We start from the raw sequence: 72089 nt of genomic DNA, 5'->3' as shown, positions 1-72089 counted from the left end.
GATCAGGGGTAATGGCAGCGGTAAGGGCCCAGAGGTTCCATGAGTGGAAATACCAGGAAAACAAACGCCTGAGGTCCCAGCTATTCGACCTCATACACCTCGTGCACCTCATACACCTCTTGCGGAAGTGGTTACAGCCTGAGGTGTGCAGGCCAGAGGAGATTTTGGAGACCCTGGTCATAGACCATTACATGCGGGGACTGCCATCAGATCTCCGCAAATGGATAGGCCAGAACGATCCATCCACGTACGACGAGATGATCATGCTAGTAGAAAGACAGATGACAGCCAGGGAACTGACCCGACTACCCAAGGAAGGCCCCTTTTGAAGCAAGCACCCAACCCCAACCCTGGAAGGTTGGGCAGGCAAACCCCCAGGGAGTCCTAGGTGGAAGGGGTGGGGTGCGAAAACCAGCAGGGACCCCAGAAGGAAAGGGATTGGCCTGAGTGGGGGGAACCCCCCAGGACTAAACCCCCTAACCCCCGGCATAGGGGAGTGATTAAAAGCAATTATAGATGTTATGCATGTGGGGAGTGGGGACACACAGCAGCACAGTGTCCCAGCACCGAGGAGCCTATGCAATGTAACTTGGGGGATTGGGAGGTCCCATGCTCCCTTATCCACCTCACGGGGGTCGCATTAGCCCTGCATAATTACACCAGGCCAATGGGGATAAATGGAGCAGAGACTACAGCGCTTGTGGACTCTGGGAGTGCTATCACCCTCATATCGGGTAAGCTGGTAAAAAGTAGTCAGCTGCTACAAGCCAAACACGAAGCAGTGACATGCGTGCATGAGGCCATGAGCCATTACCCCACCATCCCAGTGGAGATAGAGGTTCAGAGAAACCCCACTGAGGAGACCGTGGGTGTAGTTCCTAAACTCCCATATCCTGTAGTCATCGGGAGGGACTATCCAGGGTTTTTTATAATTTACTTCCCCCGGAGAGGCTGGAGGAAGGTGGGGACCCTGAGGACAGCAACTTGTCACTGGGGGAATGTCAACCCGATGTTCGCTAAGATTTCTCAGGAGCTGTTCTCAGCCCCCCGAAAGACCAAAAAAAAAAAAAAAAAAAAAAAAAAAAAAAAAAAGAGGAAGGCCACGAAGGCCTTGGGAACCCAGATTCTGACCCAGGGCCAGAAGACCTCCCTAGTAAGCAGATGGACGTGAGCAGCCAACAGAGAAACTTCCACCACGGAAGGCGAGCCAGAGGCTGCCCCTAGCCATGACGGCGGCGAGCCATTGGAAGAAGCCGAAGCCGGCCCCTGGGAGCTTGGGCAGGTTAGTCCTGGGAGAGAGACTTTTGGGCGGGACCAGGCGGAGGACCCCACATATGATAATGCCAGGAAAGAGGTGGCAGAGATTGATGGGATACCTGTGGATAGGAAGGCCCGGGGTCCCAGAACTTACGACATAGTGAAGAAAGATCTCCTGTACCACGTGGTGCAAAAGCAGGAGCAAGAGATACAACTTCTGGTGCCACGAAAACATCAAAAAGCCATATTGAGTCTCACCCTCAGTCACCTGTTTGGAGGACAGCTGGGGTAGAGAAAACCCAGGCACGGATCGTGCGGAGGTTCTTTTGGCTAGGAGTACATGAAGATGTCCAGCGATACTGCACCTCTTGTCCGGAGTGTCAGTTACATAGCCCTCGCCCACACTTGCGGGCTCCTTTGATACCTCTTCAAATAATAGAGGTTCCTTTCGAACGGATAGCCATGGATCTGGTAGGACCCCTAGAGAAGACAGCTTGGGGCCACCAAGATGTGCTTGTTGTACTGGACTATGCAACCCGGTACCTGGAAGCTGTTCCCCTACGCAACACAGCTTCCAAGACAATGCCTAAGGAGCTAGTACAGATCTTTGCTCGGGTTGGGCTACCCAAGGAGATATTGACTGATCAAGGGACACCTTTCATGTCCAAGTTGCTGAAAGATCTCTGTTCATTGCTCCATGTACAAGCCCTACGGACCTCTATATACCACCCGCAAACAGCTGGCCTTGTGGAAAGGTTCAATAGGACCCTCAAGGCCATGATCAGGAAAGTGGCGAGCTGGGATGGGAAAGATTGGGATACCCTATTGCCTTACCTCATGTTCACCATCCGGGAGGTTCCACAAGCCTCCACGGGTTTCTCTCCATTCAAACTACTATATGGGCACCACCCTCGGGGCATATTGGATATAGCCAGAGAAGCCTGGGAAGAGGAGCCAAATCCCGGAAGGAACATAGTTGAGCATGTACTGCAGATGAGAGTTCGGATAGCCCGAGTTACGCCCATTGTACGGGAACACTTAGAGAGCACAGGAGACCCAACAAACCCATTATAACCACCAAGTGAAGCTTTGATGGTTCCAACCAGGGGATCGGGTGATGGTACTGGTGCCCACAGCAGAAAGTAAACTGTTGGCCCAGTGGCAGGGACCCTACGAAGTAATCGAAGCCGTGGGAGAGGTGAACTATAAGGTGCGGCAGCCAGGCCCCCGGAAATCGGAGCAAGTTTACCACATCAATCTTCTAAAACCTTGGCACGATCGAGAGGCATGCTTAGTCATGCAGGAGACCCTTCCCCAGGAGGATAACTTACATGAGCAAGTGAGGATATCATCCGACTTGACGCCGATCCAAAAGATTGAGGCAGCTGACATGATTAATCGCAACAGAGATATGTTCTCTGCAAAACCAGGGCGGACGACTGAGACCTATCACCATATCCACATGATCCCCGGAGCCAAGGTAACATTGAGACCCTACCGAATCCCAGCAGCCAAAAGAGAAGAAATCAAGGCCGAAGTAAAGAAAATGTTAGAATTAGGGATTATTGAAGAATCTTACAGTCAGTGGTCCAGTCCCATTGTTCTAGTGCCTAAACCTGACAGTACCATGAGATTCTGTAATGACTTTCGCCAACTGAATGAAATATCCCAGTTTGATACATACCCCATACCACGCATCAACGAACTGGTTGACCGACTGGGTAGTGCCCGATTTTTGACTACACTGGATCTGACAAAAGGGTACTGGCAGATTCCTCTGACCAAATCAGCTAAAGAAAAGACAGCATTCTCCACCCTGGATGGGCTATTCCAGTACACCATCCTCCCTTTTGGGCTACATGGGACCCCAGCCACATTCCAGCGCCTCATGGATAAGCTGATGTGCCCCCATACTAGTTATGCAGCTGCATACCTAGATATCATCCATACGTCAGACTGGGGAACCCACTTGGAGAAAATTGAGGCAGTACTGCGCACCTTAAGGCAGGCTGACCTCACTGCTAATGCCGCTAAATGTGCCATAGGGCTAGCAGAGGCTAGGTAGCTGGGATATATTGTGGGAAGGGGCATAGTGAAGCCCCAAACGAATAAGCTAGAGGCAATTCAAAACTGGACCTGGCCGACCTGAAAGCAGCAGCTCCTAGGCGTGGTAGGCTACTACCGACTGTTTATTCCCCACTTTGCCACTAGGGCAAGTCCCCTGGTGAAGGCCCGAGGTCAAGACATGGTAAAGTGGACCAACACAGCAGAGGGGGCATTTACAGACCTTTGGACGGCCCTCTGTAATGACCCCATACTCAGCCCCGGAATTTAACAGGGAATTTATTTTACAGACAGACACTTCCGAGGTGGGGTTGGGGGCAGTTCTGTCGCAAATGGTGGGAAAAGAGGAACACCCGATCCTCTACCTAAGCAGAAAGGTTCTCCCAAGAGAACAGAAATACGCAGTAGTCGAGAGAGAATGCCTTGCTGTCAAATGGGCTATGGAGACACTGCATTATTACCTCATAGGCTGGCGATTTACTCTTGTGACGGACCACGCACCCCTCCAGTGGATGTAGCGGAATAAGGAAAAAAATGCAAGGGTCACTAGGTGGTTCTTATCCCTCCAACCATTCCAGTTCTGCATATGGCACAGGGCTGGATGCCACCACGGCAATGCTGATGGTCTGTCATGAGCATACTGCCTGGCGTCCCAAGTTGCCCAACTCTATGGTGTTGAGCAGAGGGGGGGATATGTGATGGGGCAAGGCCAGATAGCTATAGAAAAGTAGTGGGAGATAGATATATTAGCTCCAGGCTAAACAAATCCCTGGTACCAGGATAAGTGAAATGGCAGCTGCTCCAGGTCAATTAAGACACCAGGGGCCAATTAAGAACTTTCCAGAAGGCAGGGAGAATGCTAGGTTGATTGGGACACCTGAAGCCAACCAGGGGCTGGCTGAAACTAGTTAAAAGCCTCCCAGTCAGTCAGGTGGGAGTGCATGTCAGGAGCTGTGGGAGGAAGTTGCGCTGTTGGAGAGGCTGAGTAGTACACACCATATCAGGCACAAGGAAGGAGGCCCTGAGGTAAGGGTGAAGTGGAGCTTGAGGAAGTGAGGGCTGCTGTGGGGGAAGTAGCCCAGGGAATTGTACATGTCATGTTTCTAAAAGGTCAGCTACCATAGCTGATACTATTAGGGTCCCTGGGCTGGAGCCTGGCGTAGAGGGTAAGCCCGGGCTCCCCCCCTCGCCCATCTTTCCCCCTGCTTAATCACTGAGTCTGGGAGACAGAGACTGTGCAAGGAAGGATAACTTCTCCTCACCTCCCTTGCTGGCTTATGATGAAAATGGCTCAGTAGACTGTGACCCTTGTCTCTCGAGAGGCAAGGACAGCGCTTTGTCACAACTGCCTCTGGCGGTGGGGGAGGGGGGGGGTCTTGGGGCTTCAGATCCAGGGGGCATGCCTGCTGGGGCTCAGGCCTGAAGCCCCAAATCCCAGCTGGTGCACCTGAACTTTTGAAGATAGTCATATGTGGCTCAGAGGGTCAGTAAGGTTGCCCACCCCTGAGCTGTAGGAAGGAAGGGGTATAAAGCACTCTGCATTAAGAGAGCAATAAGCAAACCAGCAGCCCACTCTGCTCCCATCTCAACTTCAGCAGGCAACACTCATCAGTAGCTTAATCCATGCAGCACTCTCTGCTCAGCCTTTTAAGACACCTGTGCAAGCATGCAACAGCAACACAGCTAAGAAGAAAGAAGCCCTGAAACAGCATCAAGAAACAATTTTCCAGTTCAGCACTATTTCTTCAGCCCCATGGTGTGAGGAAATCTGCCAAGGAATTTGATTTAAATTATTCCTGTAATGATTTTAATGGGATATTGATTTAAGATAGTAATAGCATCTCTTGTTAGACACCACATTAAATTATTCCTGGAAGGAAAACAAACAATCTAACAAAAAAAAGCCCATTAAATTTGAATTTACGATTCTGAATATGCATTAATTCACTTGTCTCAGACAGCTCCTTGAATGCCTTCTTTTAAGTAACTGAACTTATACTCGGTTTCATAAGACTTAGTTAAAATCACCGACTTTTGCCTGTTTATAAACTGTTTAGGTTATCCATGATATATCAAATAGGATTCACCTACCTTTATACAAAATGCCTTGCCCATCTATAAACTGTTTTAGTGGTGATACACTAAAAACGATTCACTACTAGTTTCAGAAATTATGGAATTTGTCTTTAATATACCTAAAAGGAAAAAAAAAATGGTGCCCCCACCAAGATAGATTCACTTTTAAGTAGAATCTCAGTTAAAAGATCTCTACAGTGAGGTATGTCGAAAAAATGCAACAGAAGTAGCTGTCATTTATTGTTTTTGTTTTGAATTGTGTTTAATAATTTTGCTTGTCTTAATTTTGGTGTCTCAAGGGATAAGAAGTGGGCATCCCATCTCTAAATTGGCATTAAGAACATTATTTCTCTAGACTAATTTTATTCCAAACATTACTAAAACTTGTACTTTGCATACTTTGCACCCTTTTCTATCTCCAAAATTCTACAGGGTATTTCCCTAAGAATTTTTCTCTTAGGCTTAAGTATCTTGAGATTTGGACAATGGATTCAAATTTGAGCCAGATTTCTCACTAAAATATGCTCATTTTCTAAATACATACAGTAAAATAAGAAATTGAATATATTTCTGGTAGAGAGTATGAGAGAGACAGACAGTGCTTGGCGGGGGAAGAGGGTCCTTATTTTTCCCCCCTTATATTTTATCTCATCTTAGTTGACATTAGGGGCAATTATACAAGTTGGACAGATTTCTCTACAAATCTATTTTAAAAATAAAGACATTCTAAGGTCTGTTAGTAATCAAAACGTTTACGCAAAAGCCGGGGGAGGGGGGGGGGCGCGGCTTGGAAGTCATTTTGTCTGTTCAATTTTAGTGCCGATATCGTTTGGGTCCCGATCCTACAGTGTGATCCACACAGGCTTGAGAATCTAACTACACATTTGGGACCTCAGAGCAGGTTTTGTTAAAGTGTCTTTCTTTCGGGTCTGGCTATATGTATCTCTGACAGTATTGACTTATGGGTTATGCCTGGCCCAGGAACACCACAGCAATCATCCCACCAGCTGGGGCTGTTTCAGCAGGTAGAGTGAAATCACAAGGCATTCTCTGGGTCCTAATAACTGTTCACTATTATGAATTATCATGATGACTGGGGGGCAGAGGGAAGAGAGGAACTATATCCTGGTGATTAAGATACTGTTCACCAGGGTCTGCAGTAACAGTCAATAACCCAACATCAGTAATCAATGATTTAATGACAGACAAGATGGGGGAGAGAATCTTTTATTGGACCAACTTTTGTTGGTCAAAGAGACAGGCTATTGAGAAGTATCTCACCAAACAGAAGTTGGTCCCCCCCCCCCCCAAAAAGAAAATTTATCTTACCCGCTTTGTCTCTTTAATATCTTGGGACTAAGATGGCTACAACTACACTGCACACAATGGATTTAATGACGGATATTTGTATGTCTGTCTTATCTAATTAGTGATTTTTGATTTGGGGGGAGGGATAGCTCAGTGGTTTGAGCTTTGGCCTGCTAAACTCAGGGTTGTGAGTTCAATCCTTGAGGGGGCCATTTAGGGATATGGGGCAAAAATTGGGGATTGGCCCTGCTTTGAGCAGGGGGTTGGACTAGATGACCGCCTGAGGTCCCTTCCAACCCTGATATTCTATGATTCTATTAAACACAGAGACCTCAGATAAGTCAGCTTGGCTGGATTTATTAAACAATTGTTAACTAATCAGTGCATAACAGAAAGGGACATACCTTACCTTAGTCTGTGAGAATCAATCCTTGCAGCTGGTAGCAGTTGACCTTGGTTCTGCCTGGTTTTACATTTGATTTACAACATGGCAAACTATTATACTCAGGTTGTTTTGTTATTCTTTTCTCCCCATAGCACATTTAATAAGTTTGAGAATGTGATTAAACATCTGTTGCCAACTCATTCTCCTTTACCATTAGCAGGTTATATTTGTATATTTCTGTTAAGTCTGCAGGTAATACAGTGCTTACCAACACATTTGATAATAGATAGAAATTGCTTTGCAAAAAATCTAAGAAACCAAGTCAAAGATCACCATCTTCTTAAACTGGTATTCTCTCTTTTCCTTAGCATGACTGCAGAGGATTATGGGGAATTTGTTCATGAAACCAGTTCAAAAGCCTTATGAAAATATGGGTTATAGGTCACCTCAGATGTGGGAGGTCCAAGTCCATACTCCAATGACTTATTAAAAAAAAAAAAACAGAAAAGCTTCAACAGGAGAGATCCAGATCAGCATAGCCCAGTGTACTCATTTGCAACGTGGGAACCTCAAGTTGAAATCCTTTCTCCACATCAGAAGGAAATGAATCTGGGGCTCCCACATCCCAGTTGAGTGCCCTAGCCATCAGGCCAGAAGCTTTATAAGCATAGCAGCAGCACCGGTTCATTTCCACATTTTTGAAACATTGATTTTTGCAGTTCAGTCAAAGCTATTCAGCAAACTTGACACAAATTAGCGAATATATAGTTTTGGTTGACTTCTCTTCAGCCCATCTGGTCAGATAAAAGCTACAATTTTCTTCTTAGATTTGCACACAGCAGTAAGTTTCAGACTGAAGATAGTCTGAATGCCTTAGCTTCCAAGAAAATGCAAATAGTGACATGTACATAGCTATCAAAATTTCACAAGTTTTTTTGTTTTAAGTACATCTTCTTGGAAATAATTAATTTTTACAGTGTCAGTATTCAACTAAGATCTGACTAGAGCAGTTACACAATTATTCAAAATCTTGAAACTTTCATAACTCCAAATGTAAGAAGTGTGAGGTCAGTTTACTGAAAGACCATTGAAAATTGACTTGTAACAGATGAAGCTGAATAATCAGTCAATCAGGACTGAAACCGGAACCATGCACCTGAAGTATATGTTGAAGTCAGTTCAGAAATAGGTCTCAGTTTGTGCAGCCAAACAAAACATCAGCTGTTTGCCAAAATGGTGAAAGACAGGATTTTGGTAGTACCAGAAACTAATGCTGTAAGTGAGTGCAGTTTAAGTGGTGATCTGCGGACCGCTGCCGGTTCGCGAGCCATCGGCTGCTGGTCTGCGCATACATTGGAAAAAAAAAAAAAGTTGCCGGTCCCCCCAGATCAGATGGTACTAGAACATGGCTTTGATCCACAATGGGATGGTCACAGCTCAGCTGGTGTATGATTTCACATGTACACAAGGACAAAAGTGACGACTTACAGGTGTAGCAGGAGAATTCAGTTAAAAAAAAAACAACCAGGGTGAAGATCATTGTATGGAACTTTTTCAAGATTTGTAAGTCATTCCGTTTATTCAGGTTTAAAAAGTAATGCTCTAATGAGTAGTTCTGTACCATGACTGAATTTTGTACACTTTTAATAAAGTGAGAAACAAGCTTCTGTTCCAAACTCAGTGTTTCCTTTATTAAGGCAACCCTTCATATTTTTGGGGGGAGGCCCTAAAGGCCCCCACAACCTCTCCAATTTTCTAGACCCATGTTTTTTGTGCAGTTGCAACTTCATTTCAACTTCTAGCTCCACTCTTCCTTTCCTCATCTGAGGGGGCATTGAGACACTAACCTTCTGGTCCATCGCGTCTCGAGGGGTTCCCTCTGCCTTCCACCACAGCAGCACTGTCCTGCAAGCAGCTTTTCAGGAGCCTCAAAGGCAAGCTATAACATGCTGCCATAAGCCACTAACCCTTGCTGTGCCGGGGTGTTGGGTTTTGAGTTGGACAGGCACGTAGCGTTACACTCTCCTGCCTCCTTGAAGCTGCAATTCCACTATGGAAAAAAACCAACACTCAATCAAGAGCATGAGAATTCCCAAGGAGATGAGAACCCTTCACAGCCTGCCTGTTCAGGGATAAGACTGGTGAACTCCAGAGGTTCTGGGTCCCAAACAGATAAAAGCAGGCAGCCCCTTCTCAAGGGAGTAATTCATACTATTCAGGAGCAGGTGGTCGTAAACAACAACAAGGTTTTGAGTAGAGGCAGGTGAATTTTTTTGCATAGTTTGTCAAAGAGCAGTTTCAGTTGACTCAGCTATACAAATTGGACACTAGTAGTTTAGGTCGTTTACAAAACAGTGAGCAGGAGCATCACCACCAGTTCCCTCTCTAGCACCACCATCCTGCTGATCACCCTTAGCCCAGTAGTTAGGGCACACACCTCTGCTGCAGGAGACCCAGGTTTGACTCCTGACCCAAAGCAGACTTTCAAGTCATGAAAAATTTCAACCCAAATGTCTTTTTAAAACTGCCACTGAACTGCAAAAATCAGTTATTCTCCCAGCTCTCATTTTGAACCCTTTCTCCTTTGCCTTCCTGCCTTAGCGTATCAGAGGTGTAGCTGTGTTAGTCTGTATCCACAAAAACAACGGGAAGTCCGATGGCACCTTAAAGACTAAGATTTCTCTGGGCATAAGCTTTCATGGGTAAAAGCCACACTTCTTATCCACTTACCCCCCATTTTTTACCCACAAAAGCTTATGCCCAAATAAATCTGTTAGTCTTTAAGGTGCCACCGGACTCCTCGTTGCCTTAGAATGTGTGTTTCCTGGGCCTTTGTTCCTCCCAGATTCTCTCTCTGTGTGCCAGGCTTGCTGCCCTACCCCCATCTTACACAGAAATCCTGTTACTCCTGTGAAGCCCTGCCTCAGACTGCAGGGTAACGGGAATTGTACCCGTCAGGGTCCTGCCCATGGATCCTCCACTCTGCCAGAGAAAGGGGCTTAGTTTGAAATGCAACAAGGAGTGTCTCTCTCCACCCTTCCACCTCTATAGGCTGTATCCCCATTAGGAGCACTTCATGCAGTCTATGCCCAGAACGGAGGCATGTGAGGATGCCATTCCTCATGCAGCTGCACCATTGTGGGATTACAAGCAGGTAAATGAGAAAACCCTCGTGTTCAAAATGACTCCTGTTTTACTGAGTAAAGCCCTGAGTGGTACAAGGTCTCCTAAAGTACTTACATGGGTGTTGGGGGGGTGGGGAGGGGAAGAGCAAGGAGGTGTCCGTTCAGGTTCCCATGGACATTCAACAGGCTATTCCCACCATCAGGGTATTTTGTTCCAGTACACTTCTTGGTTAAGTGGTCCCCAGACCAGGATGAACAGCGTAACCTCCCTCTTGTAAATAGCCAGAGTAAGTACCACATACACACTACTTGGTGGCAAGCCAGTGGTTTGTCATCTCGCACTATGATCCTTGCTTTGAGTGCCACAGCATTCTGGCTAAATCCCTGCAGTGGTATATAAAATATTCATTCTGAGGCAATTTTTTCCTGGGCCTTGATGTGACCTGTGGCAAGAGCCAGGACTCCTAACTCTGGCTACAAAGAAACTGTGTTTACACCTGCCAATCCTCCTAAACAGATTTCCTATACCTCCAAATTTAGATGTGTAAATTAATCTGGGTATTCATTAGAGAAGTTAGTAGCTGAGAATGCAGAGCTGCCTCATCCCTCACTACTATGCTTTTTCTTATCTTTTACTTGAACCATCTTGTAAAGAGGCAGAGAGAGCTGACATCCTCCACTGGCCCAGAAGGCAAATGCTTGAACTTAGATGACCAAGGAACCTCCACTGCAATTGTAGAAGGGACCAGACTTTTTGTAGCAGGGACCCCTTCTTCATTTGATTCTGAACCACCTATAGTTAACAGCCTGGATATCAAAAAAAGGCGTCCTCTGCTAGCCTAACTGAGGCATTTTGGTACCCTGAAGAACTCAGTTAGGAAACTTCAATCTTTGATCCAGTCAAAAGGTTAATTTCTGGTATGAGTGGAACAGCAAGCTCTTCCGAGCAGGCACTGCCTGTATGTTTGTATAAAGCCTAGCACAATGCGGGCTTGGCCTCTAGATGCTACCATAATGCAGAGCTCTGGCAATCTCAGCTATGCTAGAGTTTCTCCTGAACAGTTGTTTGGGGTTCTACAATGAAGCGCCACAGAGGAGAGGGTATCACCCTCACCATCGTTCTCTATGCAGGCACCTTGGTCTCCACGTCCGAGTATTATCAGATGTCAATTCATCAGAATGACCATATTAGACATTCCTAGGGCTGACTTTTCTAACTACCATTATCTCTGAAAGACAGGTTTTGTAATTAGTACCTCTGTGTATATATAAGAACCATGCTGCTCTGCTTGGGAGGAAAAAGTTATCCTTTTAGGTCCAGAAATCCTTAGCAGTCTTTTGTATGGTTGTGGCATAAACAGGGATTCCTAATACTCTAAAGCAGCACACACACACACACACTCTCATTCTATGAGAAATGCCAGAACCTTATGGCTTTAAAGCTGCTGTAGGCAAGATGTTAAAATCCTGTACCAGTTGGTGTTAGTCATTTGGAAAATATTTATGAAGGAGGCAATGCTCCCTCTGCAAGCTCCCTAATGGCATTGTGGGCAAAAGCGTATTAGCCTCAGCTGAGGAAGATTTATAAAATAAACTTAAAAATTCATGCTGGAATAAGAAGCATATTTGAAATATGAAACCTTGGTAAGTTACATTTGGGGACATATGTGGGAGTGTCTAAATGCAGAAGTTATGCCAATTTACAAAAACCCAAACTATTTAAAAGCCACTTTAGGTAAACTAATCCAGCCCCTGTGTAAATACTCTGAGGTTTAAACCCACAAAAGTTTACCTTTAGTTTAACCCATGCAAGAATGTGTGTAGACCAGGCCTATGTCAATGGGATCATGTGAGCCCAAGTTTAGATATTCATCCAACTATGATTAGGGCCAGTGAACTCGTGAAGCACCTTTCTCTGGAAGTAAGTAAACAATTACAACTAGAGCCAAAGCACTGTAGCCAGGCTCTGCTGACCTAAAGAGAACAAGTTAAATGTTCTGGATTAAAAAGAAATGTGGAAACATAAACAAGTCACATATTCCTGGATTAAGAGGCATGTCACTAAATAACGGTTCATTAAAATTAATGGGATATGTATAATTTAACTTTAATGAGGCCAGAATGGAGGGAATAGCACTACACAGTTTGGGTGTGGGAGGGGTAGAACATGTCAGGCTGACGGACCCATGTGTGTTTTCTGGCCTTTGTTTCAGTATCTGGCTGCATAACCCAAGTTGACAAAAAAATTTAATGACAAAGGAACCCTGCTCATCCAAATGTTACTCCAAGGGTGAAATTCAACCCATGCACCAGGTCTAGGCATCATTTAAGCCTTATTTTGAGTGGTGCATAGATCTCATGCTCTTCCTCTGCATTGGAGTGAATTGTCGATACATTGGGCTGGCTGAAAATGAAAAATAGCCAAGGAAAGTTCACATTTGAATAGGAGAGGTTAGGTCTTACTTAAAATTCATTACCTAAATATTTTGCTATGGAGATCAAACAGATGCTGTAGTCAGAAGCAAGTGGACTGGCAGCGATCATGGCTTGTCTATACTGTCCGCCGTTTGGACTATGGAGGCATGAGTAGTAGTGCACACCAGAGTGCTGCGCTGGAACTCCCCCATGCGGACACTGCGGGCCCGAACTAAATGGTTCCTCGTTCATGTTAACTTAGTCCTGTTCAAACTGCAGGGCAATGCAGACATAGCCTTAGTTTAATGACCAGAGAACCGGTGCCTGACATTTAGGAAACATTTTCCTTCAGCCTGATGACTTATGATTATTTCCCTTGTCACACATCCCTTCTCTGTCCCCTGTTGATTCTTTTCCTGCTGCCACTTTGATAGCCTTAAAGGGTGCTACACTTAATAAACCAGAGGAGAGCCTCATATCAAGAAATGAACCAAAACTGGACTTCAATACTGGCACTGGTTGCCTGTTTTCGGGATTGAATTTAAGGTGTTAATGTTGGCCTATCAATCCCTCAATGGCTTGAGACCTTCCTATTTGGAAGACAGCCTCTCATTATGCCACACGGTCACAGTTGTGCACAGAGGACACACTTCAGCTGTATCCCAAGCACTTTAAAGGAGAGGCGGCTGGTGATAGAACAATCTCCTTTCAGAGCCCCCTACTCTGAAACAAGCTTCACCACTTAGCCTCAAATAGCCCTGAGCTGTTGGCCTTCAGGGCTTGCTGCAAGGTTAGGTGTATCTGTTTAAGTGAGTTGCCACATTCGGTGGGGTTCAATCTGTATGGGGAAGGGGAGTATCTTGGTTTGGGTTTTGAAGGAGAGTCAGTTCTGTTGGGGTAAGATGCTGTTTAATTTTTGTTTTTATAATTTGTCAGAGTGCAGAGAGCTATCTCCCTTCAGAATCTTTTCTCTTATATTTTGCTTTGTTTGTGTTTCAAGTCACTAGAAACTTAGAGGTAGTCAAAATTAGTTTATAAATCTACAATCCAAAGTTTGAGAGACAGAGGGAACATCACAGACTTACAGGATAAATTCTCCCTATGCAAGTTGCATTGATTTTAGAATGTGATCCTTTATCTCCTGTACAGGGGGCCAATATAAGGTCTACTATCTAAGCCCTTTAAATAGGGCTACATTCATATAAGAGTCCAAGATGAAAGATGTAAAGCTACATGAAGTGTGCTTGAACAAGGTAGTTGAATGAAGTGTCATCCAGACTAGAACAAACTGTTTAGACTCCTAAAGCACACTGAGCACTTGGATAGAGCTGTTTTTTCAGAATGAATATAAACATGGCACCGTTTGCCCTATTTAGGACAACAAAGCCTCAAACCTCACTTTTCAACAGGTTTTGCCTGTTCTTTACAGTTTATCCTTCCCAGGGCAAATTATGCTCTTGGTTAAACCATTATAATTCCACTATTGGAAGTGGGATCAGTGTTTTCCCCAGGAATAGAAATGGGGGGGGGGGAGGGGGAAGGTGTTGGAATATTCAGGGGCGGGTGAGGGCTGACGAGGATTAAGACAGTGAGGGCAAAAGCTGGGCTGTATGGCACCATAGTAAAAACTGAAAAAAATGTTTCATGACCATTTTATTAGATTTAACTCATGTTTTATAATCACAAAAATTATAAGTTGGCTACTCAAGCCTACTATGAAGCACTACATCTACATCCTTCTTGGTTTCTTGTAATTTTACTCGTTCGTGTTTTCTTTTGTGTCCGTTACTTCCAGTCCTTCATGATATGCTCCTGATCAGGCAGAAGGGGGACTTTTCAGCTCACAAAATTCTATTCAATGAGGAAAAAACGCTCAACTGTAGCTGTTGTGACTGGGAGTAGCAAGAGATGAATTCCTACTTCTTTCATCCCAGGAAACATAGCACGAAGATTGGGTTGAACCACCTGTGATGATTAAGAAGTTGAAGTTAAATCTTCATTCGGTCATCATCTGATATTCCACTCTGTGTTCAAAATTTTTTATTCTATCCTGATCACATAGCAGCCCATTGCAGGTAGTGCCTCACTCCACTCAACTATAGGTGTTTTATAAGAAAGGCATCTGTGAAAACGACATGGAAGTTGAGCAGAATCCAGAAATCACTATTGTATATTTGTAAGAATCAAGTCTTTATTTTTTTTAGCTGGCTTAACACACACTTCTTGTCCTCTTCACTTAAGGAATCGATAGAAGTACCTTCATTAGTCAACTTCTGGACTGAAATCTTTGCTTCTTCCAGTACATTTTCAATGGATCTCTCCGATTGTTCAGCAATAGAAGCTAACCTTGGATCAAAGATCTGCTGGTGTAGCAGATGCCTGGATGACATTGTTTAATGACCCAAGTGGCTTCAACAGTAGACTTACAAGAGAGAATGGCGATAGTCTTCTCTGAACTTAGTAACAAAAGTAGTCCACCAGCCTCACTACTTAGATCTGTCTTATCTTGGTGGATATTTTCCAAAGCCAGTAATAACAGTTGCAGTAATTTTGAAACAGCCATGAATCTCTCCTGAGAAAGCCAGCAGGTTTTCCCAGGTTGGACTAATTTGAACTTCAATCCAGTGTATCTATTTGTTTCCAAGACATTCAGTTCTTTTGGACCCTTGCTGAAAAAAAAAGTATTTTAAAAGCCATTAAATGTATAGCTTTTTAATGTCTTTTGAAGATTCTGCAGCTTGTACTGGAGTAAATAGCTACAGTAAATGGCCTCTGCAGTGTGTATAGGAGAGATTAGCGTTACACTTTTCTCTGAGCAAAGCTTGTACTCTACTATGTCTTCCAGAGAAGTTTGTAGCTCCATCAAATGCACAAGCAGCCACCTGTTTGGTGTTCAATTTACAAACATTTAATTCTAAGAGGTCACAGATGCAGTTGATGTGTCTTCTATAATCTGAAGATCTAGAATGATTCTACTGGCCTACCACAGACATCAATATAACATACGCAAGGACTTAATACTTGATGCCAAGCTCCTCCACTTTTACTATATAAATCCATGGTATGCCCACATCTTGAATACTGTGTGCATTTCTGGTCACCCCATCTCAAAAAAAAAAATATCTTGAAATTGGAAAAGGTACAGAGAAGGGCAACAAAAATGATTAGGGATATGCAACAGATTCCATAGGAGGAGAGATTAAAAAGACTGGGACTTTTCAGCTTTGAAAAGAGTTGACTAAGGGTATGCCTACACTACAAAATTAGGTCGAATTTATAGAAGTCGGTTTTTTAGAAATCGGTTTTATATATTCGAGTGTGTGTGTCCCCACAGAAAATGCTCTAAGTGCATTAACTCGGCGGAGTGCTTCCACAGTACCGAGGCTAGAGTCGACTTCCGGAGCGTTGCACTGTGGGTGGCTATCCCACAGTTCCCGCAGTCTCCGCTGCCCATTGGAATTCTGGGTTGAGATCCCAATGCCTGATGGGGCTAAAACATTGTTGCGGGTGGTTCTGGGTACATATCGTCAGGCCCCCGTTCCCTCCCTCCCTCCGTGAAAGCAAGGGCAGACAATCGTTTCGCGCCTTTTTTCCTGAGTTACCTGTGCAGACGCCATACCACGGCAAGCATGGAGCCCGCTCAGCTCACTGTCACCGTATGTCTCCTGGGTGCTGGCAGACGCGGTACTGCATTGCTACACAGCAGCAGCAACCCATTGCCTTGTGGCAGCAGATGGTGCAATAGGACTGGTAGCCGTCATTGTCATGTCCGAGGTGCTCCTGGTCTCCTGAGTGAAGTCAATCAGGAGCGCCTGGGCAGACGTGGGCGCAGGGACTAAATTTGGAGTGACTTGATCAGGTCATTCTCTTTAGTCCTGCAGTCAGTCCTATTGAACCATCTTATGGTGAGCAGGCAGGTGATACGGATTGCTAGCAGTCCTATTGCATCATCTTCTGCCGGGCAGGCAAGAGATGAGGATGGCTAGCAGCCCTATTGTACCATCTTCTGCCGAGCAGCCATGAGATGTGGATGGCATGCAGTCTTTCTGCACTGTCTGCTGCCAGCCAAAGATGTAAAAGATAGATGGAGTGTATCAAAACAAGAAATAGACCAGATTTGTTTTGTACTCATTTGCAACCCCCCCCCCCCCGTCTAGGGGACTCATTCCTCTAGGTCACACTGCAGTCACTCACAGAGAAGGTACAGTGAGGTAAATCTAGCCATGTATCAATCAGAGGCCAGACTAACCTCCTTGTTCCAATAAGAACAATAACTTAGGTGCACCATTTCTTATTGGAACCCGCCGTGAAGTCCTGCCTGAAATGTAAAGCCTTGATGTAAAGCCACCCCCTTTGTTGATTTTAGCTCCCTGTAAGCCATGTCGTCAGTCACCCCTCCCTGTGTCAGAGCAACGGCAAACAATCATGCATCTGAGTTGAGAGTGCTGTCCAGAGCAGTCACAATGGAGCACTCTGGGATAGCTCCCGGAGGCCAATACCGTCGAATTGTGTCCACAGTACCCCAAATTCGACCCGGCAAGGCCGATTTAAGCGATAATCCACTTGTTGGGGTGGAGTAAGGAAATTGATTTTAAGAGCCCTTTAAGTCGAAATAAAGGGCTTCATCGTGTGGACAGGTGCAGGTTTACATCGATTTAACGCTGCTAAATTCAACCTAAAGTCCTAGTGTAGACCAGGGCTAAGAAGGGATATGATAGAGGCTTATAAAAATCTTGATTGGGGTGGAGAAAAAATGAACAAAGTGTTATTTACCTCTTCACATAATACAAGAACCAGGGGTCACCCAATGAAATTAATAGGCAGCAATATACTGTATATGCTTTTAAAGTGTGTACAGTATTAATGCTTCAATTTCAATTCAAATTTCCAACCAATGACTAAATTGGCAACACTGCATGTAACTGTGGGGGTGAGGGGTGTTGGGGAAATTCAGGGAGGGGTCTAGGGAAACCCCTGAGTGGGATTCCCTCATGCAATCCTTCTGTGGAGTAGAAGAATCTACAGTCTGATCACTGTTCAGAAATGCTGCAAAGGCTTCCTGTTAAAGCTTTCCCTCTGAAAACAGAATGTCACTCACAACATTAACTGCACCCATCCCTTCTCCCCAAGCCTCCCAGCCCCCTAAAAACCAGCCAGCTCCAAGCAGTGATTTCTGTAACCCAGAAAGGGTAGAGAGCTGTGGACTCCATGAAGACCACTGAGGACTTTAACTAGATCTGAAATAGCAATGTGGAAGTTGCTCTGATACTCTAATGATGGAAACAGAGGCGTGTACTAAACTGAGAGAAGACAGTCTAATAGTGGGCACAACTATCCCAATAGTGAGAACACCCACAATCATATGGAATGAAACACTGTTCTCTATCTAAAGCAGGAAAGTGGTTTCATACACAATAATTCAAAATTTTGTGATTTTGGAGTAAAATATGCTACACGAAGTCTATTTGGCAAGGTCTGCCTCATTCTGCGTTGTTTCACTGGAAAGAATAATGTAAGTGAAAAATGTCAAGGATAAGCCAAATTGGGTATCTAAACAGATTACGGTGATTGTATTTACAAAAGCTAAGCAATTTCACCTGCACAGTGAATGCTAATCAATTTGTTTCTAGCATCTCAAACACCTTTAATCTATGCATTTGTTTATAAAACTGTAAAACATGCACAAGCTAGATGCACAAGTACATTCTGGGATAAATATGAATCACATTGAGCTGCAACAGCAGAGCTTATTGCTGTTCAAGAAGGAGGATGTAAGAGTCTCACCCTTCGCGTTATGCAGTGCTTGAAGCAGGGCCAGCTCCAGGCACCAGCGAACCAAGCAGGTGCCTGGGGCGGCAAGTGTAAAGGGGCGGCAGGACGTTGGGCTCTGGGGCAGCAATCTGCCCTCAGTGGGAATTCAGCAGCTGCTCCGTCACAGCATGTTTCGCGCTCAGCGGCGATTCAGCAGGGGGGACGCGACTCTTCTTCGGTCGCCGGGGGCAATTCGGCAGCCACACCATCACTCCGCCTCCGTGTTCGGCAGCGAGGTTTTTTGTTTGGGGCAGCAAAAACGCTGGAGCTGGCCCTGGCTTGAAGGAGGAAGTTAATGCTATTGCTGATATGGAACTCCACTACCTAGGTAGTGCTGCTTTGTTTTAGTCCCAGAGCTGCCAAGTTAAAGACATAAGTGGGATGGACTTCTTGCACGTTTTAAAAAAAAAAAACACAAAAAACTAGTGAAAAAAGTGAGTCGGCTTTGCAACTTTTATAATCCCATCCCAATCTGCCAGAGGTGAGGGAATTGGGTAGTGTGTTGCCTAATCCTCCAATCTGACCAGCAGTGGGTGATATTGAGCAGACATGCATGAATTTACATATCATCATAGAATATCAGGGTTGGAAGAGACCTCAGGAGGTCACCTAGTCCAATCCCCTGCTCAAAGCAGGGCCAACACCAACTAAATCATCCCAGCCAAGGCTTTGTCAAGCCGGGGCTTAAAAGTCTAAGGATGGAGATTCCACCACCTCCCTAGGTAACCCATTCCAGTGCTTCACCATCCTTGTAGTGAAATAGGGTTTCCTAATATCCAACCTAGACCTCCCGCACTGCAACTTGAGACCATTGCTTCTTGTTCTGTCATCTGCCACCACTGAGAACAGTCTAGCTCCATCCTTTTTGGGACCCCCCACCCCTTCAGGTAGTTGAAGGCTGCTATCAAATCCCCCCTCACTTTTCTCTTCTGCAGACTAAATAACCCCAGTTCCCTCAGCCTCTTCTCATAAGTCATGTGCCTCAGCCCCCTAATCATTTTCGTTGCCCTCCACTGGACTCTCTCCAATTTGTCCACATCCCTTCTGTATTGGGGGGGGGGGGAGGAGGAGACGAAAATTGGACACAATACTCCAGGTGTGGCCTCACCAGTGTTGAGGGAAGTGATTATTCCCCTCTATTCAATCTGCTGGCAATGCTCCTACTAATACAGCCCAATATACCATTGGCCGTCTTGGCAACGAGGGCACACTGCTGACTTATATCTAGCTTCTCGTCCACTGTAAACCCCAGGTCCTTTTCTGCAGAACTGCTGCTTAGCCAGTCAGTCCCCAGCCTGTAGCGGTGCATGGGATTCTTCCTTCCTCTCCCCACAGCTTAGTGTCATCTGAACTTGCTTAGGGTGCAATTAATCCCATCATCCAGATAATTAATAAAGATGTTGAACAAAGCCAGCCCCAGGACCAACTCCTGGGGCACTCCGTTTGATACTGGCTGCCAACTAGACATCGAGCCATTGATCACTACCCGCTGAGTCTGACAGTCTTGCCAGCTTTCTATCCACCTTATAGTCCATTCATCCAATCCATACTTTTTTACCTTACTGGCAAGAATACTGTGGGAGACCGTATCAAAAGCTTTGCTAAAGTCAAGATATATCACATCCACCACTTCCCCCATATCCACAGAGCCAGTTATATCATAGAAGGCATTCAGGTTGGTCAGTCATGACTTGCCCTTGGTGAATCCATGTTGACTGTTCCTGATCACCTTCCTCTCCTCCAAGTGCTTCAAAATGGATTCCTTGAGGACCTGCTCCATGATTTTGCTGGGGACTGAAGTGAGGCCGACTGGTCTGTAGTTTCCCGGGTTCTCTTTCTTCTCTTTTTAAAATATGGGCACTATATTTGCCTCTTTCCAATTGTCTGGGACCTCCCCTGATCGCCATAATTTTCAAAGATAATGGCCAATGGCTCTGCAATCACATCAGCCAACTCCCTTGGATGCTTTAGATCTGGACCCAGGGACTTGTGCATGTCCAGCTTTTCTAAATAGTCCTTAATGTTTTCTTTCACCACTGAGGGCTGCTCACTTCCTCCCCATATTGTGTTGCCCAGTGCAGCAGTCTGGGAGCTGACCATGTCTGTGAAGACTGAGACAAAAAAAGTATGGAGTACTTCAACTTTTTCCACATCCTCTGTCACTATGTTGCCTCCCCCATTCAGTAAGGGTCCCACACTTTCCCTGACCACCTTCTTGTTGCTAACATACCTGTAGAAACCCTTCTTGTTACCCTGCACATCCCTTGCTAGCTGCAACTCCAATTGTGCTTTGGCCTTCCTGATTATACCCCTGCATGTGTGAGCAATATTTTTGTACTCCTCGCTAGTCATCTATCCAGATTTCCACTTCTTGCAAGCTTCCTTTTTGAATTTAAGCTCACTGAAGATTTCAATGTTAAGCCAAGCTGGTCACCTGCCATATTTGCTATTCTTTCTGCACTTCGGGATGGTTTGTTCCTGTGCCTTCAGTAAGGCTTCTTTAAAAATACAGCCAGCTCTCCTGGACTCCTGGCCCCCTCATATTAGCTTCCTAGAGAACCGATGGGCAGGATCCCCTAACAGAGTCAAAGTCTGCTTTTCTGAAGTCCAGCATCCGTATTTTGCTATTTTCCTTTCTTCCTTTTGTCAGGATCCTGAACTCAACCATTTCATGGTCACTTCTGCCCAGATTGCCACCCACTTCTACTTCCCGTACCAATTCTTCCTGGTTTGTGAGCAGCAGGTCAAGAGGAGCACAGCCCCTAGTTGGTTCCTCCAGCACTTGCACCAGGAAGTTTTTGGAGAGTGTTGGGGACAACTTCCTGGATTGTCTGTGCATTGCTGTATTGCTCCCCCAGCAGATGTCAGGGTGACTGAAGTCCCCCATTAGAATCAGGGCCTGTGATCTGGAAACTTGAGATAGTTGTCCAAAGAAAGCCTCATCTACCTCATTCTTCTGCTCTGGTAGTCTGTAGTAGATGCCCACGACATCACCCTTGTTACTCTCACTTCTAAAAACATAAACTAAAGACTCAACAGGCTTTTCTCCGGTGTCAAACTGGAGCTCTGAGCAATCATACCGCTCTCTTACATACAATGCAACTCCTCCACCTTCCCTCCCATACCTGTCCTTCCTGAACAGTTTATACCCATCCATGACAGTGCTCCAGTCATGTGAACTGCCCCACTAATTTTCTGTTATTCCAATCACATCATAGTTCCTTGATTGTGCCAGGACTTCCAGTTCTTCCTGTTTGTTTCCCAGGCTTCTTGAGTTTGTGTACATGCACCTAAGATAACTAGCCGATTGCCCTACTTTCTCAGTAGGGATCAGGAGGCTTCCTGTCTTGTACCCTCCTCCTTGTGTTTCCTCCTGGTATTCCACTCCCGCACTTACATCTGGGCTTAGGTCACCATCCCCCAGCAAACCTAGTTTAAAGCCCTCCTCACTAAGTTAGCAAGCCTGCCTGCGAAGATGCTCTTCCCTTTCTTTGTTAGGTGGATCCCATCTCCTCCTAGAACAGCATCCTATGGTCGAAGAATCCAGAGCCCTCTCTCTGACACCACCTGTGGAACCATGCGTTCACGTCCACAATTCAACGGTCCCTACCTGGGCCTTTTCCTTCAACAGGGAAGATGGATGAGAACACAACTTGCACTTCAAACTCCTTTAGCCTGCTTCCCAGAGCCACGTAGTCTGCAGTGATCAGCACAAGGTCATTCTTGGCAGTATCACTGGTGCCCACATGGAGAAGGGGTAGTGGTCTGAGGGCTTGATCAGCCTTGGCAAACACTCCATCACATCCTGAATTCTAGCTCCAGGCAAGCAGCACGCTTCTCTAGTCATCTGGTCTGGTCGGCAGATGGATGGCTCCATCCCCCTTAGGGGACACAAGCACAGCACAACAAGCAGTCACTTGTGTAATAAGCTTCTACTTGAAGGCTAACTGCACCAAGGCCCAAGGTTCTTCTGGTAAATTGTCCTATTAAGTGATGTTGCACCCTACAGGGAGTTAATTGATTGCTGCCGAGTCTCTGTAGAAGCTGCAATTTTTTAAATCCACCCACGCTATATACACAGTTTGGCTTGAGTCTGTTTTCTTTCAAGAACCATGGCCTTGTTTCTAATCATCTGGAGAAATGCTATTTTCAGACTCAGTGCAAAAATATTACCAGAAATCTTGGATTCACTGACTTACAGAAACATCCTACTTATATTTGTCCTTTCCACAAAAAGTAATGTAGCTTTGTTCATACGCTTGCTTGAAAGACAAAAATTGTGTGTGAAAGATAGCCAGAAATCAAACATGAATATCAGTTACTAAAGAATGAGAGAAGAGAAATAAATTAGTCGGGGATCGGTCCTGCTTTGAGCAGGGGGTTGGACTAGATGACCTCCTGAGGTCCCTTCCAACCCTGATATTCTATACCCATCTCACATATATGGTGATGATACACATATGATAAATTGCAATTAACATGCACATTTGACTTCCTCACTGCTCATGAATCCAGGACTGCTTATAACAACATTTCAGACAAGTTACCAATTTTCAAACAACAAATAATCTTTCTTCTCTCCCTACAAATGTGGAATTTCCTATCACAATTACACTAATCCAAAGGGCTGATCATGCAATATTCAGTCCTTTATCACAGACAAGTTTAAAGTCAAATATTTCACAACTCATCATGACTGGAAATGAGGACATTATACTGTTACAATGCCAGAGATCCTCCACTAAGCAGGGGTGCTGTTACAGATTACAATGGAAGTGGGGGGCAACTTTCAGTGAGAATCCAGCTTTTGTATTTTTTTGAAGAATAAAATCAGTTTATGTGGGGAGCATTTGTGGTAATTATTTCCTAGCCTCTCTCATATAGGTTCACTACAACAAAATTACCAACCCATGACAAACAGGCAACTTTTAAAACTAAACAATCTGCATCTGTGCAGACACAGTACCAAATAAAACATAATTTTCAAACTTGTAAAACAACAAAGTTCAGACCACACAGGAAACAGAATAAAATATTACTGATCCCACATGTCCTGCGGTGTTCAACTCACAGCTGGGCTGGCACCTCTTCCTGATTGCTTGCTCTCTCTGGTCTGCAACTCCTCTTGCTCCAGGACCTGCAGCATCCTCTTCATAACTTAGCACGCTGGCTAAATCACTCACTGTTCCCCCTTCCAGGGTTCAGTCCATCATCAGCCCTAGACAGTTTTCCCATTGCTACCCCAGTGCCCAGCAGGAGAACCCAGGCCTGCCCGCTACTCCAGGTTCCAGTCCAGGTAGGGTGACCAGATGTCCCAATTTTATAGGGACAGTCCCAATTTTGGGGTCTTTTTCTTATATAGGCTCCTATTACCCCCCATCCCCTGTCCCAATTTTTCACACTTGCTGTCTGGCCATCCTAAGTCCAGGGACCCTGATCTCAGCAGTTCTAGGTTTCCTCTCTCTGCCTTCATTGCTCCTTCCCTGGTTCCCCTTCTCTCTCTGGTTATACCAACTCCTTCCTCCTAAGGAGTAGCTATCTCCCTGCAGCCCCTAAACACTCCTCCCTCTTTCTAGAGAATGACTACTACTGCTGCTGCCTGCCTTCCTGCAGCCTTTCCTAGTAGCCCCAGTCTGTAGCCAACTTGCCCCACCTGTTCCTGCACAGGTGAGCCTCTCTGTAGGTAACTGCCTCCATCCAAAAGCTCCTCTGTTTGCAGCCTAATTAGCTGAGTGGGCCCACCTGGCCCAATTCTCCTCTTGCAAGGCTAGTCCTGTTGGGATCTTACCTCATCACACCACAGTTTTGATGTATCAGTGTTTTAGCCTTTCCATAGGTAGCAGTGCAGTCTTACAGGAAGACACATCGCTACTATTTTTCGTAGAGAAAAATCAAATAATTTACCCCCATATCTGTAATTCCCATTTATCAGGCCTGAAGGACATTCACTGCAGTCTGTGGTGTGGTCCCCAAAAATAATTCCAGGTGATTTCATGGCTTTCCTCATTCCAATTTAAAACATTAATTATGCACAGCATAGTATCAACCTACAGTATCTTCTGATGTGGTCCCATTACATTGTTTATAAATGAAAGTTTTAGTAGCTAGTTAATCATGTTGCAAATTGTTGAAAGGAGAATGAAACAACTCATTTATCTCTGGCATAAGATTAAGGTGGAAATGCTGGGAAGCAGAGGTATATTTTTACCTGTGGGAGCTGGAGCATTTTTCTATAGGAGACAAGTAAGTTGCAATACTGGAGTTACGTAGGGATAAATCAGGCCCAACATTTAGAAAGCATTCCAGGACAGAGGTGGTACTGTAATGTATACCCCACCGTAGAACTTCTTTCAAATGGCCATTTCCTGAGTGCTTTTGTAGGAAACTCGTTTCTTTTCTCTGACTAGTGGTAGCATACGCAGTAAGTTTGGCCATTGGTTTCCAAGAAATTAGATTTGCATAAGGAAAAAGAATGAAAGAGCAAGAAAGTCCAAGAATGATGGGCACCAGGGCTAGAAAAAAAATCACTTTGTTAATAATGCAATCTGAGCCCCTGCATCTCTGCACCATCAAACAAGCAGCCTATTTACTTCCCCAAATCAGCTTCAAAGTCTTTGCCATGGGACCACCTAATCGATCTGATACTCAGAACAGCACTGAAAAAACTGATGATTAGAAGCAAGTGAAGGAATTAATACAGACAAGAGAGAAAAACATCAGCACCTTTCCTAAAAGCCATTGAGAGCAAAACCTTGCCAGGGATTGCTACCCAGCTATAAGCTGCAGAGTTTGTGCGATATTAATTTTTCTCTGAAGTCTATTGGACTGGTTTGGTTTTTATCTTTCTCTCTGTGTATTATGCATACATGTACACAAGTGTAACTGAGAACAACCACACACAAATATATGTATACACAGACATATATACTACCCGTTCAAAATATCAAAAGGTGATGGTTTGCAAAGGAAGGTGTTATGTCCTTTGTGCTATAATATATAGACACATATACAAAGACTTGATCTGCCTGATATTTCACAACCTCCAGCATTTAGAATTTATTTTTTTTAACAAATTGACTTAACATAGGAGATGAAAAATATCCATTAAGACTGTTTTATTTTTTATATTCTGTGCTTTTTAATATTTATGCTTACTACTTGAGACCTGGTGGTAATGAAAACTTAGGCAACTATTTCACTAAAATATAGAAATATGTGAAACAAATGTAATGGAAGGTTATTTCAACCTCTTACGATATGTTTTAGCTTTGTGACTGTGAAAAACAGGGATTACTTGGCTTCTTAACTGCAGTAGGACCTGATAGGCAGTGACAAGTGCTTCAGTTTTCAGGATGCTTGGAGTAGCCCTAAGTAAATACATATTGTGAGCCTAAATATAAAAAAATGTGGCATGAAAGCAATTAATTTAGATCAACCACATGCAGTGGAATATATTTACTGTAATATGCAGGCAAAAGAATGTGCTTACTGTGGCAAGTTGGGTGAGATATCTTTTACTGGACCAACTTCTGTTGGTGAGAGAGACAAGCTTTTGAGCTACACAGAGCTCTTCTTCAGGTCTGGGAAAGGTACTAAGAGTGTTACAGTGTATAAGAATAGATTGTTTAGCATATATTTCAAGGGACCAGTCAAGCTGAAGTGGCCTGTTAACACCCCCTCCAGTCATAGGGAGGAAAGGATAGCTGGGGGTGGGTAGTTAGTGGGATATAGATTGTTGTAATAAGCCATAAATCTAGTGTCTCTAGTCAGTCCATAGAATACAATCCACAAAAGCCAGCATGCTAGGAGACTCCCTGCATAAAGTAGTCAATAGAAGATGCTGATAAAAGGGCTGTGTCATAAGTCCTGCTCCCTTCTGCAGAGCTAGGCACCTATCTGTGCTTGTGATCCATGAACCAAGTGAAGATAGATGTTCGCTTGCCTGTAGGGCCCGATTCAGTAGATGTGCACAGAGCTGGACACAGTATTCTAGTAGCAATCTTACCAAAGATAAGATCATTTCCTTACATTTGCTTGATATTCCCCTTTTGTATATCCAAGGAGCGCATTAGCCCTTCTTGCCACTGCATTGCACTGAGAGTTCTTGTTGAGGCGGTTCTCCATGATGACTCCTAAGTTCTTTCCTGAGTTATTGTTTTCCAAGACAGAGGCTCCCATCCTGTAGAGTCTAGCCTGCATTGTTCCCCCATGTACTACCTTGCATGTGGCTGTATTAAATTGTATTTTATTGCATTGTGACCATTTAAACAGGTGATTCAGATAATTCTATAATAGTAACCTGTCCTCCTTTTTACTTACTGCCCCACTAATCTTTGTGTCATCTGCAAATTGTGCCAGCAAAGAATGTATATTATCATCTAGATCACTGATAAAAATATTAAATAACATTGGCTCATAGCTGTGACTAGCGTAATGCTGTATTGCATCTATTTATTCTTCCTGGTCTTCTTATAGGCATGGTGCCTGGCCAATTGCTCCCTGACTCCTGCCTGTGTGGGAAGCAGAGAAACAGTATGGCAGGATTAGCATTTGTAAGATGATGGGTTCCCCTTTCCATGTGAGTCACCAGAATCTGTAAATTGGTAGGTTGCACCCCTGCCTCCACCAGAGCCTTTCTAATCCCCGCAGGAGGAAGTAGTAGGGGACAATTTGAACATAAATCCCAGAGGAGAAGTGTGTAAAGTTTACTGGTCCTCTATCCTTTTTGTGAGAATTCAAGAGTAGCTGTGGCTCACAGACTCATAAGTCCAGTGAAGAAAAGAGCAGAAAGTAAGAATTCCATTAATATATAGAAAAACGTTAAGGTCCCATAGGAAGCATGTTAGTTTAAACTGCAGAATTCCAGTAAGCTTTATTTCCCTTACAAGTCCCCTCATTAAGGGCAGGAAGGCTTCTGACTGCTATGCTGATTATTTACCCACTCTCAAGACTGGAGTAAGGGCTTTACCTAGAGCAAAGCTTCCAGGCTGGAGTGGGCATCTGAACTACACTGTGCCCCCGGGTTTCCAATATAGGCCCCCTGAGCTATATTAAACTCCTGACTTGGAATAAGTTCATCAAGGCTGAAGCAAGCCTGAGCTCCCAGAATGGATGAAACCCCCCTAAGCTGAGCCAGACCTCTACCACTGAGTCAGGTGTGAAGCCCTCACTCCACAAATCAGCAGAAGTGAAGGCTGGCCCTGCGCCCAGAGCCCTGATTGGCTGGGGATGGGCAGGCAGGAGAGGCAGGTCTCTCCCTCCTCCCCTGAGACTTGGTTGGCCAGAGGAGGAAAACCTGATCCTGCTGCCTACTCTCCTTCCATTTGAGAAGGGACTGCATGGGATGCAAGAGCACAGCCAGCCCAAATGGGTCTCTGGGTTAGGCCCAGGGAGTAGCCGGAGCATGCAACTCCTATGAGCCTGCAACACATGTAAGAACCAGCCACTGTCCAAAACATTGTTTGTGACCAATGGGGGTAGAGTTTCTTTTAGGCATCTGGAATTTATCAAACTCCCATTGACTATACTTTGCCATGATGCTGGCATTCTGCACATGGCACTGAAGGTGCTGTGAGAGATCTGTGTTGGAGTGATTCCTCACTGAAGCCTCCCCCAGCAAAACAACAGGGTGCCCCTACCCACAGGCTTTATAGTTCCTTATCCCCACCCCTTAATAGTTACTGGCCAATCAGCCCCCTCCAGTGACTCAAAATGGAGTTTTGTAGCTAACAGCCTGTCCCAGCTCTAAGAATGCTCCACCAACATATTTCTTCAAGGTAAAAATATTTAAATATTTGTGGTTTCAGAAGAAAGATAGTTGGGAAGAAGAAACCTTTCTTGCAAGTTCACGCCCTGCTGTTGATTTCTACTTTTCCACTTCTTTAGACTTAGCAGAGAATGTTCAAGCAAATAACTAGCTACCCATTTAAGTTTTTCATAAACCAGCCCCCTTAGATTCCATGTTGTCTGTGATGGACTGCTCTATTGCAGTTTCACAGGGGTACTTTGGGGGAAGGGTACAGCTTGACCTTCTGAATGTGGATATTCTGATATTACATGTACAAGTAAAGTACTGTTCTTGTGGCAAAATCATGGGGTCTCTATTTTGCCAGTGGATCTCATTTCATACCCCCATTCACTGTGGAGTCCCCAGCACCTAGCTGAGTTATGCTGTGGAGAGGATTTGCCCCAGTGAGCAGAGTTTGGTGGTCTGTCTATAAGGTTACTGTTGTACCTCAGTTACTCGCCTGAAGGGGTAGAATATCCCTTCAACTTGGCCTTAATTTCCTGACATTTCACATTTCTTTTGAACTGTAAGTGGGGATGCAAGGAATTAAAAATGTTCCTTTGATAGTTCTGTTGGGCATAGAATATCTGCAGAAGCCCACATTTCACATCTGATGGGAAGACTTCAGCCTTGTTAAATTATTGACAGTGGAGAAGGATGTACACTAGTATACTGTGCATTTACAGGAACAGACAGCATGAATCTTAGGGTTTTGGGGGGTGACATTTAAAAGAAAAGTTACTCAAAGTTTGTTTTCTGGAAATTGGCTTTAGTAATTTACTTTCTTTTCAAATAAATCTGCTGCTTGGCAAGCGAACTTGAATTCAATCATTCTGTACATCTGTCACTGTTATACTGTTTCTAATACGGTGACATCTGGAATTAAGAGCAGCTCTATAAGAAATCAAGATGTAACATACAAAAACTGGGTCTGAATGTGATCCAGCTGTTACTTCATGATTTCTAAAACAAGAAAATGATAAGCTATGAAGCGAACGCTGAGCAACAGATTCAGGAAAATAGAATTTAGTTCAGTGAAAACCATTCTGAAATTAAAAAACAGTTCACAAATAATAAGACTGAAAAAAACCCTTCTGTGGCTTGCTTTGTCTCCTTTCTCTTCTTTTAAGCCCAATGGGGAAGTATTTGCATATGCTGTTGATAAAACCTCTGTGGTCCAAATCCTACTCTTGAAGCTAGCGGTGTGAATGAATTTACCCCAGTGAAACACAGCAGCATTTGATCCGTTATAAGGGAGAAGGAGAATGCTAAAGCACTACAGATGACAAGAAAAATGAAAAGTGGATTTTTCATTTAAAAAATAGTTACCACACAGTAATGTATGAGATACCAAACTTATTTCCTGTTCCTACTCTCACAGATACCACTGTGGGAGAACTGTCGATTTTTAAACAAAAATGTGAGGGCAATCACTTATCCTCTCAGATGAGATACAATTTGAAATTTTCTTCAGGCTATTACATTTGCAATACGTTATCAAACTTCCAAGTGTTTTGTGAAACCTTGAAAACACTCTGTGAGGGTGGAATGCATATTTCAATCTGGTTCTGATTTTCCCAGGGCATTTGCTGTAAACTAATTAGCAGCATTCTACAGAAAGCTGGAACCCTGGTACTGAATCCTTCAGTCCTGTACCCCAAAGAATCTAAATAAATCCAGTTTCTTTAATCTGTACCTTTCTATGGTCCAGGCCATGCGGTGAGTTCTAGTTTTTCAGCCTCTGTGGAGGATAGCCCCTGGGTGAGCCAGTTTGGCATGAGTATTGATCAATCAGGTAGAATTAGCTAACTCTAAATGAGAGAAGAACATCAGAAGAACATATAGTAGACAATGTGTGGGCTCGGTGTAGCGAAAGAAATTAAACAGGGACAAGAGGAACAGATATTGAAAATCTCAAAGTCTAGAAAGCAATATGAAAGGCCGTACTTCCAGAGAGAGTTATCTGAATACTGAATTCAGATTTGTGCTGTTTAAGAGTATGCGGCATCCCAGCTGAGAGTGAAGGCATCAACCCCACTGAATTTATGAAGAAGGTGATTCTGAAACCGATCTGTCTAAAGCAGGAGATGATCTCTTGTACAAGAGTATTATTAGCATCATCACTGTTCAGGGTTAAAATACTTTAAAAAGGTGGGGGGAAAGGGGGAGGGAAAGAACAAGGGCTCCAAAACAAAAATATTTTTCTTACTGGATTTCAGCCCCACCAAAAAGGGTTCAAAAGAGAGCTGCTCGCAGTAAAACTGTTATCCAGTGTGCTATGTTTTATCCTGTAAATATGACCAGCAAACCAGCACTGTTTGTTTTAGGATTAAGAATCAGTTGAAGAACATTGACAGGAAATACAGGAGAACAGCGAAAATAATGTAGAGGAAAAAGATTCACACTACCAGTTCTATTCAGACTTTCTCGTCAGCACTTGTTAAAAATAATAGCCTTTTTCTTTCCAGTTCATTGGTGTTGATTGCACCTTGCTTAGTTTATTTGATCATGTAAATATTACCCTCAAAGTGGAATGTATACTTGGGACAGCTGGGGCTTACAAATCTACAGGGCATCCAGTCAAACGTGCTGTGTAAGAAGCTGCCCTCACAGCAAAATCTTTGAGCCAGATTCTCCTCTCATCCAAGTGTAAATGAGAAATAGCTCCACTGAAGCCAGTGTTGTTTCACTAGCAGGAAAGCAGTGTTAGCAACATCAGAATAGAGCCTCTGAGCCAAGCTCTTTCTGTCACATATGACCTGCATCCATTCAGTGAATTTGTAACAGGGCAAATTTTTATGAAGGGTTTTTTTGGTTTAAGAGCTGTTTGTCAGGAAAAGGCCATAAATATACCTAATGCCCTGTCATGGGCATGAGATGTAGTATGTCACATAGAAAATGAGAGGGTTATACCTACATCAACAGAACAATAATTGTGCCTCAGTGCTGTATCCAGTGGCACCCATTTAGATTTTTTGGGGGTGGACTAACTTTTCCAATTGGAATTAAAGTATACAACAAAAAACAATTTAGCCAGGCTCTGCTCCTCCTCCCACTCCCCAGCCACAGCATACCTCTGCCATCCCCTGAGGGGACACTAGAAGATCTCCCAGAGGAGGCAGTGACTGATAGAGATGTCCTTGCTGACAATGTCTCGGGGAGAGCAGGTGTAAACCTCAGGGAAGGAAAGGCACTTCATGCACCCACCAAGCTCAGGTGGGGACAGAACATTTTGAGGTCCCTCTCCCCCTGCCCTCCAATGTCACTGCCTGGGCCTGTTGGCAGAACACATTGGGAGGGGGACAGGGCTCCCTGTAGTATTACCTGCCTAGGTGGGAGGCATTGCTGCTGTCAGGGATGGGACTACAGTGCTCCCACCTGCCGCGCACTTGCTGTCTGTGTGGACCCTGTTGCTAAGTGCTAAAAGTCCCTGAGTGCACTTTGACGTACTGCTGTTTGAAACACGGAAGTGTTTCAGGCCCCCTCTGTGAGGACATTGGCTATTGGTGTGTGTCACTAGTCTAGGGGGGACGCTGCACTTGCAAGAGGGACCAGTTTCATACAGACAATGGGCCTAAGTGGGATTTTAGTGATGCATAGACCTTTCCCCAAGCCTCTGCGCTGGGGTGTGAATGTCACTGTTATATGACATCTCTTACATGTGCCTTTGTGTCACTTGGGCCTTGTCCTCACGAGGAGAAAGGATGTGTTCTTATTATGTGTTAGCTAAGACATGGTAACTAACAGGAGGTGAAATCTTAGTGAAGCTGAGACAGTTCCTACCTTTCACCTAAGTTAGCAGGTTGAGGTGAAGTCTATGGGAGAACCTAGCGTTTACCTTGATTTAACTCATTTCAAACTATAAACTGCTTTGTTTTCACTGAGATTTCAGTGGCAGTTAGGAGATTAAATAGGATTTGGATATTGCAAACCAAAGGGGGTAGGGAAAGCCAAAGTCAAAGGGCCATCGTGCAGAACACCCTAAGGCAGCCCCCTACACTTTCTACTGAAAGGACTCCAGCCTGAGCACCTCTGCTGACTGCAGTTGTGGCAATATTGCACTAGAAGCGAGGCTATGAGACAGCTTGATTTAAGTGAGCGTGTTGGGTGTGGGAGAGGGAGCACCTTTCCCGCAACAGTGTATTCTCAGAGAAGATGGCCATAAAGCTGCTGCAGTGTCCTTCCTTCCTGAGCCCCAGCCCCAGGCAGGGCTGTGGGGATTGCACCATATACCTTGTATGCAAGTGCGTAAGTGTATAAAACTCTTGCTGCTGTGCATGCTTCTCCCAGATCCCATGAGACACTATGCCTTGAGCAGGTACAATGCTTTTCTCCACACTACACAGGCACTGAAGGAGTTTCCTCCCTTGCATTCCACTTGCTCTCAGAGCCATAATCTGGGACTTGGTGCCTGTATGTATTCCTGAGTAGATATTTAGCTATTTAACCACCTTGCTCCTCTGCTTAACACAACAGGGGTGGCTTACAGAAAAGTTGGTTTCAGTGGTGCCTGTTGGAGCCAGAAGGAAAGCACAGCTGCATAATAACAGTGGGAGACAGCACCTCAACTGCTGAAAAAATGGTAGATGTAATGATTGCGTTTTGGATCACTTGGTCATTTGGGTTTGGGAATTTAAAATTACTTTTGAGGGGTAGCTACATTTAGCTACTAAAAACTTGCTCTTTGTCTCTGTGTGCAGTGAATTGTACTTTTCCCACTGTATATCACAGCTACATTCATAGAACAAAGGGGAAGTTGATAGTGAAATACATGCACCTAGCAGAACCCACTCAGCAAGCCAAGGAAAAGTCACGTAAAAGCTTGTGAGCAATGGACTTGGCCTGCCTTCCAAAAGCTTCATAATCATTTCACATAATATTTTTTCTACAGCCGACCATAGTTTACAAGTTTTTGATAGTGTCTAATAGGGCTACATTTATTTTCAAATGGTGATTACTTAAAGAAAAAAAAACATAATCAGAAAACAAAGGCAAGCTTTTAAAATACACTGCATAGTGTCTTTTGATTGACTTGAATAAAAATAGTCTTTTGCTCAGTTTTCTAAGCTTTCACTATTTTTATACTCTGTTGTTATGGGATTTCTTTAGTGATATCCAAGCACTTTTGAAAGACAGAGAATCCTTATGAAAAAGAAAAACAAACAAACTTGTACACCTTTTTAGAGAGCAGAGTGTGTCTGGCCTTGAATTATTTGTCTCCTATGCCTCATGTCTTCCACAATGAAAATCCCTGATCAGGTGGAATAAACAAACCTTCCAACTAAGGAAGGATGAACTGTACTCCCTCCAGAGCCACTGATGCTGTCTCAGGAAGTCTCTCAAGAATAAAGAAAGATGTTCCCCGCTCTGGCGGCTGAGCATGACACAAAATGTTGTGTTTTCAAAGCTCCAGGGCTTATTAGAGCAATATGAATATTGATAAACTTTTTAAAATGTAGATTCTGAATGGTGGTTTAGTAATTTGTCTGATCATTCAACTGGCTGCTTGACTTGTTTTAGTAGAGTTATCCTGGTGTTTAACAAACTGATGGATCTTTCTGATTTTCTTAGCTGTTGGCAAGGAGAAAAATAGCAGAGATGGGAAAACAAAGCCAATAAAACAAATCTCATGAATGCCAATTACTCCGTGAACAATCTCTGTTTCAGCTCACTTTCCATCAACTGCTGAGGTAGCAGTCAATGCAAATTCAAGGCAAAGAGGTAGAGAGGGTTATGAGAGTAAATGGACTATATTGATACAGTAGCATTGTTTTTAATAATTTATGTAAAAGTGGAGAACTGAACATATCAGATGATACATGATGATGCTATGAACACACCTCATTCTGACGGGCATCTTATCCGTATCATCACAACATCTAAATAATTATGTGGCCAAAAGGACAGGTTGAGACCAACACGTTTTGTTTTCTTTGTGAACTGCTTCAAATTTGACTTTGCTTCTTCAGCGATGAGTGGGTGGTATGTTTAGTCACTATGTAATAATTTGACATCTCAGTAACTTCCAGTAAATTTTATCCTAGGTAGTCATTGGGGGAAGAGAAAACTAATCTCTCTCTGTTAGAAATAGTATAAAGTATAATTTGCCTATGTAATGATCACATCCATTGCTCAAAACCTTGTTAATTATATTCCTGCTGTAAATAATAGTCAGTGAACAGATGGTGAAAGTGGATCATGACTGTATGATTGAACTTTCTTCAAAGACTTTTGTATAAACGCTGTAAATGATTGAAAAGCTATGAAATTTTGCACATGAAGACATATGTTTGCAATTACCCTGGTGAACATTTACATAATCACAATGTTTTCTTTTTTCTGAAAGGATGATCTATGTATTGTAAAGTTCTTCCTTTCCTTTGACAGTTAAATTATTTGATTAAGGATAAAAGGAGTACTTGTGGCACCTTAGAGACTAACAAATTTATTTGAGCATAAGCTTTCGTGAGCTACAGCTCACTTCTTCGGATGCATTCAGTGGAAAATACAGTGGGGAGATTTATGTACATAGAGAACATGAAGCAATGGGTGTTATCATACACACTGTAACCAGAGTGATCACTTAAGGTGAGCTATTACCAGCAGGAGAGCGGGGTGGGGGGTGGGGAAACCTTTTGTAGTGATAATCAAGGAGGGCCATTTCCAGCGGTTGACAAGAACCTCTGAGGAACGGTGGGGGGTGGGGGTGGGGATAAACATGGGGAAATAGTTCTACTTTGTGTAATGACCCATCCACTCCCAGTCTCTATTCAATAATTATTCAATATCAAAATATTCAAGCCTAAGTTAATTGTATCCAGTTTGCAAATTAATTCCAATTCAGCAGTCTCTCGTTGGAGTCTGTTTTTGAAGTTTTTTTGTTGTACTATTGCCACTTTTAGGTCTGTAATCAAGTGACCAGAGAGATTGAAGTGTTCTCCAACTGGTTTTTGAATGTTATAATTCTTGACGTCTGATTTGTGTCCGTTTATTCTTTTACGTAGAGACTGTCCAGTTTGACCAATGTACATGGCAGAGGGGCATTGCTGGCACATGATGGCATATATCACATTGGTAGATGTGCAGGTGAACGAGCCTCTGATAGTGTGGCTGATGTGATTAGGCCCTATGATGGTGTCCCCTGAATAGATATGTGGACACAGTTGGCAACGGGCTTTGTTGCAAGGATAGGTTTCTGGGTTAGTGGTTCTGTTGTGTGGCGTGTGGTTGCTGGTGAGTATTTGCTTCAGGTTGGGGGGCTCTCTGTAAGCAAGGACTGGCCTCTCTCCCAAGATCCTGAGAGTGATGGGTCATCCTTCAGGATACGTTGTAGATCCTTGATGATGCATTGGAGAGGTTTTAGTTGGGGGCTGAAAGTGATGGCTAGTGGCGTTCTGTTATTTTCTTTGTTGGGCCTGTCCTGTAGTAGATGACTTCTGGGTACTCTTCTGGCTCTGTCAATCTGTTTCTTCACTTCAGCAGCGGGGTATTGTATTTGTAAGAATGCTTGATAGAGATCTTGTAGGTGTTTGTCTTTGTCTGAGGGGTTGGAGCAAATGCTCAAGTTGTATTGTACAGCTTGGCTGTAGACAATGGATCATGTGGTGTGGTCTGGATGAAAGCTGGAGGCATGTAGGTAGGAATAGCGGTCAGTAGGTTTCCGGTATAGGGTGGTGTTTATATGACCATCGCTTATTAGTACTGTAGTGTCCAGGAAGTGGATCTCTTGTGTGGACTGGTCCAGGCTGAGGTTGATGGTGGGATGGAAATTGTTGAAATCATGGTGGAATTCCTCAAGGGCTTCTTTTCCATGGGTCCAGATGATGAAGATGTCGTCAATGTAGCGCAAGTAGAGTAGGGGCGTTAGGGGACGAGAGCTAAGGAAGCGTTGTTCTAAGTCCACCATAAAAATGTTGGCATACTGTGGGGCCATGTGGGTACCCATAGCAGTGCCACTGATTTGAAGGTATACATTGTCCCCAAATGTGAAATAGTTATGGGTGAGGACAAAGTCACAAAGTTCAGCCACCAGGTTTGCCATGACATTATCGGGGATGGTGTTCCTAACGGCTCGTAGTCCATCTTTGTGTGGAATGTTGGTGTAGAGGGCTTCTACATCCATAGTGGCCAGGATGGTGTTTTCAGGAAGATCACTGATGGATTGTAGTTTCCTCAGGAAGTCAGTGGTGTCTCGAAGATAGTTGGGAGTGCTGGTAGCCTAGGGTCTGAGGAGGGAGTCTACATAGCTAGACAATCCTGCTGTCAGGGTGCCAATGCCTGAGATGATGGGGCGTCCAGGATTTCCAGGTTTATGGATCTTGGGTAGCAGATAGAATACCCCAGGTCAGGGTTCCAGGGGTTTGTCTGTGCAGATTTGTTCTTGTGCTTTTTCAGGGAGTTTCTTGAGCAAATGCTGTAGTTTCTTTTGGTAACCCTCAGTGGGATCAGAGGGTAATGCCTTGTAGAAAGTGGTGTTGGAGAGCTGCCTAGCAGCCTCTTGTTCATATTCCGACCTATTCATGATGACGACAATACCTCCTTTGTCAGGCTTTTTGATTATGATGTCAGAGTTGTTTCTGAGGCTGTGGATGGCATTGTGCTCTGCACGGCTGAGGTTATGGGGCAAGTGATGATGCTTTTCCACAATTTCAGCCCGTGCACGTCAGCGGAAACACTCTATGTAGAAGTCCAGTCTGTTGTTTCGACCTTCAGGAGGAGTCCACCCAGAGTCCTTCTTTTTGTAGTCTTGGTAGGAAGCTCTCTGTGGGTTAGTATGTTGTTCAGAGGTGTGTTGGAAATATTCCTTGAGTCGGAGGCGTCGAAAATAGGATTCTAGGTCACCAGAGAACTGTATCATGTTCGTGGGGGTGGAGGGGCAGAAGGAGAGGCCCCGAGATAGGACAGTTTCTTTGGTGGGCTAAGAGTATAGTTGGATAGATTAACAATATTGCTGGGTGGGTTAAGGGAACCACTGTTGTGGCTCCTTGGGGCATGTAGTAGTTTAGATAGTTTAGTGTCCTTTTTCTTTTGTAGAGAAGCAAAGTGTGTGTTGTAAATGGCTTATCTAGTTTTTGTAAAGTCCAGCCACGAGGAAGTTTGTGTGGAAGGTTGTTTTTTTATGAGAGTATCCAGTTTTGAGAGCTCATCCTTAATCTTTCCCTGTTTACTGTAGAGGATGTTGATCAGGTGGTTCCACAGTTTCTTCGAGAGTGTGTGGCACAAGCTGTCAGCATAGTCTGTGTGGTATGTAGATTGTAATGGATTTTTTACCTTCAGTCCTTTTGGTATGATGTCCATCTGTTTGCATTTGGAAAGGAAGATGATGTCTGTCTGTATCTGTATGAGTTTTTTCATGAAGTTGATAGATTTCCACTCCATACGGCTAAATTCAGTGCCTTGCATAATGACAGGTTTCAGAGTAGCAGCCGTGTTAGTCTGTATTCGCAAAAAGAAAAGGAGTACTTGTGGCACTTTAGAGACTAACAAATTTATTTGCTGTCTACATTCTTGGTTTTTACATTTATATTTGTATTGTTTTGACAAGTATTCAAAAGTGCCTCACACAGACAAAGTAATACAGAATAAGACTGTGTGCATCACTTCAATCCAGGTTATTTTATCTGTTTTATAGAGCACGATTATAACTGGGTCTATTACGTGAGCTTTTCAAACATGTTCTCAGTATTTGTTTACTTGCTTAGCATTTGTTTAGGCAATGATACCGTATATTTAATCTGGGTCCCTTTGCTAGCTGCACTCAAATGCCCTGATCCTGCACACACTTCAGTATGCGTGGAGTTTTATTCATGTGAATGAAGTTACACATGTGCTTATGTGTTTGCAGGATCAGAGCCAAAATACCGACCACTTAAATCACAGAGTAGTCTTTGACCTCGAGAGGCCATTGTAACAAAAAGGTCTTGCTTTTCTGTTTTGATTACCTAATTCATCCATTCTTTACATTAACTTTCTCATTGAAGACCTGCTGATGTTATCTGAGTAAAAAAACTATTGTGATAGTCCAATCCTCCTGTGTTACCTGTATTCTATAATTCAGACAGAAACCTGACTTTCACACTGACTAGGAAACAGTGAAATGTGTCTGGCTCTAAAGAGAAAGTAAGTTGATCTCTGACATTGAAGCTTTCTATAAAGTTAGTATTTTAAAAGAAACTAGTCAAGATGATTATTTCAAGTGAAGTGCCACAAAAATCTTTTTTTGGCTCTTTTTTGCACCCTCTCCAATTTTTCAACATGCTTTTTAAAATGTGGACACCAGAACTGTATGCAGTATTTTAGTGTTTGTCTCACCAATGCCATCTACAGAAGTCTTACTCACTACTCTGCTGTTTATACGTTCAAGGATCATATTAGCCCTTTTTGCCACAGCATTACACTGGCCGCTCATGTTCACTTGTTGGTCCACTGTGACCCCTAAATCCTTTTCAGCGTCACTGCTTTCCAGGATACAGTCTGTCCCCCTGCATTCTGTAGGTATGGTCTATATTCTTTATTCCTTGATATGTAACTTTGCATTTGATTGTATAAATACATTTTATTTGACTGGGCCCAGTTTACCAAGTGATCCAGATTGCTCTGTATGACTGCCCTCTCCTCCTCATTATTTACCATCCCACCAATCTTTGTATCACCCACAAATTTTATCAGCTGCAGTGTGCATTTTATCAGATTAGGATCTACACTTTTCCACTTTCTAAGGATCAGTGAATCCAGAGTTTTGGTTTGGACCCATCTGTGGTGATCACATTGCCAGTAATGACGTGCCTAACCTGGAGATATACTGTGGGCAAGAGGCAATGGACTGTCCAATATGTGTGTACAATCTCAAATTGCTGTCTATGCCTCTGTCATCTCTAGTGCTAAGGATCCTTGCTTCCAATAAGTTTGCAGCTGAAAATATTATCAACTAAATACATTTAGCTTTCTGGGATGACACAGTTTAGAATGATCCAAATTTTAAAAAATTACTCTGTTGTAGTGATTGTAAGCATTGTGGAATGGATTTATTGTCTTGGCTATGCAGTTTACATTTAACACTTTGAGTAGGAGAATAACCATTAACAAACAGTGAATGATGAATAACAATTAACAAATAGTAAATTGTCCCTTCAGAATTTTCAGGCAAATAGCTATTTGTGCTTAAATTCAGGAAAATCAAACTCATGATTCACAAACACATTTTCAAAAGTTTAATGAATTTTAGTACAAAAGACTATTAGTCTGAAAATTCATACTGGAAGCATGTACTCATTATTTGCTGCTGGTTAATAATTGTAGGTGGAAACCAAGAAGTGTCGAGTATCCCAACATATAGGACTTTTGGCAGCTACAGAATACCTTTCTGAATAGAACTGGCCTTCCAGATTCAAATTTTTCGGCTGTCTGTGTGAACCTTATCCAACACCTGCTAATGTTAATCAGATCAGTGGATTTATGTACCAATCCATTTTCATTACCTCCTTAAAGGAGAAACACTTCTCCATATAGCAAAAGGGATTATAGTTCTCACGTCTACTTGGGCAATGATATGTGCATTTGTGTTATGCTATTTTAATTTGTTCTATAGATATATACTAGCCATGGCATAAAAACAAAAAAAGACAGACACACACATTCCAGCAGAAGAACCACATATTATAATAGGAAAAACTTCTCTCACATTTTTTAGCATGAATTTAGTGCTTGTACAAGGTTTTCTGAAGATGGAAAACTTCTGTCCATGGAACAGGAAGAGAAAAGATGACTTCCCGCACACTACCTCCCTGAGATACCTCCTTCTTGTTCTGGAAGGCTTGCCTTAAGGGTTGAGAAGGATCATTCAGTCTCCAAGCCCACTTCATGCCTCTCTGATAAAAGTGTTGTCCTGTTAGTGCCATTTGCGCTGGTGATTTTTTGGGAAACTGTGACATACTGGGGCACAGTCCAGACCAGTGGGGGACTGTGTCACCCTGGATCTCTAACCTAGAGTGCCTGTGTCATAAATATAAAGGGAAGGCTAAACACCTTTCTGTATACAGTGCTATAAAATCCCTCCTGGCCAGAGGCAAAACCCTTTCACCTGTAAAGAGTTAAGAATCTACGGTAACCTTGCTGGGACCTGACCCAAAATGACCAAAGAGGGAACGGGAGGGCACAAAGGGTTTGCTCTGTCTGTGTGAGGCTTTTGCCGGGAACAGATCAGGAATGCAACTGATGTAAAGTTAGTAAGTAATCTAGCTAGAAAATGTGTTAGATTTTCTCTTGTTTAATGGCTTGTAAAATAAGCTGTGCTGGAGGGAATGTATATTCCTGTTTTTGAGTCTTTTTGTAACTTAAGGTTTTGCCTAGAGGGATTCTCTGTGTTTTTGAATCTGATTACCCTGTAAGGTATTTACCATCCTGATTTTACAGAGATGATTCTTTTACCTTTTCTTTAATTAAAATTATTCCTTTAAGAACCTGATTGCTTTTTCATTGTTCTTAAGATCCAAGGGTTTGGGTCTGTGCTCACCTGTACCAATTGGTGAGGATATTATTATCAAGTCTTCCCCAGGAAAGGGGGTGTAGGGCTTGGGGGGATATTTTGGGGGAAGACATCTCCAAGTGGGCTCTTTCCCTGTTCTTTGTTTAAAACACTTGGTGGTGGCAGCATACTGTTCAAGGACAAGGAAAAGTTTGTACCTTGGGGAAGTTTTTAACCTAAGCTGGTAAGAATAAGCTTAGGGGGTCTTTCATGCAGGTCCCCACATCTGTATCCTAGTGTTCAAAGTGGGGAAGGAACCTTGACAGCCTGGCAATGCCTTGCTGTTGTAGCCTCCAAATATGGACTGGTCACAACAGCCACCAGCATGCAGGTCACTCCCAGATGTGTTTGTGTAACTGCAGCCTTCCAGTTACGCCCTGTCTCTCACCAGCCTTAGGTATACTACAGGGTGATCCCGACGTACTCCTAGTCCTGGACTTTCCCCCACAAATGTATGTTTTATACGGCCCATCCCTCTCCTGAACAGTCCAAATATATTAAGTTTGTTTTTCCTTTAATGGAATAATATACCAGCTTATTACATTAATTGGAGTTATGCAGCCACTTTAAACACATTGGATTAGATAAAACAATTAACTACAAAGAGAGAGATTAAGTGAGTACAAGTAATGAGGCATAAAAGTCAGAAATGGTTACAAGAACCATAAAGATAAAAGCCTTTCTAGTGCCCAGCAACAAACTATATAAGATTCAAGCAAAAGTTCTCACCACCTGCTTCCAGAAGACAAAGCGTCTATGTGGAAGGAGATTCCCTACTGGGTTTTTTCCACCTGTTTTATCTTCTTTTGTTTTCTCTTCCTGCATGATGAGTCTGTTTCCTGCTTAAATGCAAATTAAAGCGAGCACACATTCCTTTGTTTAGGACAGACCTGTTTGCCCACTTCTCCTTGGGCAGGGCTATAGGGTTTGGAACATGTTGATATCATCATACAGGGGAATCTTATAACTTCACATACCATGTTGCCACACATTTTATCAGGACAATACTGACCAGAAAATAAGTTTTCAAATGATACTTACAAGTCATACCGTGTACGAAGATTATTACGTAGAGCGTAGGGTGTGAAGACTGGCATGGACTCCATCACAGACATTTGTCTAGTAGGAACTGGATTGAGACTGCCAATGTATTTCATATAAGCTACTAAAAAGTCATTATTTGAATGTCACTCATCTTGGCTAGATGAAAAACAGCTCCTTGGAGGTCAAAGGGATCCCCACGCTTTATTACTCCTTTTACCCACCCAGTTCCCCCACCCCTGAAAAAAGAAAACAATTAAAACAAAAAAGCCCATAGTACCAGCTTGACTCATACTTCGCAGATTATGTAAACTGTAAATGTCCTCTACCTGACATAGTAACAGGTCTGCAGGTCTTGGAATTCAATGTAATGTGAATAGAAATATTGTTATTCCCTAGGACTTGTGAATCTTTATCTGGTGCAAAAAAAAAAAAAGCATAGAGTCTTTTGAAAGAGAGCCATCATTAGGGTCTTGGTTGTTATCCCTCCCACTGATCAGATGCTGCTAGCATAATATATCTGAATAATGCACAAATAGAAATGGTTCAAAGATATTTAAACACTCACTATTGGAGAAGGACTTCAAGATTAGAGACATAATACGTTTAAACACAGTGCTGTTTCTGTAGTTGAGGTGTTACCAGAGCCTTGTGGTATGGCTTGTATTGAATTAACAAACTGAGCTTTGGAAGATCACATTAATAGCCATAGCACAGCTGGTAGAATAGGCAGTGGCCCTGATTCAGATGAGTTGCACTCAATGATGCAGGGAAAGGGCAAAAGTAGATAAATGCCACTTTTCATCCCAACCCAATCCTCTGGGCTGCCTGAAGCCAATTTGTTCCCTTGCTAGCAAGGGTAGCCTTGGGGTCTGTTGCACCAATTGAGGACTGTAAGGCTGCAGTAGTGCTCTGGAAACACTACCTCCTCTGATGACATCCCTAGCCTATCCCCTGATGGTTGGCGGGGTGTGGTAAACAGTGGCCAGGAAAGGGGAGCCCAGCCATGTCAGGGGAAATCCACAGCTGCCAGACTAGGTTAGTCTTTACCACTTTATCATCCCTTTCTATCACCAGAGTACCTAAAAGGGATTGTACCAGGGCTGAGGATCTGACTAGTGCCAGACATTACAGTAAGGCTAATTAATCATAACTCAGCAGGAGCACTGAAATGTATTAGTCTGGAAAGAAAGGGCTGTTCCTTCAAGAGAAGATAAAAGGCAAAGGAATTTGATACTGTTCATTATACTGCTGGAGGATCATTACAATGCCCTTTCTCTGAGGGGGTGGATGAAGTTGCCATGATTTTGTACAAGGGGTGTGCTCAACAGCTGGCAGACTTCTTGTAGAGTCAGATATGATCTCTTTTGCTTTTTAAGTATGATTTTCACTTCCCCATTTTACCAACATTCTTGTGCTGTACGGCGGATACAGGCGACAGATGCATTTGATAATGTGGCTAATATTTTTTCCACTTGAATACGTTTGGTCCCTTTGAAGGCCAGTTGGAACCACTAACCTCCCATATTTTAGAAAAGAGGGAGTCAGGATTGGTAACAGACCAATCGTAGTCTATTTAAAATAGGAAAAATTAAACTGATGTGCTTTAGTGGTATCACAGATCCACGGGTCTGGTGCTTTTGGACAGCGCTGGAATAGTCCCCTGGGAGGACACTTTCAGTGTGTCAGCCCCCTTAGGGTCACACTATCTCACTGGGTTAAGCCCTTGGCTTCACTACCTCCTGGGACCAAACTTTGGAGCCTTCAGCATCCCTGCTTCATGCCATGAGTTCCCTTCAGCAAGTCCGCTTGAGTTGGACACCTGAGAGAGACTTACACACCCAAAGGGAGCAATGCATCCCCGACTTCCTGACTCTGGAGTGACTCTCAGCCAGAGTTGTAGAAGCAGGAAGGTTTATTAGATGTCCGGAATACAGCATAGAAAGTCTTTAGTTAACATAGAGAATGGAAAGTTACAGCAAAATCCATCTGGGATTGGTCCCAGACCCTTCTGTAAGCCCAGTCCAGACATGTCTCCTCCCTCCAATAGCCCACAACCCCCACAACTTCACAACCCCCAAGTCCACAACCTTAGTCCTTTGTTCTTGTTCCCAGGAAACCTGGTCACCTAGCCATCCTCCTTAGCCCTTTGTTCTCCAGCTGGTCGCAACTGGCTGGCTTCCTGTAGGGAGTGGACCATCCATGGTTGTTTGTTAGTTGCTAGCTACCAAATGTCTGAGTAATTGGTGTGGCCTTTATCTTCTTGGACGCTCCATAGGCATGGGGCCCCAGGCCCAAGACAGCTAGGCATCAGTCACCCCTGGATCTCTGGGTCTCTGCAAAGAGTAAGCAGTCTCCCCCCCCCCCCACCCCCACCCCACCTACTTAACTATGGACCACATAAGGGAAACGGAGACACACACATTTTTCATCCAAAATATAAAAAATTCCCACTCTGTCACAGGGGACACTCTAATCCCCTCCACTTTTCTATGGAGAAGACACACTCCTTGCTGAGTTGCTTAATCCCTCAATTTCTACTGAGTTGTGCGTGCTCAGCACTCAGCATCTTACAGAGCTGTGTCATGGGCAGGAATGAGAACAGCTGCAACAGCAAGAGAGAGCAGTTGAAGTTGCCTGAAGACACTGGTTTCAATAGGAGAAACGGTAGTCCTAAAAAGATTTGCAGTGGAGGGATACACAGGTTAACAGATAGATAGCTGGCATGACTGACTGACCCAATGTGGTTCACACGGAGGGCTGCTGGCAGCCCCAAAATGAGAGCAAACTGAACCAACTGGGCTTAAAACCCATCCCATTTTACCTCCTAGTGAGCAGAGCAGAGAAGGGGACATGCTGCATTCAATGTCCCACCACTCCCCACCACCTACTTTGTGCACGCACATACAAACTCTACTAGGGTTAAAAATTAAAAATGGTGTATATTTATGTATATAGCTACATCTACTTATGTGAAAATCAGAGGGACAGTGCTCCATTCTCTTTTCCACCCTTTCATGCCATACAGTTGAAACCATCCTATTCACCAAGGGCATTAGCAATGACCTGGAGAACACTAGTTCATTTCCATGAGCCATCACTATTAGAATGTCCTGAAAATGAGGCTGTTTTCCAGACCCTTAAACATTCCCACTTTCCTGCAGGTATAGGACCCAGCATTTCCTCTGGCAGTGATGCTTTCAGTTGCATAGTATATTGTTCAAAAGAGACTTGTTTTCCCTTTTGCCATGAATAGCACATCAAATGGCTGCTTAAATAAACTAAGAGCCCAGACTTATGTCCACTGAAGTGAATGAGACTTTTGCCATTCACAGCAATAACCACTCCCCGCTCCCATTCACATGCATTCCCATGAATTAATTAATTAAAAAAACCTTCCTAGAAGCCAATAAGATTTCATGGTAGCATGTCTGACCTTGCTGATTTCACAGCAGCCTCCATTTATTGAGGTTTAATAACAGTGCAAACGATACCATGATAAATGATTGTCTTAGTAATCACTGGCATTTAAGTAACATTCAGTAACTGCTATTACAATTGTAATATATATAGCTAAATTGAAGTTAACATTAAATAAATAGCGTTTATGCCCTCTGTATATCAATTTACCTGCAAATAGAAGGTGCACTCTCTCCAGCAGACTCAGTCCTGCTTTTAAAGATGATGCAAGTTTACATATCACTCTGATTGGCCATTTGGAGCACATCCTTCCCCCTCTTCTGATGCGGAGGGTTTTGAAGGCAGCAGAACCAGTGTGATTCTAGTGTGTGTGGAGAGGGGACGGAAAATGCAGATACCTCGTACTTGGGGTGTGGACCAACTGCATATCATATAGTGCACACAGAACCTTCCTGCCTCTCAGCATGGAGAGATTTTAGGGGTTGGGAGGGGGAAGAGGAGGGCTGGTCTCAAATGAAGCAGATACACTGGACATCGCATTGACATAGTGGATAAACATGGATGCAGCAGGTGCAGGGGTCAGTGTAGCTTTCGATCTGTGGCTGGAAATGAGTTCCAGTTTGTGCAGTCCAGTCATCCTCGATCTACCCCCACTGGCCTTCCACAGCTATATTCCACATACTAGACTTTGCCCTATGTCCAGGATTTGGGCCTCTGTGCAGACAAGAGTATTTTCATGGAAGAGAAATTAATTGGCACCTATGAATTATACAGAATGAATCACCTAACTGTCCTGGCACCGCAATCCATGCCTGTGAAAGTAATGTTTACATTATGTTTAAACTTCAATAATGTCCTTACAGAATGGACACGCGCGCACACACACACACACAAATGCCCATAGAATAAAATCTTTGAGGAGCCAGCACCTGTGGGCCAGATCCTCAAATGGTATAAATCAGTGTTGTCAGTTTACACCAGATGAGGATTTGACTCCATTCCTCTTATATTAAAGCTGGTATGCAGAGCAATATGCAGTCAGAAGGAATGGTGGAGTATTGAATTGTCTTTGCCCACTGAAGAGAGCTTCATAAGTAATGACACATTAAGTTAGTGTATGAATTCATGGCTGAAGAAGGCAACGTACCCTTATAGATTTCCTGCATTTTTCTAAAGCATGTTCCAATGTCCTTCTTACACTTGATATATGGAATTTTTCCCTCCCCCAGAACTGAAGCTTGGAACTTTGCTGCTGACTTTGTCTGTCATCATTATTAGGATCCACAGTTCGGTGACTCAGAACCCAGGTATTTCTGTATCTTTTTTTATACACTATAATATTATGAAAAGAGATTTGGTTATCACCCATTTTGCCTTTAAAGATTCATCAGAAGCTTGAGAGTCTAGAGTCGGCACTCGTATGCATTCATGCCTCGATGTGCTGTAGGCGGAAGTTGAGTTTGGACTATGGTTATAGACACTAGATACTACAGTAATGGGCTCTATAGCAAACCCTAAGAAGTGAGGCCAAGTTCAGAAGTGGAGATGCAAGTTAGTTGTTGTTAAGGGTGCCATTCCAAACTGGGGTTTAGTGGTGAAAAACGTAACAAAGAAGGGCTCAGCCCTGCAGCCCTTCCCCTCATGTGTAGTCCCAGCGAAGACTCGGGGGGATCTGGAACTCCACTACTTGGCTCACAACCTATTCACATCCACCTAGGCAAGGTGAGTGCAAAAAAGCCACCAAGTCAAAATTAATACAATGCAAAGGGACCCTAAAAAGGGTCACACACATGGGCCCAGGGGAATTCACAGTTATGTATCTATTGTAGAGTTTTATACTGCCACCCATCACCATAGCATCTGAGACCCAGATTTTCAAAGGTGTTTAGGCGTTGCTCTGCTCAGGGTTGGAACACCTAATTGATTTAGGCTCCTAAGTCTCAGTTTCAAAACTGACTTAGGCTCTTAGAAGCCAAAATCCTCAATGACTTGGCCAGATTGAGAAGGGTGAGTGTATGTGTGTAAATGTATATACGCACATCCTCATCCAGATAGCATACATTGATGAATGAGCATACGAGGCTTTGATGACTCTATTTATGTTAAAACCAGGATGGTGTGACCGGACAGAGAGCGCTTCTGCTCTTCAATCCCTGTGTATGTGCGTGCACACAATCCAAGGGGATAATTGACTGGTTTCCAGAATATAAACTGAAATCCCTCAATTATTTTGCCTGTATGTTTTGTCTATACTGCTGGAGATTCTGGTGGAGGTACAGTTGCCACATGCACACCCTGTTTCTTATTGGATGAGCACACTAATTCATAAGCACAATCAATATGGTCATTTATAGTGATTTGTGTAGGTCCGTAGTCTTCCCAGTGCTTTCTGCAGGTTGGTTATTCCATAAGTGCTCTCTCAGGCAACAATTTTGTGCTGGCTCCCGAACCACAACTGAAATCTCCCTGTTATTTCTGTTTGTGGGGATAAAGGGTAATCCTGGGGTGGCTAAATCACAGGGAATTAGGAGATCTGAATTTTATTTCCAGCCCAGTGACATGACAAGGCCCCAGAGGGTTCTAGTGCAAGAATAGGTTAGGGGACCCTTTCCTGATTCTTAAATCCAGTCCCCCCACCCCCCAAACTCCCAGAGGACACTGAAAGCAATCTATTGCCCTAGGCAACACTTCAGTGTGCCAATCCCACACCACTCAAATATGGCCCAGCTGCTCCTCTGTCAGGACTGGTGGATGGCCAGGTCAAATCTGCTGACAAGAAATCTACTTCCTTAGGCATCTGCCTAGCTTCCCTGTAGCTAGAGTGGCCTCAGCCCACCCTCTTGCCAGCTCCCCCACAGCTCCAATCCAGCTCCAGCCTAGTTTCCCTCCAGCTCCCTCACAGCCCTTCTACAGCCCCTCTCATTTGGCCAGTCTCTTTAGCATATCCTATTTTATTTCTAGGGTAAAGTTATTCTATGTTAACGCCTTCTGTGATTGTCCTGTAGCTCAGTGGTTCTCAAACTTTCTTTTTCATGGACCACTTGAAACTTGCTGAGGGTCTCGGCAGACCACTTAATGATCTTTCCAAATGTTGTTTGAACCGTTAGCTAACTATTGTAAAGCGTTTTGGATAAAAGCACTATATAAAAAAAACCCTTAATAATAATTAATGTGTTTTTGTTCTACAAATAAAAGCATACAACTCATATTTTAATATCAGTAGACTTACCTTTCTAATGCAATACCTCTCTCCCCTGCCACAGCAGCCCCCAAGGTGGGGCTGGGAAGGATGGAGGTGTCTCTCCTGCCATGCCAGCCCCCGAGCTGGGGAAAGTCGCCTCTTTCTCAGGCCACCACAGACCTGCACGTCCCAAATTCCTCCCGCCCCCTCATCTCACCCCACTGCCTCCTCCCACCTACCCCCAATTCCCCACAATGCCACCACCTCACCTTACATGTGTGTCTTCTGCAGCGTCCCGGCACCTATCAGTGAAGCCATGCCTGCGCGGTTCCACTAGTTAGGTGGATGGCCCTTCATTCTGTCATGTGCGGCAGCCCAGGAGCACACCTTAGAGGGAACTATCTGTGGACTACCTGAATGGAGCTCACAGACCACTGGTGGTCCATGGACCACAGTTTGAGAACCTCTGCTGTAGCAAACAATGGCTGATTTAATACACACTGAGGGTTAGAGCTATACACAAAGTTCATAAAATCAATCAGAATTCATAAATTGTTGTAGACATGTTTGTCCCAGGATATTTGAGAACAAGGTGGGTGAGGTAGTATCTTTTATTGGACCAACTTCTGTTGATGAAAGAGGCAACTTTTGAGCTCTTCTGTAAGCTCAAAAGCTTGCCTCTTTTACCAACAGAAGTTGGTCCAGTAAAAGATACTACCTCAGTCACCTTGTCTCTAAGTTGTACATAGACAGATTTCCCCAAACAGTCATATCAATCAGTGAGGTTACATGGATGTAAATGGGAATAAATCAGGGCCTCTATTTTGACTCTTCAACAAGACCACGATAGGGGTTCTTACTTATTTTGTTACTCAAAAAAACAAACTTATCTTAAATGTGCATCATTGTAGAACCTTTTTCTGAATTGAAGACTGCAGCTTTACTTCCAGATCCCATTTAAAAAAAATGCTTTCCTAAAAGATGAGAGTGAGACCAGATATCCCTGTGTAGATCTTTAACAACCTCTGACTTTGCCTTCTGTTAGGCTATAGTTTTCAATATTCCATTGACTTCACTGGAGTTGCTCCTGACTTACATTGGTGTACAGATTAGAATTGGGGCCCAATTGTCCCTTCTGAGGAAACAATAAACAACTATTGGCTTCAATGAAAGTCACTCATATTTAGTGGCAGCTAAGGGTCTGGCTTGACACAAGCTGAGGATCTGGCTCATTATATAAAAAAGATTGTTGTATTTATTATCTCTAGATACAGTTATTAGGAAAAGAAATACACTCCAAGAAAACTCTTTCTTTCACACATGCACATAATCCTCCTCCCCAAATATGTATTCATTTCTTAGATCAATTTTTTTCACATTATCTGGCCTGCTGAAATCACCAATGTGGTATCACAAAAAAAAATCTAAATAGAGAGTTTCCACGACCATTATTTTAAGTATATTGTACATATTCTCTGACAGTTTGGTCATGTATTTTAATGTGTATTATTCCGCTTGTCCTTTATAAGTTGCCGACATTTTTTGTTTTTAAAGTAAAAGATGTGTCGCAACTGGCTTTCAATCAATCTGTTCTTAAAACTGAATAGCTAATTCACCATGGATATGGCCAAGGAGAAGACAATTAATATTGCATTCTTCTTCCCTTCATTCCCACTGCAATGTGTGAGGTGATTCAGTTGCTGAAATTGTGTTCATAGGGGATGAGAGTGTTTCAAAAGCAAACTTTGACAACATTTAAACATTCCTGCAAGACACAGTCTCCTCTCTTGCTATGAAGGACTTTGCAAGAACCTTGCATAAGGACTGGCCTGGTGATGTATAGCAGTCAGTCAAAAGAGATATCTTTCCTGAACACAGAAACAAATAAATTGATATTCTGCAGAAAATAGAGAGCCTTTCTCCCAGGGACAGAAAGGCCAACACTGTGCTACCATTAATGCTACAAGGAAAAGAGTCTTCTCTGAAAGCACTGGAAATAGAAAGACCCAAGGTGTAGAACAAATAGCCATTCTGATCACCCACCGGTCCTCTGAAGACAAGCTGCGTGATGTAGCTAGTCTCCTTAGGAGAGCTGGTGTGACTGTTCACTATAAGCATTGAAGGTGCTAATAACAACCAGTTAGCACAGGTAGCATCCTATCCTCAACAATAGTATGTTACTAATCTACAGGCATTTTCCGGCCTGCTAAATCAAACGAAGATTTTTCAAAAGAAACTCTTGAATCAAATACAGACCAAACTCTTTGTCCAGACTGGAAGAAGAGAACTTCCAAAACAGATAAACTTTCCACGGTAACTGCATTTCTATTCTCCTTTAGGGGAAGGGTTTTAATTAGCAGTAGTCTGAATCAGAACTCAGTATCCCAGATCCGGTGAACTTTGAATCCATACTCAGATCCACACTTCACGCTTGGCCCTTTTCTCTACAATGGACATTGGGGAAGTTCAGCTGTGGAGTGGGACCTGGACCCAGACTTTATTCTTCACATATTACCCACTTCATATTATTTAACTGAGATGATGCAAAAATGTATATCCCCATTCTGCACTGGGATCTGTTTGCGCAGGTCCTTTGTGGAGTCTCGCTGACTTCAGTGGGACCCTGTGTGGATGTAAGAGTCCAAGCTAGGAGATACCAATACCGGATCAGTGCCTACATTATTTGATTTAGTTGGCTTAGTAGGTGGTTTTGAGTGTTGCGGTTTTTTACCTTTTCTTTTGTATAATTATTTGTATATCCCCATAAATGGGCAGTGGATACACAGAATCTATCTGGGAGCAGTTCAATTTATTTTTACATTACTGAAACATTTTACAGTGGCAGCTTCCAAAGCCAAATCGTCCATTTACTGGCGCAGGCCCCAATCCTGCAAACAACTATGGACATGCTTAACTTCAAACATGTGGGCAGTCCCACTGACTAAATCTATAATGAAATGGGAATCTGGATCTGAAAACTGGGTGAAACAATACAATAGCAGTTTTGGGATGTGAGAGGAGTTAGGCTTTAAATCTTGTTTCATTTAGAGTGTACACTTTCTTTAAAAACCAACATGAGAGGGAGGTGAGTGGGTCCATTGTTAACTCAATGCTGATGAGTGCCGAAGCATCTCTTTTATTACTGTGGCGGCAGTGGCATTAGATCCTCAATGTGGAGTCTTTTGTTTGCAAGACAGCACTGAAAATCTGAGCCATTGGCCATCATCTAATTGACGAGCATGAAAGATCAGCAGATGGCTTGGGTAAGATGGATGGCATAAGAAGGATTTTTAAAAAATCATGTTTTTTTTTTTTTTTTCTGGCTCAACCCTCATCTTGAGATGTGGAATTTTGAGTGGGAGAATCAAAATTTGTAATTTGTCTCTGTCAAGGTTCCTTCCCCACTCTGAACTCTAGGGTACAGATGTGGGGACCTGCATGAAAACCTCCCAAGCTTATTTTTACTAGCTTAGGTTAAAACTTCCCCAAGGTACAAACTATTTTCCTTTTTTCCCTTGGACTTTATTGCTGCCACCACCAAGCGTCTAACAAATATATAACAGGGAAAGAGCCCACTTGGAAACATCTTTCCCCCCCAAATCCCCACAAACCCTCCACCCCCTTTCCTGGGGAAGACTTGATAAAAATCCTCATCAATTTGCATAGGTGAACACAGACCCAAACCCTTGGATCTTAAGAACAATGAAAAAGCAATCAGGTTCTTAAAAGAAGAATTTTAATAGAAGAAAAAGTAAAAGAATCACCTCTGTAAAATCAGGATAGTAAATACCTTACACGATAAGTAGATTCAAAACACAGAGAATCCCTCTAGGCAAAACCTTAAGTTACAAAAAGACACAAAAACAGGAATATACATTCCATTCAGCACAGCTATTTTATCAGCCATTTAAACAAAGCAGAATCTAACGCATATCTAGCTAGATTACTTACTAAGTTCTAAGACTCCATTCCTGTTCTGTTCCCATCAAAAGCATCACACAGACAGGCAGAGCCTTTGTTTCTCCCCCTCCCCCTCCAGCTTTGAAAGTATCTTGTCTCCTCATTGGTCATTTTGGTCAGGTGCCAGCGAGGTTATCTTAGCTTCTTAACCCTATACAGGTGAAAGGGTTTTTCCTCTGGCCAGGAGGGATTTTAAAGGTGTTTACCCTCCCCTTTATATTTATGACATGCCCCCCAAATCACAGATAGGGTGAAACACAGGCTATGATTTCTTCCTGGAGCTCTAGGAGAAAACAGAGTTAATAAGACACATACACCTCTAAATATACTACCAAGTATATAAAGACAAACAATATTTTCCACATCTCAAGGACAATTTTAACCAGTTGATTCTGGGAAACTTTCACGGGAGAGTGCATCAGCCACTTTGTTAGAAGCTCCTGAGATGTGTTGGATGTCGAAATCAAAATCTTGGAAAGCTAAACTCCATCGAATAAGTTTTTTGTTATTTCCTGTGGTGGTATGAAGCCACTGTAGTGCAGCATGGTCGGCTTGCAGGTGGGAACACCGTGCCCAAACATATGGGCGTAGCTTTTCCAGAGCGTAGACAATGGCGTAACATTCTTTTTCACTGACTGACCAGTTGCTTTCCCTCTCAGACAGCTTCTTGCTGAGAAACACTACAGGGTGGAATTCTTGATCCGGTCCTTCCTGCATTAAAACTGCTCCCACACCATGCTCGGATGCATCTGTGGTTACTAGGAACGGTTTGTCAAAGTCTGGGGCCCTTAGCACAGGGTCAGACATGAGTGTCGCTTTAAGCTGGTTAAAGGCCTTCTGACACTCTGGGCAAGTTACAATTTTGCGTGGACTACCATATGCTGTATCTCGCCATCTGATTTGGGAACTAGAACCACTGGAGATGCCCATGTACTGCCAGAGGGGCAGATTACCCCCATCTGTAGCATATCCTGGATCTCCCGTTCTATAGCAGTTTTAGCTTGAGGAGACACCCGGTAAGGTTGGACTTTAATTGGGTGAGCATTACCTGGGTCAATGGAGTGGTATGCCCATTCAGTCAGTCCTGGGGTGGCTGAGAACATCGGCGCATAGCTAGTGCACCGCTCCCTGATGAGGTGTTGCTGCATATGCCCAAGGGTAATGGAGAGGCTCACCTCTTCCATGCCACCAGCTCTTTTCCCTTCATAGTAGACAGCTTCAGGCCACTCAGCGTCATCTCCTCCCTGGGCTGTAAACTGACAAACCTTTAATTCTCTGGAATAAAAGGGATTTAGAGAATTAATATGGTACACCTTAGGTTTTCGGTTGGAGGTGGGGAATGCTATGAGATAATTAACAGCTCCCAGGAGCTCCTGGACCGTGAATGGCCCTTCCCACGACACTTCCATTTTATGGGCCTGGAGCGCCTTTAAGACCATGACCTGGTCCCCTACTTTGAAGGAACGCTCTCTGGCATGTTTATCATACCAGACTTTTTGCTCTTTTTGGGCATCCTGTAGGTTTTCTTTAGCAAGGGCTAGAGAGGTTCGGAGGGTGTTTTGTAGGTTGGCTACAAAGTCCAGAATGTTAGTTCCTGGAGAAGGTGTAAATCCCTCCCATTGCTGCTTCACCAACTGTAATGGCCCCTTAACCTCGCGGCCACATACAAGTTCAAATGGTGAAAACCCTAAACTGGGATGTGGTACAGCTCTGTAGGCAAAGAGCAACTACTGCAACACTAGGTCCCAATCATTGGAGTGCTCATTTACGAATTTACGTATCATGGCCCCCAAAGTCCCATTAAATTTCTCCACCAGGCCATTTGTTTGATGATGGTAAGGGGTGGCAATCAAGTGATTTACCCCATGAGCTTCCCAAAGGCTTTCCATAGTTCCTGCCAGGAAATTAGTTCCTGCATCTGTGAGGATGTCGGAGGGCCAACCTACTCTGGCAAAAATGTCTGCTAGTGCCTGGCACACACTTTTAGCCCTGGTGTTGCTTAGAGCTACTGCTTCCAGCCATCGGGTGGCAAAATCCATGAAAGTCAGGATGTACTGCTATCCTCTGGGTGTCTTGTTTGGAAAAGGACCCAGAATATCCACAGCTACTTGCTGAAATGGAACCTCAATGATAGGGAGTGGCTGGAGAGGGTCTTTGACCTGGTCTTGGGGTTTTCCCACTCTTTGGCATACCTCACAAGATCGGACATAGGTAGAAACATCCTTGCCCATTCCCTCCCAGTGGAATGACCTCCCCAAATGGTCTTTGGTCCCGTTCACCCCAGCATGGCCACTAGGATGATCATAGGCTAAGCTCAAGAGCTTGAGCCGGTACTTAGTTGAAACTACCAATTGTCTCTGAGGATGCCAGTCTTCCTGGTGTCCACCAGAAAGAGTTTCCTTGTATAAAAGTCCTCTTTCTACAACAAACCTGGATCGATTAGAAGAGCTGAGAGGTGGTGGGTTGCTCCAGGCTGCCGTCCAAGCTCTCTGGAGACTTTCATCTGCTTCCTGTTTGGTCTGGAACTGTTTCCTTGATGCTGGAGACATCAGTTCCTCATTGGATTGTGGACCTAGGCTTGGTCCCTCTGGAAGCGATGTAGGGGATGGGGCTGTTTCCGTTGACTGTGAACTGCTCTCCGCTGGTGCACTATATTGGGGTTCAGGCTGCGGCTGAGCCTCTTGTGTAGGGTTATCAGTTGCTGGCAGTTCAGGTTCGGTGGAGCCCTCTGGTGTTGGGGTTGCAAGTACTGGATTCAGTGCTGGCAATGGGTCTGGTGTTGGTTGTTCCTCTGGTTCCGGTTCTGGGACTGGCTCTGTCTGGGTCTCTGGGACTGGATTCACTACTGCTGTTGCTGACGTTGGCATAGGGTCCGGTTCCATCACCTCTGACCGGGTCCTGGTAGAAGTTTCCGGAACAGAGCTAGGTGGGACGGCTTGTTTAGCCTGGCTGCGGGTGACCATTCCCACCCTCTTGGCTAGCTTCACACGATTGGCCAAGTCTTCCCCCAACAGCATGGGGATGGGATAATCATCATAGACTGCAAAAGTCCACCTTCTTGACCAGCCCTTGTACTGGACAGGCAACTTGGCTGTAGGCAAATTGAAAGAGTTTGACTTGAAGGGTTGAATCGTCACTTGGACCTCTGGTGTGATTCTGGTGCAATGAACTGTAATCTGTTGGGGTTCCTGGGGCAGTTAGCCTTTCCATGCCCCGGCTCGTTACATTTAAAACATCGTCCAGCTGACGGGTCACTGGGGCGAGGTGGGTTGCTGGAGAACAGTGTGGCAGCACGATAAGGTGTCTGGAGGGTTCCTTGGGGGGTAGTTGGGGGCCTTTGGCTGCCCCCGATAGTAGAGTGTGGTCTGAGTTTGTCCCTTCTGGTATCCGCTCCAACTGTGACCAGTTTTTTTTTTCTTTTCTGCCATCTCCACCCATTTGGCTCCAATCTCCCCCGCCTCGATTACAGTTTTGGGCTTCCCATCTAGGATGTATCTTTCTATTTCCTCAGGAACACCCTCTAAGAACTGCTCCATTTGCATTAGGAAGGGCAAATCTTCTGGAGATTTGACACTTGCTCCCAATATCCAGGCATCCCAATGTTTCACAATGTGGTAGGCATGTCGGGTAAATGACACATCTGGTTTCCACCTTAGGGCTCTGAACCACCGACGGGAATGCTCGGATGTTAGCCCCATTCTGACTCTCGCCTTGGTTTTAAACAGTTCATACTGGTTCATGTGTTCCTTAGGCATTTCAGCTGCCATCTCAGCTCAGGGTCCACTGAACTGCGGCCTCAGCTCTACCATGTATTGGTCTGTAGAGATGCTGTACCCAAGGCAGTCCCTTTCAAAGTTTTCTAAGAAGGCCTCGGTATCATTGCCTGCCTTGTAGGTGGGGAACTTTCTGGGATGGGAAGTGGTACCTGGAGAAGGATTGCTAGTGTTTGTTGGTATATTCTGCTGAGCCTTTGCCTCCTCCATCTCCAGTGCATGCTTCCTCTCTTTTTCCTTCTCCTCCAGTTCTTTGTCCCTTGCCTCCATAGCTCTCCTGTGGGCAACCTCCATTTCTTTTTCTTTGACCGCTTGTGCATCCATCGCCATCTGTCTGAGTTCTACCCATCTTTCATGTTCCCTTTGTCTTTCCTCAGCCTCAAATCTGGCTAATTCCAGCTTCTGTTGAACAGTGCAGTCTGTCATCCTAACCTCTCTGTTTTTAACTAACTTTACACCCGAGAGTTAGAAAGAAAAAAAAAAACTTGGCTTGTAAAATTTTGCTGTGCTGTCCGGATACCTATGTTCTCTGATAGTGATTGTCAGCCGACAGAAAAATCCTTTTAAAAAAAAACCCCTAACACCTTTGTTTCCAGGCAAATAGGCAGAAAACCCCTCTAGTTGTTCTTAGGAAAAAAAAACTTCTTCAGGTCTGTGAAGACTTATGAATTTCCCTGCAGGAGGTTAACCTCCCTGCCTTTAGGTAGAGAAAACTCCAGCTCACAAATGACAATTCCCTTTTGTTTCTGCTCTGGCCCCCAAGCAGAGACTAAAAAACCCAAAACTCTTAACTGCTTTCAGCTTAAAACCTGCTTTTCAGCAGCCCAAAGGAAAAAAATTTTTTCCTTTTTGGGGGGAAAGACGTTTCCAAGCGGGCTCTTTCCTGGTTATATATCTGTTAGACACTTGGTGGTGGCAGCAATAACGTTCAAGGGAAAAAGGAAAATAGTTTGTACCTTGGGGAAACTTTAACCTAAGCTGGTAAAAATAAGCTTAGGAGGTTTTCATGCAGGTCCCCACATCTGTACCCTAGAGCTCAGAGTGGGGAAGGAACCTTGACATGGTGGCAGCGAGGTTATCCTAGCTTCTTAACCCTTTACAGGTGAAATGGTTTTTCTTCTGGCCAGGAGGGATTTTAAAGGTGTTTACCCTTCCCTTTATATTTATGACAGTCTCAATCCTGCAATGAACTCCATGCAGGCAGACCCCAGTGCCTACACAAAGCCCAGCTGATTTCTTCTGGGCTCCATATGAGCACTGGGGTCCAGGTGTGCTGAGATCATTACAAGATTGGGGCCTTAAATACTGGCAGTTTGTCACAGGCAAAAAACTCAGAGCAAAGAGACATAATGCACACCATCCTGTGTCAGCAAAACCAACTGTATTTTACGGGGGATAATCCCCAGTGAAGGCAGCTGGGGTCTCCACTGCCACTCTTCCTCTGGATTCCTGCTGGGGGGCAACTTTTATATCCCACTGGGTGCCATTGGAATGCTGCTTGTGGAAAGCTACTTGAATCGGCACACTCCATGACTGCCCTAGCTGTGCTAACATTTCAGTCAACTTGTCCTGCATTTCTCCCAAGCCCCCACAATAGGAGAGATTTGCAAAATCACATTCTCTGACAGGCTTTTTGCCACTGTGGAACTTCACCATAGCTTATGCCATGGTAATACCTGGTTGAATCTGCTCCCCTTTTCGATGGCTGGACAATCACCTTTAGATGTAAAGTCATATTGTTTGGTACATGATTGAGAAGAAAGAAGGTCGCAAAACTAGTACTTTTATGTCTAGTTTTAATCTGTCTCAAAATGAGCTTTTTAAAAAAGTGACATACTGTGGCTATACGTGGCAAAACTGCTTTGTTTTCTTGCAATAAAGAAAACTTCATTCAACTGGCTTTCAGAATATGACCTCATTCTAGATATGTCCAAAATAAATATATCCACTGGCCCAGATTTTCAGAAGTAACTAGTGATCTGGGAAGTTTCAGTTTTTGGATGCCCAGTTTGAGACACCACTGAGAAGCCTGATTTTCAGAGGATGGGTGCTGAATGCTGTCTGAAAATCAGCCCTTTTTATGGTGTCTGGCAACAAGCAAGACACCAAAAATCACTAATCGCCTTTGAAATTCAAGCTGTCATAAGAACATAAGAATGGCCCTGCTGGATCAGACCAAATGTCCATCTAGTATCCTGCCTTCTGACAGTGGCCGGTGCCCCAGAGAGAATGAACAGAACAGGTAACCATCATTCATATATATATATATATATATATATATATATATATATATATATATATATATATATATACACACACACACATAGATATAGATATAGCAAACCAATTATGTCAAATATATAATATGATGAGGCTAATATTCTAGTTTGAATAATTGATAATATATTCATAATATATATATGAATGATGATTAAAGTGATCCATCCCCTGTCACTCATTCCCAGCTTCTGGCAATGGTTAGGTTACATGGTTAGGTTACAGAGGTTAGGGACACCATTCCTGCCCATCCTGGCTAATAGCCATTGATGGACCTATCCTCCATGAATTTATCTAGTTCTTTTTTGAACTCTGTTATGGTCTTGGCCTTCACAACATCCTCTGGCAAGGAGTTCTACAGGTTGACTGGGCATTGTGTGAAGAAATACTTCCTTTTATTTGTTTTAAACCTGCTGCCTATTAATTTCATTTGGTGACCCCTAGGTCTTGTGTTATAAGAAGTAGTAAACACTTCCCACTGTCATTCACTTCAGTTATTCAAACTAGAATATTAGCCTCATCATATTATATATTTGACATAATTGGTTTGCTAAACCAACAGGAAACAAAGTTTCTGAGTTCCAAAGGTAAAATCAAAATTTCTCTCACCTTCTTCAGAACAGATCTCTTGAACAACTTCATTTTTTCTGTCTTTCATGTCCATGGTGCAAAGACCACTGGGATCTACCAAAAAGCTGGTGAGTAGAGCTAATTGAATAATGAATCAGGTGATTTGCAAATATTTTTGTTAATAAACAGTGGCAAATTTGCTCCTGTATTGTGCATGGGGACATATTATTTGTGGTTCACAAGAATTCTGACAACTACTGGGGAATAAATCATTGGTAGTACCCCACCACACCCAGGAATGCCTGGACTTGCTTTTTCCGATTCGGCCGGGGCCAATTTTGGATAGCCTCTGGTTTGTTTAGTTGGGGCTTGACCATGCCCCTTCCTACAATGTAGCCAAGGTATTTAGCCCCGGCTAGCCCTATAGCACACTTGGCTGGGTTGGCTGTGAGGCCAGCCCGTCTTAGCATGTCCACAACTGCTTCCACCTTTTCTAAGTGGGTTTCCCAGTCGGGGGCGGCGGGGGGTGAATAATCACATCATCCAGGTATGCCACTGTATAACTGGTGTGGGGCCGTAGGAGCTTGAAACAGACCCTCTGGTGTAGAGAATGCCGTCTTTTCTTTCGCATCTTTGGCAAGGGGAATCTGCCAATATCCCTTTGTTAAATCAAGGGTGGTCAAAAATCAGACATTCCCCAGGTGGTCAACTAACTCATCGATATGGGGTATGCGGTATGCATCGAATTTGGATATCTCATTCAGCCGGCAAAAGTCATTACAAAACCTAGTGGTGCCATCGGGTTTGGGCACCAACACAATCGGGCTTGACCACTGACTGTGGGACTCTTCAATGATTCCCAGCTCCAACATCCTTTTTACCTCTGCCTTGATCTCCTCCCTTTTTGCTGCTGGAACCCGATAGGGCCTTAAAGTTACTTTTGCCCCAGGGTCTGTGATAATGTGGTGATATGCTTTGGTGATCCGACCTGGTTTGATTGAAAACACGTCCTGGTGTCGGTTGATCATCTCAGTTACCTCCTTCTTCTGGTTTGGTGTCCAATCAGTGGATATCCTGATCTGCTCCTGCATGTTATTTCCCTGGATCGGGGTCTCTTGGGCCACTACACACGCCTGTCCTTGGTGCCAAGGCTTTAAGAGGTTAATGTGATAAATTTGTTCTTGTTTCTGGCGTCCTGGCTGCCGCACCTTGTAGGTTACTTCCCCCACGGGTTCAACCACCTCATAGGGCCCCTGCCATTGGACCAAAAGCTTGCTTTCTGCTGTGGGTACCAACACCATCACCCGATCCCCTGCTTGGTACTCTCGGACTTTTGCCTGATGATTGTAATGGGTTCGCTGGGCCTCCTGCGCCTTTTCCAAATGTTCCTGTACAATAGGGGTGACCCGGGCTATCAGTTCTTGCATCTGCAACACATGGTCAATTATATTTCTCCCCTCATTGGATTCCTCTTCCCAGATTTCTTTTGTGATATACGGATGTCACCCCCGTGGCATACTAGATAATAATTCAAAGGGGGGAAACCCAGATGAGGCCTGAGGTACCTCCCAGATTGCAAACATAAGGTAGGGTAATAGGGTGTCACAATCCTTCCCATCCTGATTTACCACTTTCCTTATCATTGCCTTGAGGGTTCAGTTAAACCTTTCTACCAGCCCATTGGTCTGCGGATGATAGACTGAAGTTCTCCGGGTATGTATATGGAGCAGCGTACAGAGGTCCTTTATTACCTTCGACATAAATGGGGTACCTTGGTCTGTTAATCCCTCCTTTGGTGGCCCCACTTGGGCAAAGATCCCCACCAATTCTTTAGCTATCGTTTTAGGGGCCATGTTCCACAGGGGGATGGCTTCTGGATAGTGAGTAGCATAATCCAGAACTACTAGTATATATTCTCCAGGGGTCCCACTAGGTCCATGGCTATTCGCTCGAATGGGACTTCTATGATGGGAAGGGGTACTAAAGGTGCCCTCAAGTGGGGACGGGGACTGTGCAACTGACACTCCAGGCAGGACACACAGTACCTCCACACTTCTTCATGTACTCCAGGCTAGAAGAATCGTTGCAGGACCCATGCCAAGGTCTTCTCTACCCACAAATGCCCCCCAAAAAGATGACTATGGGCCAGACTTAATACAGCATTCTGGTGTTTTTGAGGTACTGGGATCTGCTGTACCTTCTGCCCCTGTACTGGTGCAACGCCGGTATACGAAATTCTTCTTCATTATGAAGTAGGGTCCTAGTCCCTGAGTTTTTCCTTCCACGGGGACCCCATCTATTTCGGTCACCTCTTTCCTAATGTTGTCGTACCTTGGGTCTTCAGCCTGGTCCCGTCCAAAATTTCCTCTCCCAGGGCTAATCTGCCCGAGATCTAGGGGGCCAGTCTTTGTTGCCTCTACTAGTTCAGAGGCGTTAGGGTGTGGGTCAGACTTGGGTGTTTTTCCCTCCTGGGTGGCCTCCTTTTCAGCTTCTCTGGTCCGCCTACCTCTGGCTTTGGGCCAGTATTCGAGTTCCCAAGGCGTTAGCTGCCCTTCTTTCCCTTTTTGTCTTTCTACCCTGTCTGGGAGTGGAGAACAAATCTGGGGATATTTCAGAGAAGGTTGGGGGTTGACAGTCTACTGTGGATGCCTCACTAACTTCAGGGCTTCCCCCTTTCTCCAATTCCCCTACCAGTAGTAAGTCTCCAAACCCTGAGAAGTCCCTCCCTATGAGCACCGGGTATAGGAGTTTAGGGACTACCCCTGCTGCTACCTCAGTAGTGTTCCCCTGAATCTCGATTTTTACTGGGATGGTGGGGTAATAACCAACTGTTCCATGGACGCATGCTATCCCCGTATGCTTAGCCCACAGCAGCTGACTACGCTTCCTGAGCTTCCCCGAGACAAGCGTGATAGCACTCCCCGAATCAACCAGTGCTGTGGTCTCTACCCCATTTAGCTTCGCTGGTCTGATGTACATATGTGGGGTTAGTGAGACCCCCACAAGGTGGATTAGGGAGCATGGGTCTGCCCAGTTCCCCAGGTTACACTGCATAGGCTCCTTGGCACTGGGACACTGTGCAGCTATGTGTCCCCACTCCCCGCAGGCATAACATCTGTATGGAGCCCTAGGCATTCCCCGGTCTCTTGGTTTGGGCAGTCTAACATCACGATCCTCTTCCCTCTCAGTGCTCTGACTCTTGGTGGCTTCTGGTGGGCCTTCAGCCCCTCTCTTTTTCCACCTGGGCTCTCCTGGCGGCCCAGTCACCCAAGCTCTAGGGCTTGGTGCTGCTAGTTTAACCCAGGGTGCTTCTTCCTTAACTGATCGGGTCAGCTCCCTTGCCGTCCTTCGCCTTTCTACCAGTGCGACAACTTTGTTGTAGGTGGAGGGTTCATTCTGGCTTACCCAGGCATGAAGGTCTGGCGGTAGTCCTCTCATGTACCGGTCGATAACCAGAACCTCTAGTATTTCCTCCGGACTCTGGAATTCAGTTCGTAACCACTTTTGTGCGAGATGGATGAGGTCATATAATTGGGACCGTGGGGTTTTGTTTTCCTGGTACCTCCACTCATGATATCGCTGGGCCCGCACTGCAGTTGTTACCCCAAATCTGGTCAGGATCTCTGCTTTCAGCTGGGGGTAGTCTGCCGCAGCCTCTTCAGGCAAATCATAGTTGGCCTTCTGGGCCTCCCCACACAAGAATGGAGCGAGGATGCCAGACCACTGTCCTTGGGGCCAAGCCTCCCGCAGGTCTGTCCTCTCAAAGGCCAAGAGGTATGCCTCTACATCATCCTCCCGTGTCATTTTCTGCAGCCAGTTGCTGGCCCGCATGATCTGCATCCCATCATAGCCGCGGTTCAGCTCTGTAAGGGCCTTTACCTGGTTTACCAGTTCCTGCAACATAGCCTGGTCTTGAGCAGCCTGGTCCATCAGCAGGCGATTAGTCTCTTGCTGCAGCCGCACTGCCTCCTGTTGGGCGGCTGCCTGGACATGGGTAGCCTCCTGCTGGGCAGCCATGGCTTGTATCAGTGCTCGCACTACCTCCTCCATTGTGGTGAAAAAAAATAAAAATAGACCCTCTCCCCCTTTTTTTCCCCTCAAACACCCTCCTTCTTCCACTGCGCTGTGTACACCAAATCCCACTTCTGACACCAGTTGTGACAAAGTTCCTCCTCTACCTTGGTGGGTCTTGTGCTTATTGGCGGATTTGCTCACCGTGGAGCTTCACAGCAGCCCTCAGTTTGGCTGTTTTCATTAACCCACAGTCCAGGTCAACTCTTCCTGTGTCTGATCAGGAGTTGGGAGGTTTGGGGGGAACCCAGGCCCGCCCTCTACTCCGGGTTCCAGCTCAGTTGCCCTGTGGAATGCAGCTGTTTAGAGTGCCTCCTGGAACAGCTGTGCAACAGCTACAACTCCCTGGGCTACTTCCCCTTGGCCTCCTCCCAACACCTTCTTTATCCTCCCCATAGGACCTTCCTCCTCGTGTCTGATAATGCTTGTAGTCCTCAGTCCTCCAACAGTATGCGTTCTCACTCTCAGCGCCTAGTGCCTCTTGCTCCCAGCTCCTTACACGCGTACCACAAACTGAAGTGAGCTCCTTTTTAAACCCAGGTGCCGTGATTAGCCTTCCTTAATTGATTCTAACAGCTTCTTGATTGGCTGCAGGTGTTCTAATCAGCCTGTCTTTCTTAATTGTCTCCAGAAGGTTCCTGATTGTTCTGGAACCTCCCCTGTTACCTTACCCAGGGAAAAGGGACCTACTTAACCTGGGGCTAATATATCTACCTTCTGTTACTCTCCTGTAGCCATCTGGCCCGACCCTGTCACATTACATGAACAAATTTCTGCATGTGGATTGTTCACGAACTGTTCACTAAGACTACTTTTTATTGTTAAACAGGCTGCATGATGGGCCACTTAAATCACATAGTCTACTTCATGCTTGGAGAAATGAAAGTATTTAACAGAAGAAAAATGGATGACAAATAGTAAATAACAAGTATCGCATTTCTGGTATCAATTCTCAGGTCAATGGTAATTTGTGTTACCATTCATGAAACTTTGGGGATTCACAGACTTTCTCAAAATTACCCAGCAGTTGTCAGAATTCTTGTGAACCACAAATAATATGTCCCCATGCACAATACAGGAGCAAATTTGCCACTGTTTATTAACAAAAATATTTTCAAATCACCTGATTCATTATTCAACTAGCTCTAGTCACCAGCTTTTTGGTAGATCCCAGTGGTCTTTGCACCATGGACATGATAAACAGAAGTGAGTTCAACGGCTTCTGGGAAGTACATGCTATGAGGCTAGTGTGCCATGAATCAACCACAGCCTTCACAACTGTTTCATCATGGTGGTGGATCCCAGACCATGTGCATCAATTATCTTAACTGAAATCAAAGACAGGTAGTTGTCACAGAATCCTGCTACCTTGCATACCTGTCCACTTTTGTGCCAGTTTTTCCCCTAACCTCTGAAGTGAGAGCCCCTCAGTATTTTAAATAAATTATAGATGTTATAACTATAGGATAGACATAGATGATCGATAGCTGCTATTATCAGTAGGTTTTAAACTCCACCCACCCCTTCTGCTCCTGCTGTATGGCCTGACCTTAATTTAGACTTATATGATGTGTTAAGTACATTTAATTTTATTGTGTTCTTTCTACTGCCAACTCTTCCCAACCCACTACAACCTAGGGGTGTTGCAGGTCCGTGGAGTATTGGGTGCATCAGGTGGTGAGAGATTTGGATTGGATAGAGCCCTGTGATACCTTATGTAGTAAGGGGAAAAGAGAGAAGAATCAGAACTCTATTTCTGTATAACATATTAAAAAATGAACCAACAAGACATGTGCCAAACCATCAAAGGAGACTCATGATCTTGTAACTGTAATCCTTGTCCTATACTTGCCCACCCTGCTTCCTTGTGCTTGTTTTGTCCTGTCTTTAGTGAGACTGTAAGGTCTCTTGTTACCTGCATACATTAGGGCACCCCATCTTTTCCCAGTCCGTAGGGGTCCAGGCGTAACCCAGTTAATTTAGGCACCTCCACCTTTTCCCAATTCGTAGCGCTCCAGGCAAAAAGCACCTACTCTTACCCAATCTGTAGGGCTCAGGGCCACCCGTACCCAATTCATAGGGCTCAGGGTGTAACTAACCTGGTCAATTTAAGTATCCACACCCTTTCCCAATACGTAGGGCTCCGGGTGTATACTACTTCTGCAGGTTTGCAGGACCTTTTAGTGGTGAAAGAGCCTTACACAGTAATATACTACATTACCTCTATTTATTAACAATCACCAAAAACAGACTGCACATGCTACACATACAGTGCTTACCACTCCCAATAAGACAGATGAACTTTTCTTGATGGCCAGTCAGGATCAGATCCATCTTGGGGACTCCAGTTTTTGCACGGTGTCATTGGCAGAGTGTTAAGGTCTGGCAGCTCTGATCTTGGGGCTGTGTCCTGGAGTTAGTTTCCAAAGAACTTCCTTTTTGGACCCCAGTTTATATAGTGAAATTTGAGTTCTTTTTAGCTGAACCTTAACCAATCATTATACTAAATTTTACTAACCAATCCTAACATAGTGTAACAAAATTCTTTAACCAATCCTACCCCACCACCTTAATTAATTTACACCTAGCAAAATTAATTATGTAACGGACAGAAACAATTAAAGAACCAGACAGAGACCATACAGATAAACAATAGGGAAATGAGGATCATAATGATAGAACAATAAAGAAATGAGGATTTCACAACTACAACTATTGATAAATGATTTCTTGACAGAGAGGATGCTATCATAGACTATCAGAGTTGGAAGGGACATCAGGAGGTCATCTTGTCCAACCCCCTGCTCAAAGCAGGCACAATCCCCAATTTTTTTGCCCCAGATCCCTAAATGGCCCCCTCAGGGATTGAACTCACAACCCTGGGTTTAGCAGGCTCAATGCTCAAACCACTGAGCTATCCCTCCCCCCGTCAAACTAAGTTCTTTTTTTTAAAACCATCTTAAAATCTGTTTCTTTATCTGGTGATAGTGGGTGTCATTAGGAGGGGATCTCCTCCTTAACAGCTTGATATTACACTATTTTAATGTAATTTAAATAGAATTTGAGGATGTGACTTCCTGCTACTCAGCTCATGGCTGCTGCTCTTTCAATCTGGCTGCAGATGAAGGCTTTAAGCTTTAGGCTTACAATATGGCTACAAGCCTTATTCTTACACTTTTGGGTAAGAACTGTCTTTTAGTTGTCTGTAATATGCTTAGCACACTGTGGATGCTAGGACCCTGATTCTGCACTGTGGAGACAATGGGAGCAGAATTGGGTGCTATCAGTAATGTCATTTTCCTTTTATTCTCAGCAGAATGTGAGTGGTTGGAATAGTAAAAGCTCATTTCATTTCCCGCAAATCTCAGCACTTCACCTAAGACCCATTTTCTTCTCTGGATCATCAACCTTTTCTCTTAGATTTTAAACTTGGCTTTTTTTCCCTCTTTTTCTGAGCTGTTTGTCTTGATGATCACATCCTCTTGCTCAGGACTCCCCTGAGTTGTTCATTGACAAGATGAATTTCTTGCATATGTCCATAAAAATTTCTAAATGGCAGCACTAAAGCTCTCATTACAGCCTCTGTTATCGACCATGAGAAGTTGGCCTCATAGACTAAAAGCATGTTATTTGGGACTTTAGCAACGCCAGTCTGCAAACTCTCTTGCAAGCTAGAATTTTTAAACACAGAGTGGATCCAAATTAATTGAAGGGAGATTCTAATTTGTATCGAGCTGATGAGCTGACTTTGATTTCATTTTCTGTAAATTCTGTGTTCTTTGAGGCTTTCAGATTAACTGAGCCAGGCTATTGTTAAAGATCCAAAGTTTGTGCTGATGTCTGATTTTGGTTGCTAAATCCACTATATAGAGTCCCATACAAAGTTATAGAGGAAATAAAACTTCTCAGCACTGCAACAATCAGACATTGATAGCTCTTCTGTCTTTTGTAGGAACTTTGTCAAGGAACATTATCTACTCTCTCCTGTTCTTGTCCTCCAAGTTTATCCTCTCCCCCTTTTTTCTGATCTATATAATGCTGTATATTGTTCCTTTATGGCATTCAGCTTCTCAGGTGGACTATAAGTATTTCCCAGGAATGTCAGGAGGTTTTACCACTTCTTTCCCTTTCTTTATCACCTCTCCCCTACTGTTTTCTCATTTAGCTTTTTTATTGAATCTCATTACATCCTCAGGTCCTCTCCAACATACTGTGGGGTTGCTTAGGTTTCTCAAATGTGTCTCTAACAGTTACTTCACTATTTTGTATGCATTCTTCTGAACCATTATGAAGCTGAATCATCTCCTATAGCACATATAAGGAAATTATTTGGTATTCTCCACTCTCGTTGATGAATCCTGATGCAACAAAAAACTTCTTTAAATGATCTTTCTGTCTCTCCCCCCCCCCCACCGACTGATGTATCACAAAATTAAAACTTTATAGGGTCACAGAATCATAAAATATTAGGGTTGGAAGAGACCTCAGGAGGTCATCTAGTCCAATCCCCTGCTCAAAGCAGGACCAACACCAACTAAATCATCCCAGCCAAGGTTTTGTAAAGCCGGGCCTTAAAAACCTCTAAGGATGGAGATTCCACCACCTCCCTAGGTAACTCATTCCAGTGCTTCTCCACTCTCCTAGTGAAACAGTGTTTCCTAATATTCAATTCATCCCATCATCCAGGTCATTAATAAAGATGTTGAACAAAACCGGCCCATGACCGACTCCTGGGGCACTCTGCTTGATACCGGCTGCCAACTAGACATCGAGCCGTTGATCACTACCCATTGAGCCCGACAATCTAGCCAGCTTTCTGTCCGCCGTATAGTCCATTCATCCAATCCATACTTCTTTAACTTGCTGGCAAGAATACTGTGGGAGACTGTATCAAAAGCTTTGCTAAAGTCAAGATATATCACATCCACTCTAAGAAGTCAAACTACATGAGAAGGGTAGAGGAAATTGCTACAACAATTATTATATACACTTTGATATTAAGTAAAAAAAGGCCTGCTATGCCTGACTGCCCGTCAGTGTTTACAAATCCCCATTTGCAAAGCGGAAAGTACTTTTCTGCCTCATTGAAGCTGATAGAATAATTACTTATTCAGAACATGCTTTCGATATTTCCATGTGCTAGTGTCAGTCCTCTGTTGCTCCCAGCACGTTGGCAGTCGCACTGTTTTTATTGGGTTCTGTGATTCAGAAAAACCAAAAATAAATAGAGTCAATAAGCTGAAGAGAAACACCAGAACGATATTTGTGAATACAACTGTATCTGTTCTTCTGTAAATTACAGGGACAAGAAGGCTACCAGGGAGATTTTGGACTGAAAAGTATCTGACTTCACATTAATGTTGTTACTTTCAAATGAATGGGCTTGAGTCTCCCACTCTGTTACATGCTCATGTAACTGCAGTTCACAGAATTGCACTAGTGTAGTGTAAATCTGGTTCAGTAGCTCTTTAAAGATGGAAACACATTTCCAGGGCAGATTTTGGGCAGCAGACCCCTTCCTTATATTGTATGAGAAGAATACAAAGAGCTATTGTAAAAATAGGAATCATCCATCTTTTTGTTCATGTTAGCAGAGCAAAAGGGGAAGCTTTTGAGCATGATACATGGATTGCCTGTCATTCTAAAGGGAGCTGGCATCTTTGCCCTCCCCCATCCTGTCCTCCAACACTGGAGACAGAGGGACTAGAAGTGGAACATGGTTTTGCCAGGGGAAATCGTGTGATGATGGCTGTTGGGGGAAAGAACAGGACATAGAATGGAGGACAAGCCATGGGATACCATACTGAAATTATCTGTGGGGGACTATCCATTAATTGTTAAATCCAACATCTCCGCCAACATGCTCACCTTAATGACCTTACCCCTTATCCAGTAATGTAAGGGAGTTTTGAACTTCAAAGTCCATGTTGGCCATGTAAACGCTATCATCATCATCAATACCAGGCAGTTTGTCTTACCCTTCCCCCTATATCCTGATGGCTGGCGCATAGGTGGGCGGAGCCATGACTCCTTCCATTTCCCAGCCTTCTAACCAATGTGCAGCCTCTGCTCCCCCTTGCAGCCCAGTGCCTGGAGCCACAGTCCAGGCAGCATTAGCATGGTGTGGCCATGTTAAACCAGTGGCATAATCTAGTCTTGTATTGTTATAATACAGACCTTTAGAGAGAAGAGAATTTATCATGTAAAAAGTCCAAAATACTCAGATTTTTGGAAGTCAGGAAACAAAACTCTGACCGAGTGCTTAACTCTGCAACCACAATAATCTGTTAACATCATATTTTAGCAGGAAAATATGTAAAACCAGAATCAATCAATAGAAGAACTGTGATTGGTAATTATAATATAAAATATCACAAGTTGTTCCTTTTTGTTTTCTCTGCCGTATTTGATTCTGTTACCACTTTACATTCAAGTGGGTGAATCAAATTCCAGTCTAAATCTGGGTGTCTTAATCAAGTAAACAGTTGTTTGTCATACAACAGCAATTTTGCCAGAATTAGTGTAATACAACATTCTATTCAGTATTCTGTAATTCATAGATTTTTCTGGCATGTAAATGCAAAAATCTAGCCAGGAGAATTCTTTGCTGACTTTTTCAATTTTTTAGCAATATAAATAAAATCATTTTGATGGAAAATGTCCAACTAGCTCTAAAAGTAATGACAATGCTGGGTCAACATTCAAAGAAATGAATAGAGGATTTGAGCTACAAAATTCAGACCAGAAACTGGGGTTAGCCCAGAGCAGAGATAGAGACCAGCTGTAAAATGTGGATTGCTATCTGGGATTTAGTTCTGAACCTGCCCCCTGACCTCCCCTTCAAAGTTCAGAGATGTTCAGTAGCTCAATAGGCCACAAACAGTAGATATAAAAATCAAATCTTGTCCCTTAGCTAGGAAGCCACCCAGGGACAGTAAAAGTGTAGGAGTTTCTGCTAGCAGAAAAGAAGTTATTGGGTAAGAAATTTCTCAATTTGCAGCCCAGTGTCTCCCACAACTCTGATGCATATATGAAATAGTGAGCCATCAACAGAAGTAGGGAGGGATAAAGCAGCAGAATGAGATAAGGAAAATTTCCCATCCCGAAACTAACTGCCAAAATGGCAAGCTATTTCTGGATCACTACATACTGCACCTTCCTGCCAACAGAGGCCTCTCTAATCCACCAGGTATTTAATAAAAGTGTTAATAGAGGACCCTGTTGCTGCCCTACAGATCTCTTAAATGGAAAAGAGACAAACAAGGAGCCCTATCTTCTTGTTCATTAGTTGTGCTTGATAGATATTTAGTGCTCTATGAATATCCAGATTATGACACCTCTTTTCTGTAGGATGCTGTGGCTTTGGACATAATGACAGGATGATGACCTCCTGTGAGGAATGGAGACATGAGTTCGCCTTTGAGAAGAAAGATTCTGGGGTTGGTAACACCACCTTGTCTTCATGAAACACACAATGAAGTTCTTGCATGGACAAAGCTGCCAACCGTCACACTCATCTAGCAGACGTCATAACTATCAAGAAAGAGGTTTTGATGATATGTAGAATGGGATTGACCGATGTCAGTGGTTCAATGGGGCAGGGTGGTTCAGGGCTTTCAGCCCCAGTGGTAGGTCCCATTCAGAAAAGATTGGTCTGACCACAGGTCTAGCCAGTCTGAGTGCTCTGAGAAATCTAGATACATGAGGATGATCTGCCAAGGAGCCCACAGAAGCAATCTGAGGAGTTCATGTGGAGTCTATTTCCCCTTTATTATTCTTTTTCCATTTGGGAGGGGCTCTTTTCACCTATTTTTGCAGGCTGTGCTGGGTGGTTGCTCTTGAGGCTTTATCTCCCTCTGTGTCCTCCCCATCATGGTTCCCTACATCCAGCCTGGGGGAATGTGGTCTTATTGCCAGAGTCCCTGAACTCGTGCTGGGAAGAAGGAGAAGCTGTGCCAACATGATCTGAAGACAGTGGGATTGCACAATGTATCTTAGGACACTGCTCTTTGGTTTGCTGAACCTCTGTACTGGGGATGGCGTGTGAGGCTGAAAGGACCCAGCTTGACTGTTAGAACCGAGGGTGAATTTGCAGAGCTGATAGTTACAAAAATATTTGAAAACTGAGGAAAATCTGATATGGAAGTCAGTAAGACGCACTGAGTATGTGACCCCACAGTATTTTTTGCAAAGTCACTTTTTGAGGTTGATTTACTGCCTAAGTACAGTTGGTCAAAATTTGGAAGTTCTGTTCCATGGGAAATTTTGACACTAAAAAACTTTTAAAAATAAATAAAATCTTTCTGAATCACAACAAAGTCAAAAAATTGCAATTTCCTGCAAAATGACATTAAAATAATTAATTTCAGGTGAATCAAAATATTTCATTTTGATTTTGACTTTTTTATTTTTGTTTTTTATATTTCAGATTTAATTTTACATTAAAATTAAGGTTTAATCATTTAAATTGTACTATAAAATGTATTAGAAATTGAATTACCAATTTTATATTAAAAATGTTTCATTAATGGATTTGGTAATTGGTATTTTAATTGATATGATATAAAGATTATTTTTAAAACAAAGTACTATTGAAATGAAAAATTGAAATATTCTGTTCCAATAAGGTCAAAACACTAGTTTTCATTTTTTTAACTTAATGAAAATATCATTGAAATCAACATTTCCCACATAATGTTTTGATTAGACTGATGCGTATTTTCAGAGAGAAAAACATTCTACCAGAATATAATTTTTGACTACCACTAATTCTGTTCTATGCACTTAATAATAAAGTTAGAAACTATATATACATTGTAACTGACCACAGGCTGAATTGCTGGAGGAACAATACATTTTAAATTTCCTAATATTTGCCCCTTATTTTTACTGTGCCATCTTAAAGCTGAATGAACATAGTTTTTGTAGTTAATATTAAACACAGTTCCTGTCTAGTTACCTACTTTGTTCTGTGGTGTGGCATCCAGTTATTTTACATCTCTAGTGTGATAATGGGATAACTTTTCTTGAGCTTAAAATTTCTGG

At 43.7% G+C, this 72089-nt stretch overlaps 1 long non-coding RNA gene across 1 annotated transcript; it reads left to right on the top strand.

Annotated features, from left to right (window-relative positions):
- Positions 1–28176: 28176 nt before the first annotated feature.
- LOC122464670 lies at positions 28177–71567 on the top strand. The gene is made up of 3 exons (XR_006288930.1): positions 28177–28217; positions 46442–46519; positions 70395–71567. It is a non-coding gene; the product is annotated as an uncharacterized LOC122464670 (long non-coding RNA).
- The last annotated feature ends 522 nt before the right edge of the window (positions 71568–72089 follow it).

The sequence above is a fragment of the Chelonia mydas genome, chromosome 2 (assembly GCF_015237465.2).
Source record: "Chelonia mydas isolate rCheMyd1 chromosome 2, rCheMyd1.pri.v2, whole genome shotgun sequence".
In the NCBI taxonomy this organism is placed as follows: domain Eukaryota; kingdom Metazoa; phylum Chordata; order Testudines; family Cheloniidae; genus Chelonia; species Chelonia mydas.
Note: the sequence above shows the minus strand (reverse complement) of the source record. Positions and strands in the feature narration are given on the sequence as shown.